This window comes from Engystomops pustulosus, chromosome 6 (genome assembly GCF_040894005.1).
Source record: "Engystomops pustulosus chromosome 6, aEngPut4.maternal, whole genome shotgun sequence".
In the NCBI taxonomy this organism is placed as follows: Eukaryota; Metazoa; Chordata; class Amphibia; order Anura; family Leptodactylidae; genus Engystomops; species Engystomops pustulosus.
Window position 1 is genome coordinate 124,111,438 of NC_092416.1, and position 72,089 is coordinate 124,183,526.

Consider the following 72,089-nt stretch of genomic DNA (forward strand, 5'->3'; position numbering starts at 1 on the left):
TGATACCTATGCATCTCTGACGGAGCTGGGAATGAGAATCCTGAAAAAAACGTAGAAGTATCACCCACCCAAAAATATTTCATAATAAAAACCTTTGTTTAGCCACCATTTAAAATCTTGTTTCTGCATATTTGAGATGAAGTCGGGGTTACAACATATGGTAGCCAGTGGCCGGTGCGGAAACTCTAATTTATAATTCCTCAACAGGATGTCCCAAAGAGCCAGCATTTGAGAGGGGACTGAAGACATAATGGTCAGTCTATCAGATGATTTTAGCAAAAAATATTTTGAAGTGGAGTTGGATGGCATGCCACCACTTCAATTTGGACCCGTTTGGGATAGTACTGTCTGGAATATATAGAGGTTATGTGTAACAGCGCCCCTGGTTGAGAATCATCCATAGGTGAGATAGAGATAGTGGAGGATGGAGCAACACAACCGGAAGCATCAGAGAACACCAGCCCGGACAGGAGGGAGGAAAGAAAGGGAAAGAAGGTATGAAAGGGAATAGAGAAAGCAAATATAAAAACCATTCAATAGTGGTACAATTAATCATGATAGCAAATGCAAGACAGGACCATGTAAAACAGAATGGAGGGGTCAAAATACCCAATATTCACAATGCAGTTAAAGGAGAGGTGTAAACCTATGGGGAGGCCCGGCCATTTGGATAAAGACACTAAATAAATAATGCTAGAGCCATGAAAAGAGCTCCACCCACACTGACCACCAATATAACACATAACCCTACGATTATAAATTCCTGACCAGCAGTCAGTTCCTAATGAGATCAACTGCAGAAAATCTGTGACATAAATCACCTCCCCTCTTCTAAAGGAAGGAAGAATGGTCACCTCCGCAATATGCTCTCCCACACCAGAGTATGGGAAGAAGGTATACAAATAATATAGCATGTTACAATTAACCCCTTATCACCGACACTAGTTTTCAGCTCAATGACCAGACTCGATTTTTCAAATCTGACATGTCTCACGATAATTGGTTATAACTTCGGAACGCTTTAACATATCCTGGTGATTTTGAGAATGTTTTCTCGTGACACATTGTACTTCATGTTAGTTATAAAATTTAAGTGATAAGTTTTGCGTTTCGTTCTGAAAAAAAGTGAAAATTTGGCAAAAGTTTGTAAAAATTCTTCATTTTCCAAGTTTGAAATGTTCTGGTTTCCAGACAGGAAGTAAAACTACCCAAAAAGTTTGATAATTAACATTTACAGAATATCTGCTTTATGTTGGGATGATATTTTATGCTTCCGGTCATTTTTCTAGGATGTTATGAGGCGCAGAACTTTAGGTGCGATTTTTCTTATTTTCATGAAAATTGCCATAACTCACATTTTGAGGGACAACTCGGCTTCCAAGTGACTTTGAGAGGCCTAAATAATAGTAAAACCTCATAAATTACCCCACTATAGAAACTTCACCCCTCAACATATGTAAAACAACTTCTATTAAGTTCATTAACCCTTTAAGTGTTTCACATGGGTTAAAAAATATGGACCTGCGATTTAGAAACTATGGAATTTTTTTGGAAATACATTCATTTAGGCCAAAACTGACATTTTCAGAATAAATTAAATGATGAAACGCACTGCAACGCTTGATGCCCAATTCCTCCCGAGTTTACTGATACCCCATATGTGGTGGTAAACTGCTGTACGGGCGCACGGCCGAGCATAGAATGAATGGAGGCGCCGTCCACAGCAGATTTGTATTGTCACATTGTACGACCTATAAATTTTTATTTTTTTTGATAATGCGATCATATGAGGGCTTATTTTTTATGGGATGAGATACAATGTATAAATAATTTATTTTGGGAGTCTAAAGCTTATTCATGAGATTTTATTAACTATTTCAAGGGGGACACAAACAAAATCATCAATTTTTATTTTGGATTGTGAGCATCCCCCGCTCACCGTAACATAAAAATAATATTTTATCTTTATTCTCTGGTTCACTACGATTGCGGTGATACCTCATTTATATAGTTTTTCTTATTTTGCTCAATTTTCCTGAGCAAAACCAATATTGGAGAAAATCGCATTGTTTTTACTATTGACAAGTTTTCAGGGCCATAACTTCTGTATTTTTCTGTTGTCAGATCTGGTTGAGGGCTTATTTTTTGCGAAAACAGTTGTTCTTTTCAGTCGTATCATATTAGGTACCGTAACTTTTTTTGATCACTTTTTAGAACATTTTTTGTGATGGTGTTTGATGAAAAATTGTATATTATGGGAAGTTTTTCGAGTTTTTTTTTTACGTAGTTCACCGAGCGGGTTCAATATTGATTTAGATATATTGTACAGATTAATACGGACGCGGTGATACCTCATTTATATAGTTTTTCTTATTTTGCTCAATTTTCCTGAGCAAAACCAATATTGGAGAAAATCGCATTGTTTTTACTATTGACAAGTTTTCAGGGCCATAACTTCTGTATTTTTCTGTTGTCAGATCTGGTTGAGGGCTTATTTTTTGCGAAAACAGTTGTTCTTTTCAGTCATATCATATTAGGTACCGTAACTTTTTTTGATCACTTTTTAGAACATTTTTTGTGATGGTGTTTGATGAAAAATTGTATATTATGGGAAGTTTTTCGAGTTTTTTTTTTACGTAGTTCACCGAGCGGGTTCAATATTGATTTAGATATATTGTACAGATTAATACGGACGCGGTGATACCTCATTTATATAGTTTTTCTTATTTTGCTCAATTTTCCTGAGCAAAACCAATATTGGAGAAAATCGCATTGTTTTTACTATTGACAACTTTTCAGGGCCATAACTTCTGTATTTTTCTGTTGTCAGATCTGGTTGAGGGCTTATTTTTTGCGAAAACAGTTGTTCTTTTCAGTCGTATCATATTAGGTACCGTAACTTTTTTTGATCACTTTTTAGAACATTTTTTGTGATGGTGTTTGATGAAAAATTGTATATTATGGGAAGTTTTTCGAGTTTTTTTTTTACGTAGTTCACCGAGCGGGTTCAATATTGATTTAGATTTATTGTACAGATTAATACGGACGCGGTGATACCAAATATGTACGTGTTTTGTGTTTTATATACTTTATTTGCATTTTATGTGTTACTGGGGAGATTATGGGACTTTTATTTTATTTATTTATTTAATTATATTATAAAAAGATTTAATTTTTTTTTTTTTACTTTTTTACATTTTCTACTTCTTGGCTTGAATAAGCGATCATCCGATCGCTTATTCAAGCCTTTACACTGCAATACACTTGTATTGCAGTGTATAGTGTAAGTAACTGAGCATGCCGCGCATGCTCAGTTACTTACAGCGGGGTCCTGCCAGGAAGGCAGGACCCGGTGAGAAGAGGAGCCGACAGCCCCGGGTCACTCGTCGGAACCCGGGGCAGCGGCAGGAGGGATCGGATCCCCCGGTAAGCACACCGGGGGGGTCCGATCCACGGGGGACACACTTGCACGCCGCGGTCATGCTTGACCGCGGCGTGCAAGGGGTTAAACACCCGGGATCGGAGTTTTTCCGATCCCGGGTGTTAGTGCCGGGTCTGGGCTGTAATATCACAGCCCGACACCGGCACTATAATAACCCGATGTCCCAAAATCTTCTTCTGATGCGCCGCCGTAGAAAGGCGTCGCATCAGAAGAAGTACCCTTAATGACCGCCGTAGAATCCCGATAGGGCGGTCATTAAGGGGTTAAAGAAACATTATATAAAGGAAGGGAACTTATTTTCAATACTCAGGTTAAAGTTGAGAGACACACAGGGGCAGATTTATCAAGCTGTCTGAAAGTCAGAAAATTTCAACAGCTTCCCTTTAGAATATTCATGGGCACTGGTAAAATGAAAGCTAAGCTGTGATTGGTTGCCATGGGTAACTAGAAATATTCTGACTTCCAGACAGCTTGATAAATCTGCCCCATAATCTCATAAAGATACAATAGAGGAATCCAACCTGAGGCAACTGGAGAGGATCTGCAAGGAAGAGGCAGAGGATCCCCAAATCCAGGTGTGAAAAACCTTTTGCATCTTTCCCAAGAAGACTCATGCCTTTACTTTTTTACTGAGCAACGGGTCTGATTACTTAAGACCATTTGATATTTCAGTTTGTCTTGCTTAATAAATTAGTTAAAATATCTTTTTTTAGTCAAGATGGGGTGCAGAGTGTATATAAGTGAGCAAAACATTTCTTTAGACCTTATGGTACTGAATGCCATTCCATTCAAAAGATAAATATAAATAAAGTCCAAATAAGTTATATATATCCACTGATTTCACATTGAGATGAAAAGTTCACTTTGCTATTGAATGAAGGTTGTTTCCAATAAGAGGAAAAACTAATTCAATCTATGACAAAATGTGTAATGCGGACCCGCTATGCCACCAAACCAGTTAAGCTGGTGTTACTCCTAATGGCGTTATCCAGCTGTCTCCATCATTTTTCACCCTTGAGCCGAGAAATAAGGCTGCAACATCTTGGAGTAGTCCTGGTGTAAGTGACACCTGGCTCAGGAGTGTAAGGGATTAGAAATTTGATTTTTTTTTGTGGATTTCTGCCAGGTCAGTTCCTTTCTTACACCTGTACCTCCCTAGCTGTACAAACAAGATAAGTCTTAAGGTTCCAGAAAAGCTGGGTGGATAACTTTATTATATTTTAAGAGTAACTAGTGAGTCAGCAGCATGTTGGATAAAGCAAACTACAATATGAGGGGAAACCATATCCCATTTATTAGCAGAGATTGACTAGGGGCTGTCATCCACAATGGCCACACACATTAATAAATCTCTTTTCCCTGGCAATTTGCTTTAGTTCATAGACCTGTCCCTATGTCCCCCACTGTGTCACCTATGTCCCTTTCCTCCAGGGCTTTCGTGTCTTCCTGTTAAACACAGCGAGAGTTTTGAGCTCTGGGAATGTCAGGGACGTGTGCCGGGGAGGAGGAAGGGGGCTACAGTAAAGGAGACCCCTCCTCTGGCGTCTCCGGACCCTGCCCCTGGAGTGCTGTTAGTGTTCCCGCTAGCTGCCAGGGAGACTGTCCCTGCGTGTGATGGAGACAGGGCAGGAAGTGTAGAAGCCGTGTGTGAGATCTGGGGAGATCCCAGCTTCCCACAAAAACCTCCAGACAGAGACACAGCTCGGCCCAAACCTCAGGAAACACATACACACACCAAGCACATGTCAGGCAGGGGGGATACAAGAGAGGGCTTCCTGAGTGGGAGAGGAGGAAGACAACTAGATACAACATGATGGATAAAGATTAACATGGGTTAATGAGAATGCCACTCTCCCTAAGGAAAAGTGAGAGCACAAGACAGTTACAGTACCAGCTACAGTAAACTTGTAGTACAAAATGGTATGAAGGGCACCTGTCACCACAGATCACTGCGAAAGGTCGGCAGCTTTCTAATACTCGTTGTGGTAATTCCTCAATGTGGAATGTTTATTGCAATTGTATCCAGTCTAGAGTAATATCTCTCCTCGCCTGAATACTTGTTACAATATAACTGTGCAAGTTACATATGTCTATAGATTACAGAGGATGGTCTTCACTGGATACAACTACAACAATATTCTGAAAAGTAACATAGGAGGATAGGGGAACGTTGTGAATGATAATACATAAAACTTAGAAATTGGCTACCGGTATATTGTCGAACAGTTGAAAAGCTGTTCATGCCTCAGTATAATGGCATCATCTAGAAAATCAACTTCAAAGTGAGATCTAAGCTAGATGTATAAAGTCAGGGAGGCGGAGATTTTAACACTGAAGTTAAGCTCTCCATGCCTCTGAGCACCTCCACATGCATTGGACTTCAGGACAAAGGACCATAATTACAGTGAAGGTGGCGTTCTAAGGAAGGGAAAGTTTGACTTCAGTATTAATCTCTCTGCCTCCTTGACTTCGTAAATGAAATTTACATCTTACTTCATAGTTGATTTTCTAAATGTTGCCACCACACCAGACCATGAAAGCAACAGCATCTAGAAGCTACTCAGCTACTAGTGGTTTATTAGGCCAATATCTGATGGCAGGTTCCCTTTGCCAAGCAGCTTAGCACCTTTCAGAACATGTTTCTTTCATGGCCCAGCTTTCTGGCATCACCTAGAAAATCATGAGATTTTAAATGGTTTTATTAGGTCAGGGAAGCAGAAATTTCAGATCTGAATTTAGGCTCTCCCTGCCTTCCTTCACAGTAATTAGTTGTCCTAATTAGACTCCCTCCAGAAGCCAGGTTAATGATGTCAATAACAGCAGAGGGGTTATTCCGAGACGGGGAGAGCTTGACTGTGCTGAGCGCTTCATCTCCATAACTTTAAAAACCAATTTAAAATTTCCTTTCTCTGTATATTACTGCTTCTTTATTATTGTTGAATACACTGTGAATAGGGCTATACTGATATGATTGGCTAGACTGTAGCATACAACTCTGAGGGTTAGGTGCTTATTGTGCTGTATAATTTCAAAACCGTGCTTCAGTTTGGCTCCAGTTAACTAGTACCCAATGACAGATAGGGTGACCAAAAGACTGCCATGACCCGACTGCTATAACTTTATAGATCCCAGAATTATGAACAGTCAAATCACAGAGATGGGGACAGTAGGTTGTCTTCACAAGTATGTTGGCTGGATGTACCAACCACTGTGTTGGGGATAGGACCCCAAGGATCATGGTTATTAAGGATCATAGCCGCCGTCATACAAGGGAATGGTGAACTGCAGTCCCAGGCCCCTAGATGGGGCTGAAGCTGCAGTCCCCCCTCCCTCACCCTCAATAGTGACCTTAGACACACACCCAACGCTGGTCACTGGATGCAGGCAGCAATATTACGTATACTGCATCTTTTGAGTGACCCAGGCGGTGTTGCCGTAGCTTAGGCGGTACCGCATGGGTCACAGAATAGAGTGGTTGCAGGCCTGCACCCTGAAACGCAGTTGGAATTGAAAAGGAGATGGCTGCAGGGAGCGCAGGTAGGTAAGTATTCATTTTTTTATTTTTTGTTGTGAATACCTATATACTGGTAGTATATTCTCTGGCTATGTATTCCCTGGGGGAAATACCATTGGCTACCCATTTACTGGAAGGCATGTGCTATGGCTACCTATATACTGGGTGGCATGTGCAGTGGCTACTTATTTACTGAGTGACATGTGCCGTGGCTACATATCTAATGGGTGGCATGTGCCGTGGCTACCTATCTACTGGGGGCATGTGCTGTAGCTTGGTGCTCCTCTGACAAGTACCCCTGTATAAGTCTAAATTATATGTTTTGTATGTATGAGGTCTATATACTTCCTGTGTGTATATACTGTGTATATGCTAATGTATTTGCTGTTTGGGTACTTTTTGCTGTATATGCTGTATATATGCTACATATGTGTGTATATGCTTTATGTATTTTATGTTTGTGTATATATGAGGTATGGTGTGTATATGTCTATATAATGTATGTATGTATATTCTCTATGTATGTATATGCAGTATGTGTGCATATGGTGTGTTTATACTGTATGTATGTATACAGTATATATGCTACAGAATTGTGGCACATCTCAGTAATAAATATGGCGCAAACTAGAAACATACAACACCACACCCCTTTAGGTGGGCAGTTTTCAAAAGTGTCAGACAAAATGCAACCCACGACGCAATTGTGGCGCATGAACATAATAAATACATGTGCAAGCAAGAGAGATACTTTTTTTCATGCAAACATGGGAAAAAAAACTGGCGCAGACACAATAATAAAATTGGGCCAAATTTGATGTATATATACTGTATGTGAGTATATGATGCATGTATACTGTATGTTTGTATAAATGTATGTATGAGTGTATAAATATATATGAAGGCATAAATGTGTGCTCATAAGTGTATACATGTATAAATGTATGTGTTTAAGAGCGTATTAATGTGTATATGAGTAAGGGTGTATAAATGTGTTCGTATGTTTGTATATATAAGTATATAAATGTGTAGGATTGTATTAACATGTGTGTGTAAAAATATGTAGATATTTTTTAAGGGACCCAGCCTCGCCTAGATACACCCCTGCCATGCTCATATGTAGCTCGTGTTGTGATCATCCTTCGCAGCCATTTACTCATGAAGAAATGATTGGATGGTAAGCTAAATAACATTTTTTCATGCCCAATAGTGGCTTTGATGAGGAGGCAGAGCAGTACATTTATTCTGGATCTGCAGCACACGGGACCAGATCTGGACAGGCTCAAAGACTGAGTCACCTTCGGTTGGGGTTTTCAATAAGATCCTACATAGTAATGCAGAATTTTACATAAGATGGAATTATTTCAACAAACAATGTATCCATAAAACTTAAACTTTTATTATTATTATTCCATATTGAAACCGGGGGGGGGGGGGCGTTCTTTCAGACGATCTGACTGATTCAGACTGAGCACGGGATTAAAGATTCAAATTGTGCCGCAAGATCAAGCACTTACATACACCGGGAAGAAGAAGGTGAACTCTGGACCTGAGCGGGGAAGTGACACATGCAGGATATCCAGAACACGATTTTAGTGAATTGCGGCACAGTGCATTATCGTCAGACACACCATCCTTCGTGAACTCCTCTGGGCGGGTAAGTAAATGTGCCTTGTATGTTCTCTCCCTGTTTGCGTGGGTTTCCTCTGGGTCCTCCGTTTTCCCCCCACACTGCAAAACATACTGATAGGGTGTGTCACGGGCACCCCCACAATCCATACCACGGATCGCGGGTGCACCCATGCCTCCGTTGCGGGCACCCCCGCGATCCATATCGCGGATCGCGGGTGCACCTGTGCCTCTCTCCGCTGCCCCGGTCCCGCTCCTGTGCACTCACATCTCCTGGCTCCCGCTCCCGTCCGGACTAGGTCTCGCGCGGCCCTGCTCCCTAGGGCGCGCGCGCGGCACTGTCTCAAGATTTAAAGGGCCAGCGCACAGGTGATTAGTACTGGTCATTTCCTGTCTTGTATATAACCCTTTGTTTCCCATCATTCCCTGCCGGATCTTTGTGCCTCTTAGCCTTAGAGAAAGCTTCCAAGCGAGTATTCCTGTGTTCCTGCGTATTCCTGTATTCCTGCGTTCCAGTGTATTCCTGTGTGTTCCCGTTCCTGAGTCCTGTGTTGCCGTGTTACCTGTGTTCCTCCCTGTTGCTGTGTGCCTGTGTTCCCGTTCCCACCTGCCTGGACCTCCTGTTGCTGACCCCGGAATTGAACCTGACGTTGCATCTCTGCCGCCTGCCCTGACCCTGTGCCTGGACCTGACTACGTGTTTGTCATCCGCTAAGGTACCTCGACCTCGGCTGCCACCGTGGGCTAGTCACACCTGGGAACGACCTAGTGGTATCCTGCCGCAGCAAGTCCAACCTGCTTTGCGGCGGGCTCTGGCGAATACCAGGTGCCGCTAGGCTCCGGTTCCGGGTGTTGGCTAGTTACATCTCCCGCGGTGGTCCAGAGGATCCACTGATCCTAACAGGTTGATTGTTGGATGGGTGCATGCATACCATATCTTCTAGAACTACTGGGGTGCAGGCTCCTGGGAGATGCAGCACTTTCTGCCTCAGGCATAGCCATGATATTTTTCTAGGGGTTTCCTAGGCCTCTTGCATTTGATGACACAGTGCCGTAGTGCCAATGCTACCAATATGCCTCACCTTTTGGCCAGGGCTGTTTTTAGTTTTGACTTCCCACTGCTTACGCCGGTATAAATGCTGTAAAACTAATGCCACTGCACATATACTTTAGAAAGCTGTCAGTATCCATACAGAAGTACTTTACTATAATTATATGGTAACAGAATCTATTTAACTGTATGGATACAATAACAGAACCAAGCTTACTTTATAGATAGATAACAAAAAAAGATTACTGTATAGATATGGTAACAAGACCAAGCTTACTGTATAGATATGATAGTCAACACAAGAATACTGTATGGAGAACCAAGCATTAGGCTCATCTACATAATTTTAAAAGCCTTTTTTTTAAAGAAACCAGGGCATAAGAAGCTAAAAGAGCAGATCCTGCCATAGGGCACACACCAGTATGTCAGTGTGCTTGGTCTATAGTCCTTCATCCTGCTGGTAGATGTCTTTTAAGTTATGCCATTAGGAACCATACAGTATCAAAATTGACGGTCTTTTGTATCTAAGCCTATTACATTTGCTGCTGTCTAATGAACAGTGTATCTAAGCTTTTTATATGAGGGTGAAGGTAAGCGCGAGTCCAGTGACACTTTTTTTTTTTTTTTTTTTTAAAAGAGGTTTTTCCGAATCCGTCGGGTTTTCATTCGGCTATGCCCCCCGATTTCCGTCACGTGCATGCCAGCGCCAATGCGCCACAATCGGATCGCGTGCGCCAAAATCCCGGGGCAATACAGGGAAGATCGCCGCAAAACGTAAATATTCGGGTAACACGTAGGGAAAACGTGAATTGGGCCCTTAGTAAATGACCCCCAATGTCTGCAAAGCAGCTGTAGCTCAACTTATCTTGTGAGATACTGCCCATCATACAATCTATTTAGCTGATATATCTAACCCCATTGTGTGTGTAATAATGTCTAGTGGGCTTTATAATATGCATCATAATGTGTTATTTGTATGCATTGGTCTCCTGTGCCTCCTCCTTTTAGGTTATGGATGTGGAGGCTGCGGGGGTTACAGGCGCTGGCAGGGTCTCTATGGGATTCAGTCTGGAAGCCGCCTGACTCCGCTGGAGGTGCGGTTTCCTCATTAGGGACCCCACCCAAAGCTGCCAGAGACTGTGGGGGGGAGAGGAGGGAAGGAGGCAGCCACAGGAACCCCACTTCACCATGGTTAACCCTTTCTTTGGATTCAAAGTGTAGCTATTACTTGCTTCCTCTGTTGTATTGATAGAATTGATGCAGAATTACACTGATGGGGTTCACTATGCTTATTTTTCCCTGCCATGTTGCTGAAAATAGCACTATATTTGTATATGTGTGGTGATCACAACCTGTAACAGCTGTGAGTATTCATATGGGAGGTGTTAATGTTACACAATGGGGCACATTTACTAACAACAATGCAAACGTAACTATTTGCAGTTTGTCTGTGTATAGTGCAGATGATTTGTGTTGCCCTTTCTGCATGAATCTGGTGCCTCTGCACTGCTCTGACACATTGCACTACTTTTTTTTGGTTCACCTTTAACAAAGAGCCTGCAACACATTTCTGTCATACTTTGCATGTTAAATCTGGTGTAAGGTCCGACTGACGCCCCCTTTCAGTGCAGAAATTTGTGTTGCATAAAGTGTAGTGCAACGTGCGCCAACGTGCAATACATTTGTGGTGCAGACACTTTTGAAATACCTGTGCAAGCAGTTTATACTAGAAAGAACGTGCAAAGTCTGATAGAAAACTGCCACACGGCCCTTAGTAAATGTGCCCCTATGTTTTTGAACCACAAAATTATTTTGCTAAACACAAAATACTAGAGGTTAAAACTAAATGCAAATATTATTTGAGGGTTTCCAAATAAGGGGGGGGGGGAGGGAGGGAGGAGGTCGAGCCACATAAGCATAACTGTGATATACCTCTTGTGAATTATAATGACTTATCCTTTCAGTAAATCACAATACTGATATTGATACTGATGAGAATTATGATATTGATTATGATGGTGTGGCAGAAGATGGCACAATAACCAGTTGTGCGTGGAGGAACCTGCCTTGTGTCGTGATGTCTGCTGAGCATAATAGAGATGGTGAGCAGACACTGATCAGTGGAAACCCTAAAAAGGGAGAAAACTGCCGAGCAAGCGCCTGACGCTAATTTTTCATCTCATACTTCACAATTTTGGAAGACAGGGAAAATGATAAACTTCTATCTAATTAATGTTTGTTAAGCCAATCCCTAAGCCTGCTTATTTCCTTTTGACCCCACCTATTCAACCCAGATTTTTTTTTTTTTTTTACCCAGTCCTGATTGTTGCCTGTGATGAGGTTCAATCTGTTGTCGTGATCACCAGGAGAATCAGCAACTTCCTTGACTGTGACTCAAGTACCTCTACCTATGACAGGTATAAAAGTGCAGCAGTATAATACCATTTGGAGGTTTTTTCCAGTTATGGCGTTCACCATAAATATTTTTATTGTGATTGATGAGGCATTTTGCGTACATACTTTTAACATACTTTTGATTATGTTTGCTTATTTTTATTTTAGGAAAAGGGGAGGGTTTTGAACTTTTTACATTTTTTTTACTATTATTATAGGCCCCATAAGTTACTTAAACCCTTGGAGGGTTGATCACTGATACAATATACTGCAATACTACAGTACATAGAGAAACCGAGCTGTCATTGCAACTGATTGCTGCCGTTGGGGGTCGATGAAGCCATTCAACATGGCAGTGCCCACGACACTGGAAACAACAATTAAAAAGGGCCAGCACCATTTGCGGTTGTTAGCAGTGTGTGTCTGCTTATTCTCGGTCTGTGTTGCGTCTCCTACAGTGACATACTCTTCCATCATGTGTCATAAAAGTGTTAAAAGATACATCCTCTTTCTAGTTTTTAATTCACCTTCCAAAAGCAGTTACTAGTTTCTTTTTTCTGTTTATGTGAGAATATGTTTTCGGTGGAACGAATTGTACTTTCTAGAAGCACCATTTAATATTCTGCACAATGTATTGGGAAATTGTGTTACTTTTGTGCTTTGTTTATGGCTCTTTGTTCCCTTTATTCTTTGTGTCATTATTTTAAAACATGAACTTCAGTGTTTGGAGCTGTGTGAGGTATCATTTCCTTAACCCCTACCCGCACCCTGACGTAATTCTACGTCATAGGATGCGGGTAGTTCCCGGACCTTGACGTAGAATTACATCATGGCGATTGCCTGGGCTCAGAAGCAGGGATCCTGCAGTAACAGCCGGGATTGCGATTATCGCAATCTCGTCTGTTTAAAGAGGACCTGTCACCTAATTTATCGCCACTAGGAGCTGCTTACTAAAGTGCTTGATCAAATGCCGCAGTGTTAGAGTGATAGTGTTACCGGAAACCTCCGGTAACGCTATCAAACACTGCGGCGGGGTACAATGTAATTGTTGGACAGCTCGCAAAGCTGTCCGACGTATTCATGAGGGGGCGGGGTTGGGGCGTGGCTAGGGCTATGGAGCCTATGGAGCGAGCGGGGCGGTCGGGGGAAGAGGCAGCTTTGCAAGCTGTCCGATGATTACACTGTACCCCGCTGCAGTGTTTGATAGCGTTACCGGAGGTTTCCGGTAACGCTATCACTCTAACACTGCGGCATTTGATCAAGCACTTTAGTGCCGATATACGTCCTCCATAGACGTCAATGGGCGCACGGCGCCGTACGTGCGGCACCGTACTGCTCCGTACCCGGAAAAAGATAGGACCTGTCATATCTTTTGCCGTAATACGGCGCTGTGCGCCATTACTTCCTATGGAGAGGGGCGGGGGTGAGCTGCGCTCACCTCCTCCTCCTCTCCCCGTACACTGCCGTTGCCCGCTACGGTACGGTACGGGCGGGCAACGGCAGTGTGAATATAGCCTAACACTGCGGCGTTTGATCAAGCACTAGGAGCTGTTTACTTTAGTAAGTAGCTCCTAGTGCCGAAAATTTAGGTAACAGGTCCTCTTTAACACTATAGATATTTTTAGAGTACATAAGGACCCCAGGGCTGCCTATAGATCGTGCTTACAGCTACTATACAGTTTTCCCTGTGTGGAGACGGCTCAGCTGGAGATGGGTACATTTGGTATACACAGGTACATAGCATGACTAGTGAAGAATAGGGAGTGAGGGATATATTCAGAGGATGCAGCGAGGTCAGTTGTGTTGTGAAGAGTATTACTTACAGTTATCCAGGGGGCATTTCTACCTGTGTCTGATAATGTAGTCACTGGCAAACCTTCTAATGTGCTTGATGGTATGCTTGATTGAGAAAGGGTGCAATTTGCATGTATGGGGCCAGGAAATTCCTGATGGTAGGTCTGGCTAGAAGTTACTAGAGTAACTGCTCATGCTGCTCATTCTTTCTATTTCTTGTGTTGGGGTCAGCTCAAATTATCGACACCTCTCTTTAAGGTAACCTACCATTCGTTTTGATGCATTATGAAGCAAACATATCTTGAAAATGCTGTAGCTACACGGTTGAAGGCACATATCTTGTTTAATCCCTGAGCTGAGTGGTTTTGCTGAAAAAACAATTATAACATTCAGGACCTTGGGAAAGCTGCGGAGCTTTCTGAACGGTCCAGACCTGACTAATCAACCTAAGCTGGTTGATACACAGCAGCTGGGGGATGGTGCAGCGATTGATTACTTCTGCCTGCCAGGCACAACACAGTACAGGCGGTCCCCTACTTAAGAACACTCGACTTACATACGACCCCTAGTTACAAACGGACCACTGGATATTGGTAATTTATTGTACTTTAGTCCTAGGCTACAATAAACAGCTGTAACAGTTATCACAGGCATCTGTAATGAAGATTTATTGTTAATCCTGATTCTTATGGCAACCCAACATTTTTAAAATCCAATTGTCAGATAGACCAAAAAAGTTCTGTCTGGGATTACAATGATAAAATATACAGTTCCGACTTACATACAAATTCAATTTAAGAACAAACTTACAGACCCTATCTTGTATGTAACACGGGGCCTGCCTGTAGTTACATCATTCTCAGGTGCAGTGCATAACTAATGTGAAAGGAGAAGGGTGGAGCCAGCCACAGGAGTGACAGAGCTTCATTATCATAATTTTATAATCGTTTTTCAGCAAAACCACTCAGCTCAGGGATTAAATAAGATATGGCCCTGTATCAGTGTAGCTACAGCATTCCCAAGGTATGTTTGTGCAACATCCCCCACCGAGGCCTAGCCCTTTGAGGTGAGGCCTGGAGACAGCCGGGGCCCGCGGTACCGGAGTGGCTGGCGGTTGCGGCCTAAGCACGCTATTGTCACGGTGCTTGGTACGGGGGAACCGGAGGGCTGTCCTACAGCCTGGCAGGTCTCCAGCAGGGTGGTGTTGGCAAGAAATGATGAGGGAGAGGCTGCTATAGCGGATCTCCCTGGGGCAACCCCTCAATGTCCCGAGTGTGAGTCTCTGGGTGATGGACAGGGTGCCGGTGATGAAGGCAGCCGTATTAGCAGGGACCAGACGGAGACAGAAGTTGAAGAAAACAACTTACAGTTCTTTATTTGAACCGGCAGGAACCGCAGCAACGTGCCTTTAACAGGTAGATGGATTGCTGAGATGTGAGTTGGAGGGAGCCTCAGGAGATAGTTCACCAGCCTGGATGTAGAGGGCAGGCTGGGAGGCAGCTGTGTCCTGGTAGGAAGCTTCAGCTTGTCCTGTAGGGCTTCAGTTATCACCGTTAAAGGTAAGATGATACCCCTTTTCCTCACTACACTAACTCTAGTCTAATGCTCCACTCTTCAGAGGCAGGGGCTAGGCTCTTCCTGCTCTGGTATGGGCCAGACAGAGATTACTCACTCACTCTAGGATTCTGTTACTCTTGAATCTCTCTGAAGATCTGAGAGACTTCTCTCTAGAATGACATACTGGAATCCCCCAGAACATTCCTGGCCAGGGGGTTTTATTACCTCCCTTTGGTCAGGTGGTGGCTGCTCCTCCAATCACATCTCAGCTTACAGAGCACAGGATGTAACACAGATCATTGGACAATAGCATCTTGAATCATACAAAATACTTAACTCCTGCCTTGCCAGGCAGGATTCACCACTGCAATACCCCTATGTCCTATCAGGACCATGTAGTTTGATGTGATTACATGCAGGTGGGACGTATTCGCAAACACTACCTCGCCATTGCATCGGCGAGGGTGTTGCATACCCCGGGGGCAATTGAAAGAGCCGCCCTCGGCTCGACTACAGATGGTTTGAGGCACAGAGGGGGCTAAGGGCACTTCTGGGAAGTGCAGGCTGTGTGAGGTGTAGGGACAAACCGCCCATGGTCCTGGAGACAGGCACCTGGGTTGGTGTCGGACTAAGACAAAAACATGTAGCTGTATGACAGTTGGTCGCTGACGCCATTAAACCGAACTGTACAGTAGGAAAGGTGTGGTGTCATGTCCTGTAATCCACTCCTTGCACCAAGGCCTGTATATTTGTTTTATCAACACTTCTTCCCTGGCGGCAATTATATAATGTGTATATGCATTGCGTTAGCATATGCGACACAAGTACCTCCTGACTGGTATCCTTACCCATGTATGGGTGGCATCCAGGTGCTAACTGTGTAACACCCCCGGTCCCCTAAAGACCCGCAGTTTACGGACTACCCCCATGTGCAAACCTCGGTTTGAGGGATCAGGTAGCGGTCAGTGTTTTACACAAAAAGACGGTCCGACACAGCCACACTACAACCTGAAAAGCCTATGAAAGGGTTAATGCAGACTACTGGCAGATATGACAGTGTGCAAATATTTGGCAAAATCAAATTGGCTTAGAAGCCCAATGGGTACACATCTTATAACATTGCAAACGTTACAGAGGTGGATAGGCTACTCAGGGTAGCACGGTAGTAAATGTCTCTTTTCCTGCAAAGGAAAGGCATAAAAAGTGCAAGCAGAATGTCCATACCTAAAAAGGAAGGCATTAAGTGCAAAATAATAAGTCAATAGACATAGCAACTTTTCCCTGGAGTATCTGGCAAAAGTCTCACAGAAGGTCTCTAATGACAGAGTCCATCTTCTGGGTACAGCCCTTGATGTGGGGAAAAGTGCACTGAGATGCAAAGGGTCTCCTCTAGTGTAGAGGGACAGAGTCCTTTGAAGAAATTCTCTGCTGTGGCAGAGGAAGGGGTGCTATCATAGCACATGACAGTGTATAATCTCTTGACTGAGATAAATAAGGGTAAGAGTCTCAGGACAGTTTCTGGCTCTTTAAGGAAAATGGAGATAAATACACAATATGTACAGTACCTGAAGTGGGCTACAGCCCTTCAGGGGTTACTCTGCATCTTCTTCGGTGGTAAGTACTTCGGTGTCAGAAAAGCGTACCTGCCTCCTGCTTCTGTGTGTCACCAGCTGGTACTCCTGCAGGTACGCAGGAGCTTTACCTTTTGTTTCCCTTTGAGACCTTCGAAGTTCCGGCCTGGAGAAGATAACAACCTCCTCATCGTCCTCCTCTGAGTCAAGCGCTGGAGTCGGAGTCTCAGCTGCCTCTGATGCTTCAGGGGTTGCAGACACTGGAGCCGGATCATCCTCCACAGGCAGCAGTATTGGAGACTGCGGTGGGGATGATGGTCTCTCCGAGGTACCTCTTACTGGAGTGGAAACAAAACAGAATTGAGGCACAGTCACAAGTTCCAAGAAACTGGGGGTAGGCGAACACAAGGAGGTCTGTAAGTCGGGGGTCGAGGTGAGAGGTGTGGACCTAGGGGCAAAAGGACGAAGACATCTCTTCAGCCGGTTCCTATGTACCCGGAGTGGTGGACGGTCTCCTCTTGAAATCTCGTAGACTTCAGGGGAGAGACTGTCCCTAACTAGGTATGGCTCACGCTCCCAACGCCCATCTAGCTTACTGGTAGGATGGTTGTTGCGCAGCCACACTCGATCTCCTGGGGCAAAAGGCTCAGCACAGGCATTACGATCGAAGTCCCTTTTTTGTTTCTCTCGGGCCTCTTCCAACCGCAGATCCACAACTTCTCTGGCATCCGCCAGGCGCCTCTGGTGTTCGTGAACCCAGTCAGTCTGGGGGAGTAAAGACTGGGAATCAGGGGACTCCATGTCCCAGGTCATATCCGCAGGGAGATGTCCGTGTCTCCCGAACATCAGATAGTACGGGGTGTACCCTGTGGAGCAATGATTGGTATTGTTGTACAGGTACACCAATTCGGGCAACAGCTTTGGCCAGTCAGCCCTTTTTGCAGGGGTCAGAGTCCTCGGCATATTGATTAGAGTCTGGTTCATCTTTTCACAAAGCCCATTGCCTTGGGGATGATAGGCTGTGGTCCTCAGCTTCTTGCAGCCATATAGAGTGCACAGCTCCTGGAAGACTTGGGACTCAAATGCTGTTCCTTGGTCTGTAAGGATCTGGTCTGGACAGCCATAGGGGAGGATGAAGCTCTTCCACAGGGCCGCTGCGGTGGTCCTTGCAGACAGATCTCTGACAGGTACTGCAACCACAAATTTGGTATAGTGGTCGATGATCGTAAGAGCATAACTGTGACCGGATCTGCTGGGCTCCAACTTCACGTGGTCCAATGCCAGGATCTCCAAGGGCCGTTGGCTCACAATGGGACGTAGAGGGGCCCTTTGATTGTGTCGCTCTCCTCTAGCGATGGCGCAGGCTGGGCATTCTCGACACCAGGCTTCAATGTCGGACTTCATGTTGACCCAGAAGAATCGCCTTCGGAGGGTGGCTTCAGTCTTCTGAGCGCCAAAGTGTCCGGACTGGTCATGGTACATTTCCAGTACTATCTTGGCGTCCCTCCTGGGAATCACAATCTGGTATAGCCGGTCATAAGTGATAGGGTCCAGAGTTCTTCTCTTTAGCAGACCCTGGTGCATGCTCAGAGTCTTTCTCTGGCGCCACAATTGAGACAGTTCTCCATCAGCTCTTCTGCGCCGGATTCTTTCAGGCACTCGCCCACTAGAGAGATAGTCCATTACTTCTCCTATGGCACGGCTATCAGCCTGAAGACTCATCCAGAGGTCCTTTTCCGCAGGGGGCTCTGACTCTTCTTGAGGAGTAGCTGGCGCTGCCTCTGTCGGTAGGGAGTAAACTCTCTGGGCATCTTGACGCACAAACCGGGCATAGAATGCTGGCATCTCGACATCTTCCCACTGAGCATCCGTGGAGGGTCCCTCCCACTGGTCAGGGAGACGGGACAGAGCGTCGGCGTTGTCATTGGTCTTACCAGCCCGGTACTTGATGGTAAAGCTGAAATTGGCAAGTCTGGAGGCCCACCGTTGTTCCAGTGCTCCAAGACGTGCGGTGTTCAGATGCGCCAACGGATTATTGTCTGTGAAGACAGTGAAAGATGATGCAGCTAGGTAGTCCTTGAACTTTTCGGTCACAGCCCAGACTAACGCCAGAAACTCCAACTTGAAGGAACTGTAGTTCTGGTCGTTTTGCTCCGGTTCTCGGAGGGAACGGCTGGCGTAGGCTATGACCCTTTCAGTTCCGTTTTGGAGCTGGGATAATACCGCCCCTAGACCTTGCTTGCTGGCATCAGTGTATAGGGTGAAAGGCAGACTGTAGTCTGGATATCCCAACACCGGAGGTTCAGTCAGCCGTTGCTTGAGCATCTGGAAGGCAGCTTCTCGTTCGGCCGTCCATTCAATGGATACTCGGGAACGTTGGCTCTCTTTTGGCAGGCCCCTTAGGAGCTCTTGCAGGGGAGCCGCTAGCTGGGCAAACTTCGGGATGAAACGCCTGTAATAACTGGCAAATCCCAGGAAGCTTTTGATGTCCCGTACGGTTGATGGGGTAGGCCAGTCGTGGACAGCTGCAATCTTCTCTGGATCTGGCTCAATTCCATGAGCGCTCACCACATGTCCCAGGTACTTGACACTAGGTTGTAGCAGGTGGCACTTGGATGGCTTGACCTTCAACCCATGTTGGGTCAGGATTTGGAAGACTTCAGCCAGATGGTGGAGGTGGTCTTCATAAGTCTTGGAGTAGATGATAATGTCGTCCAAATATAGCAGGACGGTCTCGAAGTTGCGATGACCCAAACATCTCTCCATCAGCCGTTGAAATGTGCCTGGGGCGTTGCATAGCCCAAACGGCATGTTGTTGAACTCGAACAAGCCCATTGGGGTGGTGAAAGCCGTCTTCTCTCTGTCTTCCGGTGCCATGGCCACTTGCCAGTAGCCACTGGTCAGGTCCAGGGTAGAGAAGTAGGCAGCTGACCCTAGGGCTGCGAGGGATTCCTCGATTCGAGGCAGAGGATAGGCGTCCTTGTGGGTGATATTGTTGATCTTCCTATAGTCAACACAGAATCGAAGGGTTCCATCCTTCTTCTTCACAAGGACCAGCGGGGCAGCCCATGGGCTGCGACTCTCCCGGATAACGTTGGCTGTCTTCATCTCTTGTACCAGCTTCTTCACCTCTTGGTAACGGGCTGGAGGTATGGGCCGATATCGTTCCTTGATAGGAGGATGAGAGCCAGTAGGGATGGTGTGTTGGATCAGAGTAGTCTGCCCAAAATCCAGTGGGTGTTTGCTGAAGGCCTGGTGGTGCTTCATAACGACATCCAGGACACCTTGTACTTGGTCTGCAGGAGTAAAATCGTCGTCTCCAATATTGAGCTCAAGCCACCAGGATTGCTCGGCAGGCTCACCTTCAGCACTTTGCTTCAGTTCCAACTGTTGGGAGGCAGACAGAGAGGTTTCCACCAAGTCCTCAGGATGCACGCTGAAGAGAGTGGCTACGGCTTGGTACTTTCTCAGATCCACTGGGGAGTCTCCCACATTTAGTAATCGAATGGGTACTTGCCCTCGGGATACAGTGACTAGGCTCCTGGCGGCTAGAATGGGCAGGTCTTCATCAGCTGGTAGAGGTTCTACTATCGCCTGGTAGTCTTGACCTTGGACGCCCATGCAGGCTCGACACCATACTAACGTCTCAGTCCCAGGTTGAAGGCGGACAGGTTGGGGATCCTTGATCCGGGCTCTGCAGATTTCTCCATTAGGGCCAGCAAACTTCTGTTGCGCCGCTAGAACCTGCATAGTCTCCTGAATTACCTTCCGGGAACCGTTGGGCACTGTTGGCAGGGAGTCGTGGAGAGCCTTCAGCACTTCAGGGTAGCAATTGCGGAGGACATTGGTACCCAGTACCAGGGAGAAGTTACCGTTTTCGGGCACACGTGTCACCACTACGCCCTGTCTGGTTAACTCAGTGTCTCCAATGGTTAGCGTGGGCTCCCAGTAGCCGCGGATGGGTACGGGTTTTCCGTTCGTAGCAATGATGTTCAAGTAAGCCTTTGGAGGCTGGACTAAGGATGCTTTTCCTCGGCATTTCTCGAAGGCAGCACTCCGGAGGGTGGTCACTTGAGAGCCGGTATCAATTAAGGCCGGTAGGGTAACTCCGTTGATGGTTACATGCACCATGGGGCGAGTCCCCACGAACCTGGGCATCCAGTTAGCATCTCGGGGACTTACAAGTTCTTCCCTTGGAGGTCGTCCCTTAGCTCCAAGGGTTTGTCGTTTAACTGACGACAATCATTCTCTTCATGCCCATATTTATGGCAGTAGCTGCACCGCTGGCGGGGTTTCTTCTGACTCCAGGTGCTTAACGACTTCGCTTCTTTTGGGCGCTGTTTAGTCGGAGATTCACGAGGAGTAGCTGACCGTACCGGGTTCTCTGGAGGTTTCCTCCTCATAGCAGAGACAGTTACTTCCAACTGGGTCAACCGATCAAGGATTTGATGCAGGGTGTCCGCCAGATTAGGGACCGGTCCTGTTATGCCAGTAACTTCCATAGCCGCAGGATTAGGTGATGCTGCCTGCATAGGATGGCAAGCGAGAGCAGATTCTTCCATTTCCACGGATTCAGGCTCTTTCTGCGGTCCAGTAGGTGGTCGGTCTCCTAATATGTCAATGGCAATTTCCTTAAACTCCAGGAAAGAGGCCTGGGCATGTTGAGAAGAGATGATCTTTAGTTGACACCTTTGATTTCTATCAACAAGTCCATTAATAAATTGTTCCCTTAAGGTTTGATCAGAGGTTTCAGCGTCTTTGGGCTCAAGGCAGGTGATGGCCTTCCATGTCTCCTGTAGGGAGAGGGCAAAGTCTCGGAGGGACTCTTGGGGCTTCTGTCTTTTCCCGAAGAATTTCTGCTTCAACTCGGAGACGGTACACTTGTCAAAGGTGTTGCGTAGCCTATCAAGAATTTGGACCACATTCTGACACTGTTCTCGGGGCCAAGACTTGACTTCCCGGAGAGCGGGTCCTTTCAACTGCCCGATGAGGATGCCCACTTTCTGTTCCTCTGTGAATGGGAGCAAGGCGAAGGTGGCTAACAACTTGTCCCTGAATTCAGGGAGAGTATGTGATTCTCCCTCGTAGTAGGGTAACCAGGGGGCCCCCAGATAGTAGGGCATAGTCAGAGGCATCATGGTGGGAGTCCCAGGGACACTAGCTGTAGCAGGGCTGAAAGGACTCTCTGGAGGACTTAACATGCTCCGGTACCCTGAGGAGGGACCAGGGGACGGGACTTGTGCCAGTCCCGTATCTTCGTCCTGGGCGGACATGACTGGCCTAGCTGAGGGAAGTCTGTAGGGTTACACAATGTCCGTTGCTATGGGCGATGGCTAGAATGGGACGTGGGCACTTTAAGACACAGTCACTATTCCCTGGGAGGTGAGCCAATAACCTAGCGTCGGAAACAATCTCTACCCCCCTTTAACTTCCCCAGCGGTACTCACTCAGGATCAGCCGCGGTGACAGGACAGCTCCGGTACACGAAGGTCTCCGTTCCCGATGTCCGGCAGGCAGCAGGGCTCAGTGATGCTCCGCAGTGTTCTCCGGTTGCAGGACACGTACGCCGGAACTCCGGATGAGGCGCACACTGCTGGCAGGCTTCAGGCGCAGCCTGCGCCGAAATCCAAGATGGCCGATTAACCCTCTTCGTTGCCAGCCGCACTCGCTCCAGCTCCTCCTCCGCGGTAGTTCGCGCCACTCGCGCAGGGGGCGGAGCCTAGTGACGCCTCTGGAGTTCCCGCCAGTGAGGATTTGGCGGGCTGGAAATACTTGCTGCGCCACACGCCTCTGAGGTAAATGCTTCAGGCGCAGCAGCGCCGGATGTAGCAGAGCTGACACAGTTCTTGCAGGGCTTAACCTCTTGAGTGCTGGAGCGGCGCTCGACAGCACGTGGCAGCAGCATAAAGTTCAATGTAGAAACACACAAACACTTGGGCCCAAACCCGGATGGCAGCAGGGTTAGGCAGCACAGTCTTTTTAATAAAGGAAAGTCTTTAATGCCGTAATAAGGCACAGAAGTATAAATCCTGTTCGTGACGCCACTTGCAACATCCCCCACCGAGGCCTAGCCCTTTGAGGTGAGGCCTGGAGACAGCCGGGGCCCGCGGTACCGGAGTGGCTGGCGGTTGCGGCCTAAGCACGCTATTGTCACGGTGCTTGGTACGGGGGAACCGGAGGGCTGTCCTACAGCCTGGCAGGTCTCCAGCAGGGTGGTGTTGGCAAGAAATGATGAGGGAGAGGCTGCTATAGCGGATCTCCCTGGGGCAACCCCTCAATGTCCCGAGTGTGAGTCTCTGGGTGATGGACAGGGTGCCGGTGATGAAGGCAGCCGTATTAGCAGGGACCAGACGGAGACAGAAGTTGAAGAAAACAACTTACAGTTCTTTATTTGAACCGTCAGGAACCGCAGCAACGTGCCTTTAACAGGTAGATGGATTGCTGAGATGTGAGTTGGAGGGAGCCTCAGGAGATAGTTCACCAGCCTGGATGTAGAGGGCAGGCTGGGAGGCAGCTGTGTTCTGGTAGGAAGCTTCAGCTTGTCCTGTAGGGCTTCAGGTATCACCGTTAAAGGTAAGATGATACCCCTTTTCCTCACTACACTAACTCTAGTCTAATGCTCCACTCTTCAGAGGCAGGGGCTAGGCTCTTCCTGCTCTGGTATGGGCCAGACAGAGATTACTCACTCACTCTAGGATTCTGTTACTCTTGAATCTCTCTGAAGATCTGAGAGACTTCTCTCTAGAATGACATACTGGAATCCCCCAGAACATTCCTGGCCAGGGGGTTTTATTACCTCCCTTTGGTCAGGTGGTGGCTGCTCCTCCAATCACATCTCAGCTTACAGAGCACAGGATGTAACACAGATCATTGGACAATAGCATCTTGAATCATACAAAATACTTAACTCCTGCCTTGCCAGGCAGGATTCACCACTGCAATACCCCTATGTCCTATCAGGACCATGTAGTTTGATGTGATTACATGCAGGTGGGACGTATTCGCAAACACTACCTCGCCATTGCATCGGCGAGGGTGTTGCATTTGTTTCATAATACATCAAATCAAATGGTAGGTTTCTTTTAAGTTCTTATTGGCAAAGATGGCCCAACAACTGAATTGCAACAGTGGCATCTAGTGGCCAACTTTAGTTACTACATTAAGAATTAATTCATCCCTTCAAAATGCATCCAATGTTTTTTTCCTTCAAAATAACAACCCTATAATAAAGTATCCCCATGAGCTAAAATGCCTGATCTATCAATATATATAAAAAAAATAATTATCTCATGTGGTGAATCTCATAATGAAAAAAATCACTACCTTATTGCCATTTAGCCACGCATAACATTTTTAATAAAAAGTGATCAGAAAGTTGTCACAATGTTATCAATGAAACTTGCAAAAAACAAAGAATAAATGGGATGTGTCATTTGGACTGAAAATTGTGCAACTACAATGTCAATAAGACCACTTCATATCCAGTGCTCGGCACAGAATAATAAATAGAATAATAACCTCTCACGCTGCAAGTACTTACCTCTCAGTCTGCGGACAGCTGCTGGACATTTCTTTGAGTGGAGGCTGCTGCTGGACATTTCTTTGAGTGGAGGCTGCTGCTGGACCTGTGTGCATCCCTCAACCCCCTCATGTGTGGCGCAGCCTCAATCACCTGTCCGCGCTCCAGCACCATCTCCCTTGATCCGGCGTGCGTCCCTGCCTCCTATGGCGTGCACACGATTTAAAGGACCAGCACACTGCTAATTGGTTTTGGCTATTCAAGGTTTTTATAAATAGTCAGCCTCTTCCTGCAAGCCCCACCGGATCTTGGTGCTTCCATGCCATTGCGAAAGCTGTGTTCTTTGCACTGTGTGTTTAGATTGATTTCCCGCAGTGACCTTGGTTTTTTTTCCTGATCTTGCTTTTCCGCTACCCGTCCTGACCTTCTGCTCTGGCTCTGTCATTGAACATGTGCTGCCTGACTCAACCTCCGGCCTGTCCCCGACCACGATTCTGTCTCACGACTCTGTACCTTGCCTTGGCCGCCACCGCGGACAAAGTCGTGCCTGTGGAGTGACCTGGTTGTACCACGCCGCAACAAGTCTAACCCGCTTTGATGCGGACTCTGGTGAAAACCGGGTACCACTTAGACTCTGCTCTCAGGTGTCGGCTTACATCATCATCTGCGGTGGTATGGTGGGTCTGCTACCCCTGAATCCTGACAGGCATTACTGTAGACTGAGAGTATTATTTTATAAAGGGTGCATTACTGTGGAATGGGAGCAATACTTTTTAAAGAGGGCATTACTGTGGACTGTGGGCATTACTTTATAAAGGGACATTACTGTAGACTGAGAACATTATTTTATAACGGGTGCATGACATTGGCACTGTTGAGTTCGGTCCCTTTTGCTGTTAACTCCCTTTCTCTTGCTTCTTCACCCACTACCACCGCCCTCTAATTACCAATCCTTCCATTTTTTGACTGCCCAGCCCTCCAACCCACTCTCCCGCTTCCCACCTTTCCATTAACCACAGGTACAACAAGGGTTGGATGATATTGGCAGCCATTTTATTAAAAACCACATAAAAACATAAATAACATTTTAAACCTTTATAAATAACATTTTATTATTAAATTAACAACCCGCCTAGAAAGGAGGAGGTCCTTGGAGAGAGAGTATGTCAATCTGTCCAACTTTTTACTTACCCTTAACCGCCACATCTGGTTTGAGGGCACAGGACCCCATTCACAGTATAGCAAATTCCCCCTGCCCTTTTAAACACTCCCCGGGACACCACCCAGCTGGAGACCAACCAAAGCTACGTTTTTTCCAAGAAAATGAACCATTAACGGTTATTTTGTGTAACGTCTGACAACCCTTCCCCTGACAACTCCGAATCACCCTTGACTACGCCCCTTGACAACTGTCCCCTTCCAACAGGCCCAGTCATGCCGGCCTCCCCTTCACAAGCTACGATCCGGGCTCTACTTTACTGTGGATAGGGGGATTACTTTTTAAAGAGGGAATTACAGTGGACTAGGGGCATTACTTTATAAAGAGAGCATTACTGTAGACTAGGGGCATTACTTTATAAAGGGGCATTTCCGTAGACTGGAAGCATTACTTCATAAAGGGGGCATCACTGTGGACTGCGAGCATTATTTTCTAAATGGGACATCACTGTGGACTGGGAGCATTACTTCATAAAGAGGACATTACAGGCGGTACCCGACTTAAAGACATTTGACTTACAGGTGACCCCTAGTTACAGACGGACCTCTCTGCCCACTGTGACCTCTGGTGATGCTCTGTGGATGCTTTATTTTAGTCCCAGGCTGTAACAGCTGTAATTAAGCCTCATTGATAATCCTTGTTCCCATGACAGCACAATTTTTTGCAAATACAACTGTTACATGGGCAAAAAAGAAATTGTTACAATTATAAATTAAACCTGTCCCGAATAACATAAAAATTCAACTTAATGGACATCTACCATTAGTTTGACTAATGGTAGATGTTCAGCAATGCATGCTTGTTTCTTTATGCTCTAAGTGGAACTGTTTTTAATGCATAAAGAAAGGGCATATTTGCTATGAAAATGACTTTTCTTATACTGTATTGCTTAATGATTAATAAAGATACCTTCCTGAAATGTTTTGCTAAATAGAATAGAGACGTGAGCCCTATTACAGAAGAACAATGGACCGAAGCCTTAAAGCTGTTACCAATTCTTTCCCCTAGTGAAGTGTGCAGGATGTCCCACTTGCTACTTCTGCACAGAGCATATATGTCACCCCAGTTGCTGTATCAAATAGATGCTAGACCCAACTCTGAGTGTCCAAGGTGTGGGACCGAGGCAGCTGGAATACTCCATATGATGTGGGAATGCAGGGAACTAGAAACCCTATGGAAGTCTATGCTAGATATCATACGCACAGTCTATTCAATTACTGCTGAGGAGTCTCCTCTGGCATGCCTTTTGTTTCTTAACGTTCACAATCTGACCGATCCCACTAATGTTGCAATACAGTGAAAGGTTATAGCTGCTCATTGGATAAGGCCTAGGCCTCTGGACAAAAAAGAGTTTATAGAGTGCATGAATGCAGTTATATGGTTAGAATACAATACTTATGTCATAAGAATTGTATTCCTAAATTTGAAAAGATATGGGGTAGCTGGTTTGATACTCCCGGTTTGCCTTCTGCTGCCCTGGTTAGAAATAGAGCAAGTCTAGAATATCAGCTATCTTTGGCGTAATAAGTAAGAACACGCGATAGTTGGTTTGGGACCAGACGGTCCGGGGAAAGATCTGGCTCATAGGGGGGGTAAGGTTTTTGTAGGGGGACTGTTGGGATCATGTTTGTGTTAAATGTGGGTTGAAACGCAGAAAATTCTACTGTAATATGGAAATCTTGTATTATCCTAGCTGTGATATGTATCTATGGCAATGAATATGTTTTACCTAGTGCGTTGTTTCCAGGGCAATTCAAAATACAATGCAATCCCATTGTGTGATTGCGGCCTAAGAATGTACATGTAATATTCCCATGTAGCAGTAGGTCGGGCCCCCAGAAACTTTACTCGGTCCTAGGCACCACAGTCCAACTCTGAGTGTGTGAGAGAGATTTAACTGCTACAGGATGCAGCCATGTGTATAGGAGGACAGAATATGTCAGGTACTTGTGTACCTGATTTCTGTGTCTCTCACATGTATATAGGCGAAGACCATGTCAGGTACGTGTGTAGCTGATGTCTGTGTCTCACACATGTGTATAGCACAACATGTCAGGTACTTGTGTAGCTGATGTCTGTGTCTCTCACATGTGTATAGGAGAACATTTCAGGTACTTGTGTAGCTGATGTCTGTGTCTCTCACATGCAGAGCCGGATCATAGGGGGGGCTCGCGGGGCGCGAGCCCCGGGGCCCCCACCACTTTGCCTTTAAAGGGGCCCCCACCAAATTGGGGCAATTGGGTCATGCGACCGCCCGAACCGCCAACAATGTATTCGTTGCCAGGCTTCCCGGGCCGCGGCCTAAATCCCGCCGATGTGTCTGCCTTACATCTATGGCAGAGCGAGGGAACAATAAGTTCCCTGCTCTGCCATAGAGGAACGAAGTAAATAAAGATGGCGGCTCCCTGCCGCTCGGTGACGATGCAGAGTGTGACATCACAGCGTGTGACGTCACCACGCTGCGACTCACGGCGGATCTGTAGCAGGGCGGCGCCATCTTTGTTTACATCCAACTGACACTGCGAGGCAGGATGAGGACGGCGCGCATTGTGGGAACGCTGGATTATTGGGGGATTGTATATATTTAATATGGGGGGGGGGAGTGTATATAGCAATAATAGGAATGTGTATATAGTTATTATGAGGGGGGAAATTATAGGAATGTGTATATAGTTATTATGGGGGGGTGTATATAGAAATAATAGGAATGTGTATATAGTTATTATGGGGGGGGGTTGTATAGAGATAATAGGAATGTGTATATAGATATTATGGGGGGTGTATATAGCAATAATAGGAATGTGTATATAGTTATTATGGGGGGTGTATATAGCAATAATAGGAATGTGTATATAGTTATTATGGGGGGATGTATATAGCAATAATAGGAATGTGTATATAGTTATTATGGGGGGTTTATAGAAATAACAGGAATGTGTATATAGTTATTATGGGGGGTGTATATAGAAATAATAGGAATATGTATATAGTTATTATTGGGGGATTGTATATATTTATTATGGGGGGTGTATATAGCAATAATAGATATGTGTATATAGTTATTATTGGGGGGTTGTATATATTTATTATGGGGAGGTGTATATAGAAATAATAGAAATGTGTATATAGTTATTATGGGGGTGTATATAGCAATAATAGGAATGTGTATATGGTTATTATTAGGGGATTGTATATATTTATTATGGGGGAGTGTACATGGCAATAATATGAATCTGTATATAGTTATTATAGTGGGTGTGTATATAGTTATAGGGGGACTGTATATAGTAATAGGGGGTGTATATATAGTTATAGGGGGACTGTATATAGTTATAGGGGGACTGTATATAGTTATAGGAGGTGTGTATATAGTTATTATAGGGGGACTGTACATAGTTATTATGGGGGTGTATATAGTTATTATGGGGGGTGTATATAGTTATTATGGGGGTTGTGAATAGTTATTATGGGGGGTGTATATAGTTATTATAGGGGGACTGTATATAGCTATTATAGGGGGACTGTATATAGTTATAGGGGGGTGTATCTAGTTATTATAGGGGACTGTATCTAGTTATTATAGGGGACTGTATATAGTTATTATAAGGGGATTATATATAGTTATTATAGTGGGTGTGTATATAGTTATAGGGTGTGTTTATAGTTATTATAGGGGGACGGTATATAGTTATAGGGGTTGTGTATATAGTTATTATAGGGGGACTATATATAGTTATTATGGGGGGGTGTATATAGTTATTATGGAGGGTGTATATAGTTATTATAGGGGGACTGTATATAGTTATAGGGGGTGTATATAGTTATTATAGGAGACTGTATCTAGTTATTATATGGAACTGTATATAGTTATTATAGGGGGATTATATATAGTTATTATAGGGGATTCTATAGAGTTGTTATAGGGGGACTGTATATAGTTATTATAGGGGTGTATATAGTTATTATATGGGTCTGTATATAGTGATTATTGGTGGAGCTGTATGTACTGATTACTGGGAGCTCTATATAGTGATTGCTGGGGGAGCTGTATATAGTGATTGCCTGGGGAGCTATATACAGTGATTGCTGGGGGAGCTGTATGCAGTGATTGCTGGGGGAGCTGTATACAATGATTACTGGGGGAGCTGTATACAATGATTGCTGGGGGAACTGTATATAGTGATTGCTGGGGGAGCTGTATACAGTGATTGCTGGCGGAGATGTATACAATGATTGCTGGGGGAGCTGTATACAGTGATTGCTGGGGGAGCTGTATATAGTGATTGCTGGGGGAGCTGTATACAGTGATTGCTGGGGGAGCTGTTTACAGTGATTGCTGGAGGAGCTGTATATAGTGATTACTGGGGAGCTGTATACATTGATTGCTGGGGGAGCTGTATACAGTGATTGCTGGGGGAGCTGTATACAGTGATTGCTGGGGGAGCTGTATATAGTGATTGCTGGGGGAGCTGTATATAGTGATTGCTGGGGGAGCTGTTTACAGTGATTGCTGGAGGAGCTGTATATAGTGATTGCTGGGGGAGCTGTATATAGTGATTGCTGGGGGGAGCTGTATATAGTGATTGCTGGGGGGAGCTGTATATAGTGATTGCTGGGGGAGCTGTATACATTGATTACTGGGGGAGCTGTATATAGTGATTGTCGTGGGAGCTGTATACAGTGATTGCTGGGGGGGGGAGTATACAGTGATTGCTGGGGGAGCTTTATACAGTGATTGCTGGGGGAGCTGTATATAGTGATTACTGGGAGCTGTATACAGTGATTGCTGGGGGAGCTGTATACAGTGATTGCGGGGGGAGCTGAATATAGTGATTGCTGGGGGAGCTGTATAAAGTGATTGCTGGGGGAGCTGTATATAGTGATTGCTTGGGGAGCTGTATACAGTGATTGTTGGGGGAGCTGTATGCAGTGATTGCTGGGGGAGCTGTATACAATGATTGCTGGGGAGCTGTATACAATGATTGCTGGGGGAGCTGTATATAGTGATTTCTGGGGGAGCTGTATACAGTGATTGCTGGGGGAGCTGTATACAGTGATTGCTGGGGGAGCTGTATATAGTGATTGCTGGGGGAGCTGTATATAGTGATTGCTGGGGGAGCTGTTTACAGTGATTGCTGGAGGAGCTGTATATAGTGATTGCTGGGGGAGCTGTATATAGTGATTGCTGGGGGGAGCTGTATATAGTGATTGCTGGGGGAGCTGTATACATTGATTACTGGGGGAGCTGTATATAGTGATTGTCGTGGGAGCTGTATACAGTGATTGCTGGGGGGGGGAGTATACAGTGATTGCTGGGGGAGCTTTATACAGTGATTGCTGGGGGAGCTGTATATAGTGATTACTGGGAGCTGTATACAGTGATTGCTGGGGGAGCTGTATACAGTGATTGCGGGGGGAGCTGAATATAGTGATTGCTGGGGGAGCTGTATAAAGTGATTGCTGGGGGAGCTGTATATAGTGATTGCTGGGGGAGCTGTTTACAGTGATTGCTGGTGGAGCTGTTTACAGTGATTGCTGGTGGAGCTGTATACAGTGATTGCTGGTGGAGCTGTATGTACTGATTACTGGGAGCTCTATATAGTGATTGCTGGAGGAGCTGTATACAGTGATTGCTGGTGGAGCTGTATGTACTGATTACTGGGAGCTCTATATAGTGATTGCTGGAGGAGCTGTATACAGTGATTGCTGGTGGAGCTGTATGTACTGATTACTGGGAGCTCTATATAGTGATTGCTGGGGGAGCTGTTTACAGTGATTGCTGGGGGAGCTGTATATAGTGATTGCTGGGGGAGCTGTATATAGTGATTGCTGGGGAAGCTGTATACAGTGATTGCTGGGGAAGCTGTATACAGTGATTGCTGGGGGAGCTGTCTACAGTGATTTCTGGGGGAGCTGTATACATTGATTGCTGGGGGAGCTGTATACATTGATTGCTGGGGGAGCTGTATACAGTGATTGCTGGGGGAGCTGTATACAGTGATTGCTGAGGGAGCTGTATATAATGATTGCAGGGGGAACTGTATATAGTGATTGCTGGGGGAGCTGTATATAGTGATTGCTGGGGGAGCTGTTTACAGTGATTGCTGGGGGAGCTGTTTACAGTGATTGCTGGGGGAGCTGTTTACAGTGATTGCTGGGGGAGCTGTTTACAGTGATTGCTGGGGGGAGCTGTATACAGTGATTGCTGGGGGAGCTGTATATAGTGATTACTCAGGGAGCTGTATACAGGCAGTCCCCGGGTTACATACAAGATAGGGTCTGGAGATTTGTTCTTAAGTTGAATTTGTATGTAAGTCGAAACTGTATATTTTATAATGGAAGTTCTAGAAAAAAATTTTTTCTTTTGCCCCAGTGACAATTGGAGTTTCAAAATTTTTGGTGTAATTGGACCAAGAATTATCAATAAAGCTTCATTACAGACATCTTACAGCTGATCATTGCAGTCTGGGACTATAGTAAAGCATCCAGAGAGCTTCACCAGAGGTCACAGTGGGCAGAGGGGTCTGTCTGTAACTATGGGTTGTCTGTAAGTCGGGTGTCCTTAAGTAGGGGACCGCCTGTACATTGATTCCTGGGGGAGCTGTATACAGTGATTGCTTGGGGAGCTGTAAACAGTGATTGCTGGGGGAGCTGTATATAGTGATTGCTGGGGGAGCTGTATATAGTGATTGCTGGGGGAGCTGTATACAGTGATTGCTTGGGGAGCTGTAAACAGTGATTGCTGGGGGAGCTGTATATAGTGATTGCTGGGGGAGCTGTATATAGTGATTGCAAGGGGAGCTGTATATAGTGATTACTGGGAGCTGTATACAGTGATTGCTGGTGGAGCTGTATATAGTGATTACTGGGAGCTGTATACAGTGATTGCTGGTGGAGCTGTATACAGTGATTGCGGGGGGAGCTGACCTGACTTGACTGTGCGGCTGACTGCGAGGATTGCTCACCCCTCCTCCCTCCTGCACCCGGCTGTTTGCTCGTCTAGGCTTTGGCTCGGGAGAACATACGTTCGTGTTCTTGAGGCCTTACACTGGGGTGTGTGTTTTAGCGGGCTCCTAATAAATAGGCCTTAAAAAGTCCCTTGATAACTGCACTGGTCTGTACAGATACAAAATTAGGCCAATGTACATGTTGGCAAGCAGTCAATTAATAAGCATTTGGGGAAAAATGTACCACTTCAATGAAGCATAATGGGGTCGATCTACTATACATGGAACAAGCCCTCTGTCCAACAGCTGCAGATGCACGCCCCAGCCCACCATATTTACTATAGTCTCCGCCAGAAAACCAGAGGGAGACTATAGCTGAAATCTCTGCAGAGATTGCTTCCAGATCTCCAGAAGAGGCCCTAGAAGATCTGGTCTGCAGAACACTGGTGGGGGAGAATATTAAAAGGAACCTATCATTTAAATCAGCCAAACCAAAATAAATACTTCATACAAAACTGTGATTTAAATTTCCCTTAGTAGTTACTTCCCATGGCTGCAATGTTAAAAAATCAGTTGATGGAGTCTTGCATATTGCAATTTTACTTGTATTGCCCTGCCTCCTAGTTCCTGATTGACAGGTCTCACTGCTAGGACATGCTGCTGTGTGGACCTAGTACTTAGGGACCGTTTGCCAATATTCAACTACAGACATACACAGCTCTGTTTACTTATTATTAGGGGTAGAAAAAGCTTTCTCAAATGCTTTACTCTGTGCCTTGCTGGAACATTGAAAGAGAGTTATGTTACATCATTGAGGACTTCATGTCATGTGACAGGGGTGATGTCTTCTAAGGTAGATGTCAATGTTACCGCAGATTACATCACCCTGGTCACATGACATAAAGTGACAAATGGTAGAACGGGAGAAGTAGGTGGGATAAGCAAGCCAAGCAGAACATGCCTCTCTGATTCCAGGTAGGTTAACTTAAAGTTAATTTTATGGGGATGTGAGGGAATCCATTTTTAGCTAAAAGAAGGGTGACATTAAGTTACTGCTTGTAGCTGCAAAGGGTTATAATTCTGTAATTTATCTAATATACTTATCAGTTTCCTCAATTACAGTACAGACAGTCCCCGACTTAAGAACGCCAACCCCTACTTACAGTGACTGCCGGTCTCTGGATGTTGCTCATTTATTGAACTTTAGCCCAAGGCTACAATGGTCAACATACGACTTAACAAAGGTTTGTATAATGAAGCTTTATTGTTAATCCTTGTTCCCTGACAAGTGGGGCCCACTCTTAGTCTCTGGTCTGTTTTCAGGATCTGATACAGTTGCACTTTTAGTTTGGTGCGCTTTTCTTCATTCTGTTGCCACAGAATTGTGGCGCAGCTCAGTAATAAATGTAGCCCAAACTCTGACTAAGCACTACCTAGCCCCTTTGGGTGTACAGTTCTCTAGACAAAGTAGAACCGCAACACACAAGTTGCTCAAACCTTTTATAAATTACAAATTCAGAACCATTCTAGAATGTAACCTGGGAACTGCCTGTAATTCAAAGCTCTGCTGGCATGTTTGACCCAGTTCTACTGAAGAGGCTGTGAGGATAATGCTGTGAAATAGTATGCTATAGGAATGGGCCTGTCTATGGAGGCTCTAATGCAGGAGGAGGAGGAGGAGAAGTGTGGCCAATCTGCAGGTACTGCTAGATGCCTATTCTTTCAACCATGTGATATTTCAGTTCAGGGAAGTTGTTCCAAAACTCTTGGAGAACTAACCACAGATCTCCTGTGGATGTAAGCATACTCAACTCCTTCTATCTATGTATGTAATCCAAGACAGACTGGGTGATGTAGAGGTCAGAGCTCTGTGGGGGTTATCATCATTTATATACGATTTTAGAACATAACAAACTTTTATTTGGGACACATATTGCCGTGTGCCACAACTGTGTTTTTAATGGTAATTTTACTGCATTTCCAAGCTTCCCAGTATACTGCATGGAATGTTAAATGCTGATACTTGGAAGTACAATTTGTCCCACAGAAAACAAGCCCTCATACAGGAACAATAGAAAAGCTGTGGATTTTACAAGATGGTAGTAAAAACAGAAAACAGCCGTGTCCTAAAGTAACCCTTGTATTTTGAAAGCATTTCCACAGAAGTCTAAGGCTACAACTAAATGGCGCAGCTTTGACGTGGCTGTGACGCAGCTGAGATGCGGCTAGCCGCATCAATTTAGTAATTGTGACCATGACTTATAACAAGATCAATATTTGGTAACCATTCCATGTTAACAGTACATGAAACTGTTACAATCAATTACTTAATTGATGCAGCCGGTCGCAATACACCGGCGTGAAAGCTGCACCATTTAGTTGCACTCTAAAACTATTGCACCATATTGCATGTTTAGCTTACGTGTCCTGCTATCATGTCTGACATCCTATAAGGAAAAATGTATGTGCATAACTCTGGTCAGAGATTATTCAGTGTATCAGTGTTGGCTGCAGAGAACCACAAGATAAATCAATGCCCCCAGGATTGTTTATTCTTACTGACACAGGAATCTGGGGTTAGGTTCGCTGCCTGGGGGTCCCTGGTCTATATTGACGCTCTCTGATCTTGTCAGAATGTGGCTATATTTAAGAAATGAGACCCAAACACTGAGGTTCTGCAAGTAAATACACCCATTCTAATGCCATGAATTAGGAGATGAGTAGGGGTAGCTGCTGTATATGGTACAGATGTCCTGCTGAGGGAGATGGAAGGGAAAACTTGAAATATTGCTGATGCCATGAAGACGGGAGCAGGGCGCAGCACAATATGAAAGGTTTATAAGGACAGTAGAAGCCCTCCATGGTGGATTATCACTTGCAGGGTAGAGGCAACCTTGATGCTTCATTGCTATCTTATTGATTACCTACCATCTATACATTAGATGGCAGAGTGGGAGTTGTAGTTCTACTCAGGATAGCATCAGATGACAGATCACGTACGTATAGTGGCAAGTATGTCAATTAGATCTTATGCAAGTTAAAGTGTCTTAGCACAGGGACTAGTATGGTTTACTCATAAGATATTTGGGGATGGTGGTAGTTGATTTGCACAGTACAATAGGAGTTGTTCTCTTTCTTCATAGAATAAAGTAACAATATGAGTCCAATTTAGTGGCCTATAGGGGAATTGTGGAAATTGCAACAAGTACCCAAACATCATAGTGTGTACGCACTAGTATGGGAGTCCTTTACTCTGTTCTTGCAAGAGACATAGCAAGTCCCATGCACATTTGAGCTGAGCCTGTCAAAATTAGTGAAGTGGTTATTATGTAGGTATTCCTGAGCAGCAGAGGGCAGTATGATAGATGAAGCAAGTACTTTGGACCTGCATAGGGAGCTTTATTTCTTAATATTATATATATAATGCTGACCAGCAGATGTAGCAATGGCACATGGAGTATATATTTCTGACCAGCAGAGGGAGCTAACACACATAAAAATCTATTGCTGACCAGTAGAGGGAGCAGTGACATAGGCAATATAGATAGCTGACCAGCAGAGGGAGCTGTGATGCACTGAATATATTTTCTTATAAAGCAGAGGGGGCAGTGAGACAGCTGGCAGCAGCTTCATTGTGCTCTCCCACTGCACACTAACAGACAAGGCAGCACCATCCTATAAAGGATTACACAGGAAAGGCTTATATAAAACATTAGTCACATCACAATATATAGATATAATATATATATTTGCACATATATATTTTTATAAAAAGTCTGTTAAAATTTTCATGGAGGTGAAAGAAAAGTAACACTGTTAGACGGTGACATCACATCCGCTCAAGGAGTGCTGGAGTATTTGGTAGCTTCAGGAAGTTTTGGCCAGCAGGGGGAGACAATAACCCCCCCCCAACATGATATGATACAGACCTCATTGACAAATGAATATTTCATAGGGAGGCAGATTGGATCCTCAAATGACCTCTGTCCACAAATAGGGAAAAGTCTCAATTTATAATTTCCAGACTAAAAAGACACCCCTCGCCTGTTGTTGGCATGTTATGTGTATATAATGTAAATGTATAATATAATGTAAATGTATCTAACGGAGAAAATTTCGTCCCACCCGCCCCCCCTCCCCAATATCCCCCCTCTGCCCAACCTATTACTCACCATTAATATGGAGTGAACCTAACACCCCACTGCCCAAACTTAACAATCCCCAATATTTGAGTAAAATCGTACCTTCCCCTCCCCACTTACATCTGACACTGCAGATGACAAATAAAAAGGGGGTAGTGGAATAGTTCATCATCTCTAGTTCTCCCAGCACTCAAGTCCGGAGCCTGGAGGACATTCAACACCATACATCCCACCTCCCTCAAGCCCTATCCTTTATGAAATACTGGGACCCCTCTCATCTTAGGACTCCCTCTGGAGAGTTCAGTAGTATTGATATCCTGAGGTAAGTTCCCCCATACAGTACCTAATACCCCTTTATCATCCTGCTCACAATCTATAGTGAACAGACAAAAAGGAGGGGGAGAGGTCAGGAGAGGTTTGAGGTGAAGGCGGCATTCATATCTCCAAGCTGTGGAAGCTGAATCTCCATGCTGCTCTGTACTCTGAGGCACGGCTGAAGGAGAGGGGACTTGCATCAGGTGCCCTTTCATGGTCCCCTTCCTCATCCCCACAGCTTGTATCAAATGTGCATTTCCATCTGCCCGAAACTATGACTCAGAACTGGAACGTGAAATGTTCTGCAAGAGGGATCTGTAAATGCCCGAGTTGAGGAATCGTGGGTAAGAGTCTCTGTGCATCAGGGTGTATATCTGCAACTGAGCATCGTCAAATGTTTGAGAAGAAGGCTCCTGCATCCGTCTGTTTATCACTTCTCTGACCCGGGCATCCAGACTGACCTGCAGAGGGAGACAGAGAAAAGGTTATAGAATATATAGAAGAAATATGGGGTTCATATAGGAACTGTATAATAGCAGATATACACTATAGTGGCTACATTATTGTAACTAGATGGCTATATTATAGGAGTTACCGTATATACTTGTGTATAAGTCGAGTTTTTCAGCACAAAAAATGTGCTGAGAAACGTCCCCTCGGCTTATATACTCACCCTCCGGTGGCCCCGATGTGCAGCGCTGCTCCCTCAATGTCCGCGCAGCTCGTCTTCTGGCTTCCCGGCTCCTCTTCTGTCTTCTGTAACATCATGCTGGGCTCCGCCATGTTTTTCTCCCGGGCGTTGCCCGGGAGAGAGCAATGACGGCGCCCAGCATGATGTTACAGAAGACGGGCGTGGAAGCCAGAAGACGAGCCGCGCGGACACCGAGGGAGCAGCGCTGCACATCGGGGCCACCGGAGGGTGAGTATATGAGTTTATTTATTTATTTTTTAAACTGGGCTGTGCTGTATACTACTGGGGGCAGGCTTGGCAGTGCTGTATACTACAGGGGAAAGGCTGGGCAGTGCTGTATACTACTGGGGGCAGGTTGGGCAGTGCTGTATACTATTGGGGGCAGGCTGTATACTACTGGGGACAGGCTGTATACTACTGGGGACAGGCTGTATACTACTGGGGACAGGCTGTATACTACTGGGGACAGGCTGTATACTACTGGGGACAGGCTGTATACTACTGGGGCAGGCTGTATACTACTGGGGACAGGCTGTATACTACTGGGGACAGGCTGTATACTACTGGGGGCAGGCTGGGTTGGCTCTATACTACTGGGGGCAGGCTGTATACAACTGGGAGCAGGCAGTATACTATAGGGGGCTGGCTGGCTATATACTGGGGGGGGGGGGGTGTCTGTGACCAATGCATTTCCCACCCTCGGCTTATACTCGGGTCAATAGGTTTTCCCAGTTTTTGGTGGTAAAATTAGGGGTCTCTGCTTATACTCAGGTCGGCTTATACTCGAGTATATACGGTATATTCATCTACATTACAGTGGTGTTATAACAACTATTCTTGTATGTTGGCAGGGAGTTAATTATCATAGTGAGGTCTCTTTGTTGTTTCTTTTAGTTTTCCGGTGTTTTTATGGTGCTTATGTATCATAAGTTTTTTCTTTTACTATGTTAAGTGTGTTTAATCTCATATTGATCAGGGGACTTGCATCTTCTACATAAGAATTAATCTACTGCTGGCATATTTTTGTGCCTATTTTGCCGCAGTTTAGCCATTTTGTACCAAAAAATGCAAACACAAAAAAATGCACACACAACAAAAGAATTATAAAATTGTATTATAGTAGTAATTATATTGTAGATATGGTATCAGTACTATATTGATTTAGCTAAACTCTGTTACTTAAAGGACATCCACCATCAGTTTACTCAATAGTAGATTTGTATCACTCACCTACCCATCCAGGTACCGCTTTTCCTTAATTTTTACAATGGGCGATTTTCCTAAAATCAACTTTATTACATATACTAAAGAGCTCAAGTTGCTACCCCGCAAAAAAATGTTTTACCGGCTTTCGCTTGAAATCTTGCACATGCGCAATATCAACTCCTTGTGCAGGCAAAGTACTCATTTGCCAGCAGCGCAAGGATGCAGAGCAACTCAAACTTAGCATATGTAACAAAGTAAATTTTTGAGGAAAATCGGACATTGCAAGAAATAAGGAAAACTGGTGTCTAAAAGTGGTTCTGAGACAGGGAGGTGAGTGATACACATCTACCATCAGGTAAACTGCTAGTGGATATCCTTTAAGGGTCAGTATTAGGGCTTAAAAAAATTATTAAGAGGACGTGACATTGTATTACAGGAGGACTGTTCAAACTAAGGGGACCTCCTCCTGTATTACTGTCCCAGGCTTACAGTATATAGCCACGGTGACACTGATTAAGTGTGGTTTGCATTACCACACTGGAACCTCATGGTGTATGTAGACGCACATGAGTCTTGGTTATTTTAATATAAGAACAAATAAAAGTTACATTTTAAAGTGATACACTCACAACTTTTCCCTCTTCCACCAAACCCCCCTTCATATATACAGTATTAGGGCTTATTCACACTACTTTAATGGGGGCTGTGATCTGGCTGTACAATTTGCGGCCAGATCACGGCCCCCATTCCGATCTATGGCACAGAGCCGGGAGGTCATATATCTGTTCTTTAATAGTGTGCAGTATGATAACAGTTACACTACATATTCTTGTTCAGTAGAAAAGTACATATATTCATGTACATAAAAGATTGTTACATTCAAGAAACAGAGTTAAAGAAAGTTAAAATGTTATACATAGGGGCAATATCAGAGCTCAGCTTTAAATTTATAGACAGCTTTCAGAAAAATGAAAGCCGAGCTGTGATTGGTTGCCATTGGCAACTAGAACAGTTCAGCTCTCAGACACTTCTGATACACATTTAATTTTTATAAAATTTTTTGGACTAGTTTTTAGATCCCCAAGGACACATTAACTCTAAAGGATCTGATCGCTACTACAGTATTGCAGATAATGGAGAATTTGCAACGGATCTACAACAGTGTGCCACTGGCACACTGTTATAGATCGTACCAAATTACAGGTTCTGGAGACTCAACAGACATTTACATGCCGTTGGCAGCTTTGCCAACACTGATCGCAGTTGTCAGCAGTGGGTGTCGCCTTCATAATGCAGCCAACACCCACGATTTATAAAGAGGGCTCAGCCCGTGACCCCTTTTCATAGATCCTTAATGTCATCCTATACGTCATAATGCGTTAAGGGGTTAAGCTTAGAACATTTTTCTGTTGCCTGAGGTTTGCCTTATTTATCTTATCTTATAAGAGCAGATGTGCTTGTTTGATTCGCGCAGCACTGTGCCAGCAAAATCTTGGTGTTAATAAACTTCTATAATGCAAGAAGGAAAAGGGCACAAAAAGGCGCACACTGCGCCAGCTGAAAGCCAGGAGCAGTGAAGTGGAAGCAGGAGAAGTGAATTGAAAGATTTAACACAGTGCAAAAAAGCCAAAATAAACAAGGAAAAAAAGAAAAAACTAGAACACAGAGAACTATGATAAATGACCCCCATAGTCTTATTCACTGGGGACAGTGATATTGTAGTTCTATTCTTGTACATATGGGGTAATATTATAGTAGGTCTAGCCTTCAACATAAGGAAAGTATTTTATTTTCCTTTTTAACCGTAACCCCATTTTTATTGGCAATTCCAATGACAGCATGTTGTAGTCAATCCATAAAAGGAATTAAATGTACTTAGGAAAATGGACACAAGAGGGCAGCAGAGACTGTTAATTCAATTCCATTGATCGATTTGACTCCAAGGACAAGCCATGTCTTCTAGGGTTGTAATGATTCAAAACCCAAATAACAAGCAAACAAACCAAATAACAAATGTGTCCCGAATAACCCCCAAAGCATACAGCAACATACAAGACAACTGCTTCATTTGTGGAGAGAAATGTGTGGTGTTACCTCTTTTGGAGACAGGATGGAGATATAGTCTTCATAGATCATCCGTGCCTTCTCCTCAATGCTGTGTTTGCCGTTATCTTTTTTCAGCTCTTCACATGCCAGCCAGAACAGCATGTTCTCCTCACTGTATTCCGTACGAAGAAACTCTCTGAACACGTTGCGACCGGCCGGATTCTTCATCAGCTTTTCGAAGGAATGAGCCCAGCTGTGCACCTCTTCTGAGGAAGGTTTGGAACTAAATAAAATGTCAGAGAAATGTCATCAGTCTGCACTTTCTCTCTCCATAGCTCTATGGTTTTGTACTAGAACACTTGTGAAGCATTCTGTTCCTTAGCCTCTATTCCCCTCCTCACATACCGAGCATGGACAGGTTACAGCCCCATCTGCTCGTCTACCGCTGCTAGGGACCCCGCTCCGTCCATGATGTCTCATACTTACCACACCTCACAGTGAGGTACAGCTTCCAACTTGGTGTCTCGTGATAGTCTACGTCGTCTGTTGCGGTCTTCATTCCTAGAAAGGCAAAAGAAACAAAGATCACTAAAAAAGGGGCCTGTTCATGAAGGATAGGTAAGTTATGGTCACTAAAACACCAACAGATCAGTGCTGGAGATATCGGACAGGGTAGGTGGACAAATGAGCCTTTCACTTACCAAGAGCAGCTGCAGCAGCAACACCAGCAGAGGCAGCAGGGATTGGACCGGTGGTTCCGGGTGGGCAGCTTCCTGTCATATCGTGACATGGGAGACTCGCTGGGGTCAGGCCCTGTGTACTAAGGGAGAAATATCAACCTTAGCGGGGAGCTCATACACTGTGTTCTGCTATTAGTGTGTTATTAGCATGTCATTGTTAGGTAGATTATCAAGTTTCTATGCTATTAATACATTCCCAGTGTCTTTGGCCCACATTTATCAAAGCCTTTGTGGCAGTTTTCTGTCTGACTTTACAGTCCAAAGAATGGGCTGATTGCAAGTGTATTTGTGAAGTGTTTGCAACACAAAATTCTGCACATAAAGGGGCGTTCCGGTGCAGAGTTGGAACGTGCACCACTTTTATTACTGTGACTCGACAGTATTGTGTCTCACGCTCTGTGTTAAAGGTGCACCAAAAACAAGTCGCTGCACCCTGCAGGGTGCGCCAGATTCATGCATATATATACATATTTTATGTCAATCGAGATAAGAGAATTACACAAATTTCCTAAATGTCAAGGTCATTGTGTAGTCATATGTGTATATAGCCAAAATGAGTATAGCAGTATTTTAAGCTTATTTCATAAATTATATATTCGTAAAGCACAGAATAAACATTTTAATCAGTTAATATAAAAGAAAAGTGGTCAATATTGGTTTTAATCTGGTGCCCGGTGCTAATTTCTTTACTCATCTGACAAACACTATGTAACTGGCAGCCTAACTTCCAGTTTTCGCTGACTTTGCAATACTGGGGTGCCCAGTGACAAAGTGACTGAAACCCTCCAGCAGCAGGTTGTACAGTTGAAAGCCAAAGGGGTGACCCTATCAACCATAGCATTCATGTATATATGTACACCTGATAGATACTGAGACAAAAAGTTACAGAAATTGTGGATTCTGAACTATGACATGAGTTTCTTGGAAATCCTCACATTTATTTCACACAATACACCTTTGTCTAAACATGTTCTTCATTCATGGAAAATATGAAGTCACCTCCATTTCACTCCAGAATATAATGCCAATTTGTGTGAAGTCTTTTCCGTGCAGATGTCCAAAAATGTAATTTTTTTAGGTTCACGTGAGCTTACTGGCTTCAGTAAGAAGCCAATGGACCATACCATTTCAGTGGAGTAGAAGGCTATTGAAGTTAGCAGTAAACCACTACAGTAACTCATAAAGATGCAACTAGACGGCTATATGCACGTTCAAATTAAGAAGCAATTGCCTATCTTACAAAATAGGATCTACTGACCCTCGATAAGAAGCCACCACATGTAATTTAGTAACCCCTCAGCTATACCTACACAGGGTTACAAATGGAAGCTGCCTTACCGTCCATCCGCAACAAGTACCTCGTTCATTCATCCTTTTCTTAAGCTACTGCCACCTTCTACATGGAAACTTCTTTCCCTTCACGCAACCATCAACTATTTGATCATTCTTTATGAAAATTTATGGATAATCTATGCAAATCACCAAACATAACTGAGAAAAGAACAGTGGGGATTATTGTGCTGGGGAACACACAGCCATTAATAACATCTACATTTGTTTAAGGACACAACACACCTTTCATAGGCATTAGATAAACCCTTCCATTCTACAATCTTTCTGATATCCACAAAATAGTAATGTGACTTGTGTCCCTGCAAACTGGCATAAGAACTGAGCGGTGGAGCTTATTAGAAGCATATTAGATGCATTCACACATGCCATTTGCATTGCCCAATCGCATCTGCTTTTTCAGTGAAACAAATACGATCGGCAACAAGCACCCAATGTTGTACATTGTGTACATGCAAAACACCAGGTGCTGGTTATTGATCGCAAGCGTTTCACTGCACTATTACTAAGATGTAATTGGACATTTAACCCCTACGCGCAATTGGAGGTATTGTACTTCCCGCACCGTGACATTCTATTACGTCCAGCTTCTGGCAGCGGCTCACAAGCGGAGCCGACACCAGAAGCAGCGAGTGTCAGCTGTGTATTACAGCTGACACCGTGCTCAAACACTCGCAAACATTGCCAGCTTCGATCCACAGTGTTAACCTCTGACGCGGTCAAGCACCCGGGGCTGCCCTTCTGGGTCTGACTATACACTGTCTGTGCATGTGTGAGCATGCCAGACAGTTTACACTGCTCTATAATATATTATTATTGTAGAGCAGTGTATTGGACTCAAACCAGCGATCAGATCATCGCTAGTTCAATTTCAAGTTTGTATAAAGTAAAAAAAGAAAAAAAAAAAAAGTTTAAAACATTAGGCCCAGTAGGTCTCTTTAATAAATTTGCATATCACCCCGATTAAAGATTAAAAAAAGATAGAGGGGAGTAAAGGATTAGCCTAAAAAAGGGATATCCTTACATACCATAGATGCACCTACCACCGGATCTATTTTAATAAATAGATCCGTGGTGGTAGGTTTCTTTTAAGAACACCCGACTAACAGACAACCCCTAATTACAGACGGATCTCTGGATTTTGGTCATTTACAGTATTTTAAACAGCTATAACAGTTATCAAAGGTGTCTGCAATTAAGATTTATTGTTAATCCTGATTCTTATGACAATGCAACATTTTTAAAATCCAATCCAGACAAAAAACTATTTGTCTGGAGCTACAATTATGAAATATACAGTTCCGACTTACATACAAATTCAACTTAAGAACAAACCTACAGAAGCTATTTTTTTCATAACCTGGGGACTGCCTGTATTGTCCAAAAATATTACTATTTGTAGACCGCACCTCCATTTTGTTTTAACCCCTCCATTTTGTTTTAAGTGCTTTTTCATACGTGTTTTTCATGTCGTTTTTTTCCATAATTGGGTAACTTACTAGTCTTTCTATTATTTAGGCCTGTCAATGTCAATGGAAAGTTGAGCAGGTCCATCTAAACAGGGGTTTTGCAGATTTTACCAAAACTTTGAAAAATGGCCCCCAAATTCTAAGCATCATAACATTCTAGTAAAATACATGGAATCTTAAAAAACGATTCCAACATCAAGCAGACATTTGGGAAATGTAAGTTATGAATGACTTTGAATTTTGAACTTTGAAAAAAAAATATAAAGATCTAAAAGATGTTCACAACATAAAAAAACTAATATCATGAAAGCAGCCAATACAGCTGCCTCCTTAGCTATGCACATACAGGGTCATTTTCTAGCATAAATGATATCTGGAAGAAGAAACATAACTGTAAGACCAGAACAGAGGGCCTTTTGCTTAACCTAGACATGACATGCAAGAGAGATTTGAATGGGTCTCCACGTTTGTGTGGACTTGTGTGCCATTGCTATTGCTTGTCACAGAAATATGTTCCCAGCCTAGAATAGAAAGCCTGCATCTTTGTGAAACCATACAACCGATGACAAGAGGAACTGACACAGCTTCCTCTTATATCTTAAAAAAAGGAAATAAAATGAGCCTCCTATGTTATGAATTTGTCTCCATTTTGTATCAATGTACATGACGAGACGGGTGCACTTTGAGGAGGAATGGGGTGCCCATCAAGGTGGTGAAGAACTGCAAATATGTTATGAGGGGTATTTTTGGATGCACCTGTCTAAGGACTGGAGGATTCTGGGAAGAAACAAAAAAACATTTGTTATAGTATTTTAATGACACATAAAGGATGCTGATGGAATATTGATGTCTCATGCAATGTCTACTGGGCGATACATGCAAATAAATATTACGGTGAGTGTAAAGCACAGCTACTATATAACACATTATAAGGGAGGCTACAATAAGACATAAGACTTAGAGAACATGGCATCAGCAGCAAGAAGAAATGTCTCTGTTATAGGAAAGCTGCAGAGGAGCCATGTGTCATGTACCATCCATGCTCATATCACATGTGATTTTCTATAGAATTAACCCATCATCTTACCTCAAGGAACAAACCCGCAGTTAAAAATGTTATAATATAATTCAGGTCTGCTTCGGATGCAAACACACTACATATGTGAACATATGGTGAACACAAGAATGTGACAGCTCAATCTGATTAGAGGAAGCCCCAAAGAAACATAGCAGCCACAACTTCCCCCAACTTTCCAACCCCCGGCGCAGACATGTGAACCGCAGGCGGCCCCAGACTAACATATCGCCCGTAGGACTGTCAGACACAGCAGTTTACGTGAAAGAATCTCACATTCAATAAAACGAATTTATTTGGTATAAATTATTTTGGTTCCATCTTAGTCGTGTACACATTGATGTGAGATCAATCATAGTTATGTTTTTCATAAAGTATGTAGCAGGATATTCATTAGATCATGGTATTAGCCAGTTATATAATACAGGCTATATACTACAGGAGGCTAGCTATAATCTCCAGGGTTCTGGCTGGCTATATACTGCTGTGGGCTGCCTGGCTATATTCTCCAGGGGACTGGCTGTATACTACTGGGGGCTGGCTGGCTGTATACTTCTGTGGGCTGGCTGTATTCTCCAGGGTGCTGGCTGGCTATATTCTCCAGGGTGCTAGCTGGCTAGCTAAATTCTGCAGGGGGACTGGCTAAATACTACAGGGGGCTGGCTGGCTATATACTACAGGGGTCTGGCTGGCTATATACTTCAGGTGGCTGGCTACATACTACAGGGGACTGGCTGGCTATATACTACAGGGGGATGTCTGGCTATATTCTCCAGGGGGGCTGGCTGTATACTACAGGGGGCTGGTTATATACTACAGGGGGCTGGCTAGCTATATACTGCTGTGGGCTGGCTATATTCTCCAGGGGGCTGGCTATATTCTCCGGGGGGCTAGCTACATACTACAGGGGGCTGGCTATATTCTCCAGGGGGCTGGCTGGCTATATTCTCCAGGGGGCTGGCTATGCACTACATGGGGCTGGCTAGCTACATATTAGAAGGGGCTGGCTTCATACTACAGGGGGCTGGCTATATTCTTCAGGGTGCTGGCTGGCTATATACTACTGTGGGCTGACTGGCTATATTCTCCAGGGGTCTAGCTATATACTACAGGGGGATGGTTGGCTATATACCACTAGGGGCTGGCTATATACCACTGGGGTCTGGCTGGCTATATACTACTGGGGGCTTGCTGGCAATATACTGGGGGGCAGGGTCTGGCTGGCTATATACTGGGGAGGCTGTGACCAATGCCTTTCACACCCTAGGCTTATACTCGAGTCATAATTTTACCACAAAGTACTGGGAAAACCTAAGTGCCTCAGCTTATACTTGAGTATACACGGTAGTGGACATGCAGTATAGTTCTTATATACTAGACATGCATTATAGCCCTAATATTGCAAACATGCAATATAGTCCTAATACACTGGACATGACCTATATTATTAATATACTGGGCATGCAGTATAGTCCTAATATACTGGGCATGCAGTATAGTCCTAATATACTGGGCATGCAGTATAGTCCTAATATACTGGGCATGCAGTATAGTCCTAATATACTGGGCATGCAGTATAGTCCTAATATACTGGGCATGCAGTATAGTCCTAATATACTGGGCATGCAGTATAGTCCTAATATACTGGGCATGCAGTATAGTCCTAATATACTGGGCATGCAGTATAGTCCTAATATACTGGGCATGCAGTATAGTCCTAATATACTGGACATGCAGTATAGTCCTAATATACTGGACATGCAGTATAGTCCTAATATACTGGGCATGCAGTATAGTCCTAATATACTGGGCATGCAGTATAGTCCTAATATACTGGACATGCAGTATAGTCCTAATATACTGGACATGCAGTATAGTCCTAATATACTGGACATGCAATATAGTCCTAATATACTGGACATGCAATAAATCATAGTTTGCCGGATGTAACCGATACAATAGAATTCTGTTTGTCAAACATTCAGCACAACTAATGTTGATATTGTATGCAGTTATTTGTAGTTTTTCATAGATCTATAGGTTTTTGCAATGAAACAGAATTCCAAGGATCTAAGTGCCATACTTGTCACTACTACTTCTGCTGGAAACCTTGATGTATAGCTGTACACAGGGGCTGAGACTCTTAGTACATTTGTATGCCATCCATGAAACATGTTCAGTTCGCCATTGCTGTCAGATGCAAGAAATCAACATATGGAGCACAAAGATCACCCACCTTGCATCCCATGGACTGCTCTCCCAGTGGATGCATCTGTTGCCCCTGTTCACCGATGCCCATTGATTAGAGCAGAGCGACTGCCGCCGGCCACAACTCTCAACCCCGGCTCAAGGAGGAGAGAGAATAGGAGCACTAAGGGTGTGGGAGAGAAGTGATTATGACATCCTGTGGTGAAAATGCAACTTCCTGACAACTAAACTTCCGCTGCAGAATGAAACTAGCTCCAAGGTACAGCAAACATGTACAAAAACACATGGTGGACTATCCCATGACAAGGGGGCAGCAGTAGGTGCTGACTACTAGCGACTGCTGTCCCTACACCTAGGTAGGTCACTTATGCTTGGAGAAGGGCAGGTACTGTTGAGTGGCAGTCATATTGGTTGTCACCAAATTTAACCACAGCAGATCTTCTGCCCCTGGGTAGTACCTTAGCAGGTAGATGTGACTTGCAGGGTTATTAGAAAAAAAGTGAAAATGCTTACGGTAACAGCATCATGACCCAGCTTGAGTTATAACTAAGAAACTAGTGCTCCATGACCTACATATCCCTTGTGGCAAGAGACAAAACAGACCTGAGCTATGGCCGTCTCTGAACAATACCTTGAGCTGGTCGCTTCCTCCCTCACACATTCACATTACAGACAATGCAGTTTCCTCCTTTTTACATTGAATATAATGTAAAATGTGACCCAGCTGCAGATCAATTGCAAGCTCTTGAGAAAGTTCCTCGGCCTCTTCCTTCCCTGCGCAATACACAGTGACTGTTTCCTGTTCTCGGAGACTTCTCGGGTTTGTTAAGTCAATTATTGTCCTGGTCTTCCTTCTTCACACATATATGTATAAATAACCTGCTGCCCCCCTCACACAGCGATGTAACATGATCCAGATATACAGAACTGACCCTCATTTATCCAGTTTAGACACTTTCTACTTATTTTTGAGGCATGTTCTTCAATGTGGGTTTTTTAAGATAAAAGGTGTTAAAATTGTGAAGAACACAAGATTTGAAGGGCAACAATCGCAGGGGAGGATTTCCTTTAGAATAAGGAATCTGGAAAAACATCTATTAATTCAACTGCCTCAAAAATTATTATATGAGGAAAAGCTCCTCCCCTTTACTTTGCAGAAAGAGGGCACTTCCTGTTTCCTGGAGTCACGTGATCACACTCAGGTGGAAAAATTCAACACTTTGGGGAGTTTTAACCCCTTAGCATTTTTGGACTAAGTTACCAAAATAAAAATATTGGGATGAGTTGCTGTTTTTGGTTGATTTTTTTTTTTTTTTTTATCACAAGCACAGATCTCAATTAATTGTATATAGAGCAAATTACATAGTGGTAGTTCTCAGCATCAATAACTCTTGATGAACCATAATATCCAGCAACATCTCCCTCCTCAGAAACCATCTGCCTAATACATAAAAGCAGACAGGACACTGTCTCAGGACAAGCTGCCGAAATGATAGTCTATTTACTGCTCCAATGTTTATTGGCTGCCGAATCAATGAGGAGTGAACATCATCTCTACTGTACTCAATGGGCCTTTATACAGTTTATATAAAGTGAATATATTGCATTTAGTTCCTCTTACATTCCGATACTACCACTCGTGATGGGTGCGATGTCTCAGGGTCCGCATTCTCCTTTCATCAACCCAAAATGGCAACTCTGACAGTGACACAGTGATCTTTCCCTATTAAACACTAATCCTTAATCTAATTTATAACCCCCCACTCCAGAGTGTCTTATTCATGGAATCTGGAGGATCACAATGAACAAAGGCTATATATCCTCATCTGATGGTGGACTGCTACAGATCATGGACTTGAGGGGCCTGCTGAAATGGTTTTATTGACTAAAAAACGGCTTAAATAACAACTCCCTTGAGGTTGTTTCTGTGGTAGTTCTGGTTTCCGCTGAACTGCATGTTAAGAATATACAGTACACAACTGCTTAGCGATGGGAGTGGTCACATTGACCACTATTGATCTAGACAGATAAGAGTCTGAAAGAGTTAACATTCTATTTTCACAGTGCGCCAAACATAGATCAAGAAACAGGAAACTAAGAGAGAAAATAGACCCTAGACCCTTACCCAAAGTCTGTCATATGGGATATATCATCTAGAGGGATCCCAAGGACTCAGACAACCACCAAGGTCATGAACCAAACCTCAGAAGGCCAGCTATGCTTTATGCCCAGACCCAGAACATGAGCTTGGTGTGTCAGCACCAGCTCAGAGGACCAATTGGTTTCCAACCGCCAGAACTATAAGGCCACCTGGATTTCATGGTGACTCACAAGTACAGGCAGTCCCCGGGTTCCGGAGGTTTGTTCTTAAGTGGAATTTGTATGTAAGTCGAAACTGCATATTTTATAATTGTAGATCCAAACAAAAAAAAAATTTGGTCCCAGTGACAATTGGAGTTTAAACATTTTTTTGCTGTAATGGGACCAAGGATTATCAATAAAGCTTCATTACAGACACCTTACAGCTGATTATTGCAATCTGGGACTTTAGTAAAGCATTCGGAAAGTAACACAAGTATATTGGCCTTCCGCTTGCACAAATTTAAGGTGCCCTATACCTAGCGGCGCATGTATCTTAATTCTGGCTTTGTGTAGCTGCTTCTTTTTCATTTTCTGCAGGACAGATAGGTCTTAAGAGTTTTTTATTTTTAATGTGTTTTTAGTGAGAACAAAGAGTTGCAAAAAATCCCAAAACAGTTGCAAACAGCTCTAAGCTTTCTGCTATGCCTGGCAAGAGCAGCTATTGTTTTGTGCTAGAATTTGCAGCTTTTCTTCCACATCTGAAAGCGGGTGATAACTCAGGGAACACTGCAGAACAAAGGTGAACTTTGAATGGATAATGGCTAAGGTGCAAAAAAAAAATTGCAAAAATGAACATGTGCCTAAAAAGTCACCAAAAAAGAAGAAAAAACTAAATGAAAGACACTTTTACCCTCAACAGGGATGGATTAAGACTACAATGGGCCCCTACAAGCCCCTACAAGTTTGGACTTCCCCCATATGGGCGGTATGATAATGGGGATATCAGATTGATATTGGTTTTATTATGTTTTAACCCCTAGGCGCACCAGGACGTTATAGTACGTCCCCGGGGCTAGATGCTTAGCGCACGGGGACGTTCAATAACGTCCTGCTTCTGGCACCGGCTCACGAACGGAGCCGGTACCAGAAGCAGCGGCTGTCAGCTGTCTAGTACAGCTGACAGCCTGCGCTAACACCCGCGATCGGAGCCGGCTCCGATCGCGGGTGTTAACCCCTTACACGCCGCGGTCAAACATGACCGCGGCGTGTAAGGGTGTTTGCGCTGTGGATCGGATCCCCCGTGCCGCTTACCGGGGGATCCGATCCACTTCTGGGCAGCTCCGAGGACTGGCATGTGCCCCGGAGCTGCCCGGTCTCCATGGCAGCCAGACCCCTTCCGGGTCTGGCTGTAAACTGTCTGAGCATGCGCAAGCTTGCTCAGACAGTTTACACTGCTCTACAATAAAATAGTATTGTAGAGCAGTGTATTGAACTTAAACCAGTGATCAGAGCATCACTGGTTTAAGTTCAAGTATGTATAAGTAAAAACATGCAAAAACACTTAACACTACACATTATAATAAATAAAAAATAAACACATAAAAATATAAGCCCCTAAAATGTCACTTTCCCATAAAAAAACTTAATAAAGTATAAAAAACATAAAAACACAAAAAAACCCTGCATATTTGGTATTGCCGCGTCCGTAACAATCTGCATAATAAAACAGAATTGTTACTGGACCCGCACGGTAAACGCCGGAGGAAAAAAACGCAAAAAACATCCCGAAAAAAGATAATTTTTAATTAATACCCTATAAAAAATGCTCTAAAAAGTGATTTAAAAAATGTTATGCACTCCAAAATAAGCCCACTAAAAAGAACAACTGTTCTCGCAAAAAATAAGCCCCTAACAAGATTTATCTGCCAAAAAATAAAAAAGTTATGCATATAAAAAGATGGTGATGCTAAAATGAATAAGATTTTCTCCAAATTAGTTTTTATTCAGTACAATTGAATAAAATACACAAAACCCCCACATATTTGGTATCCCTGCGTCCGTAACAATCTGTATAATAAAACAGAATCGTTATTAAAGTGAACCCCGTAAAAAACAACCTAAAAAAACTCTCTCTGATAAAGATGATTTTTTATTAATGCCCTTTAAAAATGCTCTAAAAAAGTGATTTTAAAAAGTTACGCAATCTAAAATAAGACCACTAAAAAGAACAATCATTCTTGCAAAAAATAAGCCCTTAAACAGATTTGTGAGGTGAAAAATAAAAAAGTTATGCATATGAAAGACGGTGATGCTAAAATTAACAACAATTTTGCCAAATTACTTTTTATTCAGTAAAAATGGGAAAAAATAAAAAAATATATATAAATGAAGTATTTTCATAAACGTGGCGACCCATAGAATAAAAATAATATACTATTTTCATGGTATGGTTAACGGCCAAAAAAAAAACACATAAAAATTTTCCTAAAAATTGATGATTTTCATTTCCTCCACCAACAAAGAGTTAATTAAATCTCACCAATTAGCTATAGATGCCCCAAAATTATGTATTAGAAAAGTGCATCTCATGTGGCAAAAGAAATAAGCCCCTATAGGTCCACATTAAAAAAAAGAAAAAAATTATAGTCTGTACAATGTGACATAGAAAATCTGATCTGGATGGCGCCTCCTTCCCTTCTCTGCCCGGCCGTGCGCCCATACAGCAGGCACCACCACATATAGAGTATCCGTGTACTCGGGAGAAATTGGGTATCAAACTTTGTGGAGCCTTTTTTTCATTTTATCCATTACAAATGTTTAATTTTCCACCCAAAATGAGTGTATTGTGAAAAAATATTACAATTTGCAGACTCCACCTCCATTTTGTTTTAACCCCTATAAAACACGTAAAGGGTTAACAAACTTCTTAAAAGTGGTTTTTCATACGTTGAGGGGTGTAGTTTCCACAATGGGGTAATTTACGAGTCTCGCTATTATTTAGGCCTCTCAGTGTCAATTAGAAGTTGAGCAGGTCCATCTAAATACAGGTTTTGGCGATTTTACAAAAAATGTGAAAAATGGCCCCAAATTCTGAGCCTCATAACATTCTAGTAAAATATGTGGAATCTGAAAAAACCATGCCAACATAAAGCAGACATTTGGGAAATGTAAGTTATGAATTTATTTGGGTGCTTTGACTATCTGCATCAAAAGTAGAGAATTTAGAACGTTGAAAATAAAGTATTTTTCAAAATTTTTGCCAAATTTTGGTTTTTTTCATAACTAAACGCAAAAGATTTCATCCAAATTTTTAAACTAATTTGAAGTACAATGTGTCACGAGAAAACAATCTCAAAATCCCCTGGATATCTCACAGCGTTCCCACGCTATAACCACTTATAGTGACACAGGCCAGATTTGAAAAATGGGGCCGCGTCCTTTAGGCCAAAAGATGCTGTGTCCCGTAGGGGTTAATAGATTTATGGACATATGGTAGTAGAATCAACCTTCTTGGGGAATGAAGGTTGTGTCCCTTTTGCCTGCTTTCAATTTGTGGTTTCAAGACCTTTTGTGGACACGTGTATTGAGAGCAGGAACAGATTCATGCGTGAAGGTCCTTCTTAGTATAAAATGTGGTGGGTGTTTTGTGTGGCCGTGGGCCCCCTGGAAGACTTTGGACCTGGGCTACCGCCCAAACCACCTATATTATAATCCACTACTGACCCTCAAGAATGGAAACCTACCCTACCTGTTACTCTATTCCTAGTATCCATTTATGGCTATGTTTTTTCCACTTCCATATGACGTTTGGAAGACCCATGTATGCAGTTGTCCATGAAGGACATTATAACATAATGGAAGATATTTGGTGCACAATATACATAATTGCTAATTTGCAATGTAAACAAGCTAAATATTGAATCTTAATGTTTGAAGATACCATAAAAATAGGAGTTAGCATCTGCTGAGGCATTCAAGAAAACTATTTCTTTGGCAAAGCTTGAATATTTCTGTAATTTGGTAATTATTTTGTTGTATGCCATAACACTGCAGGATCCAACTCTTCGCCTACAGCACATCGTGTCACTGTATACACGACAATGCACAGGGACAATGACCTCTCTCTCCGTACCGTGTCATACACATCATATCACTACACTACAACCTCCACGTCTAATAATAATAATGATAATAATAATATATAGGGCACACAGATTATATAGAAAAGAAATAATTGAAGAAATACAATCTTATGACAATACCAAGATGCGGGCTACATATACTAAAAGGGGTATCGGAATGGTAAGTTTACTCTCCACTATGCCATCACCATGATGCGCTCGTAAGAATAATTCCCTTTTCCATTAATGGGACAAATCATAAAATTGGCTATCAAATACTAAACACCTACAGACAGAACTCTTAGCCAATTCAAAAATACACATATTTTATTGCATATTCAATTAGGACAAGATATCACAATTCATAAACAAATCAACAGGAAAGAACATATAAGTCGATGAAGTGTGAACATACCCTTGGCCATCAGTTCCCCTGGTTGTGGTAGACGGAAGGTGCACGGTGGCCAAGGGTATGTTCACACTTCATGATTTGCACATGCATTGAGCACTTTACATGCCTATAGGTAACTAATGTACATCAGGCTGTACGGCAAGCACTTTATTGCATCATTTGCACAATAACCCATTACTGGGCATGTACTGTATGAAGTTGTATACACATGTGACCCATATGATAATGTGTCCCACATGTTTTTAACGTTTCTATGTGATAGCCCCATCGACTTATATGTTCTTTCCTGTTGATTTGTTTATGAATTGTGATATCTTGTCCTAATTGAATATGCAATAAAATAAGTGTATTTTTGAATTGGCTAAGTGTTCTGTTTGTAGGTGTTTAATCTTATGACAATGTAACATAGGAATACATGCATGGTGGTGATACCTGGTCAGTGGATGACCAATGGAATGTATAGCAACTCCCAGCCCATTTCTATCATATGCAACAGAATTTGTCACAATTGAAATACCAAGTGATCAAACATATAGGTAATAAGATACAACTTCTGAAAAAGAGAGAAGCATATTGGATAAATATGCTACAGTCCCTGGAGCCAAGAGGGCTCAATCGAGAATACGATATACTTACCTTGCTATAGACATAACTCAAACATTGTACGATTAGTCCTGAGTCGATCCATTGTCATGACCTTGCTTGTTATTACCAGTATCATCTACATGAAATATGTCATTTATTGTTTAATTCTATTTTCACAATGTCTTCATTTATTCTTTCCAGATTCGTTAGTATACTCCTCTTCAGGTTCCTCTTGGTAAGATTAAACAGCCACACATACTATAGCTATAACATAGTGGGGCACATTTACTTACCCGTCCAAGTCTGGAATGTCCGCCGGAATGCACATCTGCCACGATCCACGTAGATCCTGTGCCCGATATACTGCACGTGTCGCTACTCTGCTCAGGTCCGCCGGAGTTCACCTTCTTCTTCCTAATGTATGTAAGTGCTTGGCTTGCAACACAAATTTGAATGTTAAATCCTGTGCTTAGTCCAAATCAGTCTGATCGTCCCACCCCCCCGATTTGTCGCGTGAAAGCCAGCGCGATTGCGACACAATCCAAAGTCGGGAAACCCTTATTAAATAAGCCCCATAAGCATCTTATGTCCGTTTTGTGCTCTCTCGCTGCAACTTTCATAGTATCTAATTACCTGCTTCTGACATGGCCAGTCGCACCACGCATGCGCACATATCTATGCGCCACTTATCAGCTTTTTGGCGCACACGAATTACTGACCCATGCGCCGGATTGTTCATCTCTATTCCCGGCCCCACAGCGCGTGTGCATCTCTCTCTCAATATGATTGCCGCGTGTGACTACATCCGTTACCGCCCACTGTCAGCCTTCATATCATCTCCCGCCACCGCAGTCACCGCAGACACATTGGGGCACATTTATTTGTCCCGTTGCTTTTGCCGATCCGGAATGTCCAACGAGGATTCGGAGCTGCCGAGATTCACTTACAGCGTGTGCCCGATTTCTTGAATGTGTCGCTTCCCCGCTCAGGTCTGCCGGAGTTCACCATCTTCTTCCCGGTGTATGTGATTGCTGATTTTACTACACAATTTGAATTTTAAATTCCGCGGTCCGAATCAGTCGGGTTGTCCGATGGCCACGCCTCCGATTTGAAAGCCGGCGCCGATGCACCAAAAAATCATGTGCAATTCAGGGCAAATCGGAAATATTCGGGAAACCCGACAAAAATGTGTCCGACGGACCCTTAGTAAATGTGCCCTCTGTTTTATATTTATCATCTCCTTAAACAGTAGCGAGTTGCTATACATTCCATTGGTCATCCATTGACCAGGTATCACCACCATCATGTATTCCTATGTTACATTGTTATAAGATTGTATATCTTCAATTATCTCTTTTGTATATAATGTATATATCTCCTATCAGCACTGATGTTATCTCTATCAGTTCTTTGTAGTACTTGACAAAGGCCCAGGGGGCCGAAACATCACACTGTACACTACTGTACCTATAAACGTTTAACTGCAATTGAATACTACGCTGTGCACAGCCTTTTACATTTATGTAAGTCTGAGGGGTTGGATCCCGAGACTGTTACACGCACTAAATCAAGAAGTGCCAAGCATTTTTTTACAATACTAATTGCACTCTGATACACTATATCATACTCTACAATGATACACAATATATCACACAGTACAATGATACACTGTATATTAAACTGCACAATGTCACAATGTAAACCATGCTCTACAATGATGTACAGTACTGAATATCATACTCCACAATCATAGAATGCATATTACATTGTACAATGATACACTGTATATCTCACTGTACAATAATGCCCAGAATATCATATTGTGCAATAATACTGTATATTACACACTAAAATAATACACTGTAAATCACACCCTACACCGATACACTTTTATTATACTCCACACTGTATATCTTACTGACAATGATACCTTAGATAGCATACTCTACAATGATATACTGTATATCTTAGTGTACGATGATACCCAGAATATCATATTGTTCAATAATACTGTATATTACACCATAAAATAAAACACTATATCACACACTACACTGATACACTCTACAGTAATACTCTTCACACAACACACACTATCACACACATGTATGTATATGGAGGGCCTCAGTCCATATTACTCAAAGTGCAAATACCTATATACATGCCTGAGATAGGCTGAGTCTTAGGGCCTACAACGTTAAAAAACGGCTGATATGAATGGTGAAAAAAGGGTTTACAATTCATCCCACCAACATACTGGGAAAAGCATGTTGGGGGTGAGGGGTTCAGCACGAGATAAAGGCACCAAGTTCCTCCACTGTGTGACCAGTACAGGAGGTTAGGATATAGTATAGTGAATGGCAGAAGTAATAATTTTTTCAATTAGTCCTTCCGGTAGGGGGGATCAAATGTTATCCAGTATGGGAAATGTTGAGCCCTGCAATGGGTCCTGCAATACATGTAGCCATGGATGGGCAATATGCTTCTTTGAACCCTGTGTGATCCTTTGTGGAGGAAGGATGGGATAGAGGATAGAAATGCCGGCTGTGAGGGTAGTTTAGAGGCAAAGCGTGTGCCGAGGTAGAAGTTTCCTCTGTTGTGTGAAGCCTTAGTCCGGGAATGATTTAGTGGTATTTGCCCTCTTTTGCCCACTATGGGAATTGTTTGTGTCTGGGTCTGCACAAAACTGGGTAAGAGTTTCTAATATGGAAGTGGTGGCAGGTATGTGGTGTAGTAATACTACCGTAGGTAACTGTCTAATAAAGTAGCATGAAAGGCAGGACTGTCTATTTCTAGTACATTGTAGACTTCCGTAAAAAGGTGCAGTGGTGGATATGTAGTGTAGTAAGGAAATCTGTATTAATCACACTGTGGGGTTGGTTGGAGGGTATAAAAATAGTGGTACACAGGGTAGTAATGCCTCTCAGAACATAATGTGGGCACAAGGGTACTCTATACTCTCTTCAGCATAGTGTGGGGTAGTTTGGGGCACTGAGTGTCCTATGTACATAAAGTGGTATGCAGGGTAGTTATATGTAGTTTGGGGTGTAGGGTAAAAGTGAAAAGTGAAAGGAATTACAGTAGTTATGTCTCTCCAGTGCTTAGTTTGGGGGAAGCTTCAAGTGTAAAGAGGCATTCAGTCTATCATGTGCTTACTGTCATTAAAGATTGGGGCAAAAGAGAGAGAGCATGGTCCATGTATAAGTAGCAACAGTGATTCCTCTCCTGTGGTCGGAGTGGGGGTACTGTCGGGCACAGGGGTACTCTATCTTTAAATGGTATGCAAGGTAGTAGTGTCTATCACTGTGGGGGTAGTGTGTGGAACAGGGATATTGGTGCACATTTACTAAGAGTACTGCAAACTGCACTAAGTGTGGCTTGCCTGTGTATAATGCAGCCTGTGCAAGATTCATGATTACTGGCGCCTGTTCTTAATGAATCTGGCCCGACATAGTGCACCAACTTTTTTGTGGTGCACCTTTAACATAGGGCTTGCGATACACTTCTGTCGGACTTTGCATGATAAATCTGGCACATAGGACTTTGCATGATAAATCTGGCACACGGTCCAACTGAGCACCGGGACGCCCCCTAATTTGTGTTGCATGATGCCTAGTGCAGCTGCGCCACAAAATTGGCATGTGTAACACATTTGTGGTGCAGACACTCCTTAAATACCTGTGCAAGCAGTTTGCACCTAAAAGTGAACTAGAAATATTTCTGTGTCTCTAGTGCCCAGTAGTGCTTTGTGTATAAAGTGGCTTTCGTGGGAAGCATGAGGTGTCATGTGCTCAATGTGGGTAGAGTTTGGGGCTGAGGAGGGAAGGCAGGGTATATGTATGGCTTAATGTAAGGAGTAACAGTAATGCCTCGTGTGGGACACAGGAATATTCAGTATAAGTGCTATGGAGGGTAGTAATTCCTCTCAATGGTACTCAATCTGTAAGTGGTATGCAGCATGACAGTAATCTCTTTTATAACACAGTGTGGGCACAGGGGTACTCTGTCTTTAAGTCATATGGAGGGGTTCTATTGACTGTCTTCAGCACCGTGGGGGGTAGTTTGGGGCACTTAGTGTGCTGTGTACATAAAGTGGTATGCAGGGTAGCAATGGCTCTCAAAACACAGTGTGGGGCATACAGGTACTCTGTATATAAGTGGTATGCAGGGTAGCAATGGCTCTATAACACAGTGTGGGGCATACAGGTACTCTGTATATAAGTGGTATGCAGGGTAGCAATGGCTCTATAACACAGTGTGGGGCACCCAGGTACTCTGTATATAAGTGGTATGCAGGGTAGCAATGGCTCTATAACACAGTGTGGGGCACACAAGTACTCTGTATATAAGTGATGTGCAGGGTAGCAATGGCTCTATAATACAGTGTGGGGCACACAAGTACTCTGTATATAAGTGGTATGCAGGGTAGCAATGGCTCTATAACACAGATTCGGGTGGTTTAGGGCACTCTGTATATAAGTGGTATGCAGGGTAGCAATGGCTCTATAACACAGTGTGGGGCACACAAGTACTCTGTATATAAGTGATGTGCAGGGTAGCAATGGCTCTATAACACAGATTCGGGTGGTTTAGGGCACTCTGTATATAAGTGGTATGCAGGGTAGCAATGGCTCTATAACACAGTGTGGGGGTACTTTAGGGCACTCTGTCTATGAGGAGTATGGAAGGTAATCATGGCACTAATAACAGTGTGGGGACACAGGGGCACAGTGTGGGGCAGTTTGGGGCAGGTACATAAAGTAGTATGCAGTGTAGAAAGGGCTCTGTAAAGTAACGAGAAGATTGGGGTAAAAGTGTAATGGAGATAGTTCTCTCTCTGTATTGCTCAGTCCGGGGTGCTTTGTGTGCATGCAGGGGGTACGGCCTGTGATGTGCTCACTGTGCGGAAAGTTTGGGGCGCAGGAGGGAGGGCAGGGTATATGTAGGGCATAGCAGTAATGTGGCCGCTGTGGGGGTAGTAAAGGATGCAGATCAGGGGAATAGTGTGTGTGTGGATGAGGAGAAGCCATACAATGACATCTCTTACACCCAGGGAGGGGATCCCCTGCACTCGGTGACCCCTATGCCGGTGCGGGCTCTAGGGAAGAATTCAGGGACCCCCTCCCGGTGCCCCATGCACTGATCTCCCATTCGCTAGGCAGCTGCTACTTACAATCTGGGCAGCACCGGAGCCCGGTCGCTTCCTGAAGCACATCCGCTTGGCCGGGGAGGGGAGGGGGAAAGGGAGAGAGCCGGTACCGGGAGGGAAGGAGGGAGGGGACCCGGGGACCGGGACACACACGGGAGGGACCCGGGGACAGAGACACAGCCAGAGCCGCACTGCGCATGCGCCCCGCCCCCATTCACTTCCGAACTCAGCGCTGCGGCTCCACGTCAGTCACTGCCGGAGTGTGTATAGTGTATATTATATATGTCCTGCTCTACTGTACACTATATACTGCACTATACACTGTACTTCATATATAATACATGCCACTCACTGCCAGAATGTGTATGTTATATATGTTCCGCTGTAATGTACACTATGTAATCTGCTATACACTGTAATATACACTGTGTATACACTGACATATCATATATGTCACACAATGCCGTAGTATGTATTTTATATGTTATATATGTCCTGCTGTACTGTACACTATATAATGTTCTATATATTGTACTATACAGTGTACCCTATATAATATATGTCACTCACTGCCAGAATCTGTATGTTATATAAATGCTGCTGTACTGTACTATATAATGTGCTATATGTTGTAATGTACACTGTGCATTATATATAATATATGTCACTCACTGCCAGAGTGGGTATTTTATGTATTACATATGTCCTGCTGTACTGTACACTATATAATGTTCTATGTACTGTAATATACACTGGGCTTTATATATAATATTTGCCAGTCACTGCCGGAGTGTGTATTTTATATATATATTATATATGTCCTGCTGTACTGTACACTATATACTGTACTATACACTGTACTCTATATAAGTCAGTCACTGCCAGAATCTGTATATTATATATGTACTGCTGTACTGTACACTATATAATGTTCTATGTACTGTAATATACACTGGGCTTTATATATAATATTTGCCAGTCACTGCCGGAGTGTGTATTTTATATATATTATATATGTCCTGCTGTACTGTACACTATATACTGTACTATACACTGTACTCTATATAAGTCAGTCACTGCCAGAATCTGTATATTATATATGTCCTGCTGTACTGTACACTATATAATGTTCTATATCCTGTACTATACACTTTACTTTTTTCCTCACTACTAGAGTTATATATATATACAACTCATATATAGTTATATATATTATATATGTCATGCTGTACTGTACACTATATAATGTGCTATAATAGCAGGGGAAGGATTAAGACTGCCATGGGCCTGTATGAATATTATAGCCCTTACAAGTCTGGAATTCACTTCCCACATATGGGCGGTATGATCATGGGGATATCAGATTTTTCATTATGTTTTAAGCAATTTTAAAAAATGAAGACCTTTACTGACAGACTCTGAACCAGAACATGCTTCAGTCATGGTTATTTTAATACGGCATGTTCTGGCTTAAAGGCCTTAATGTGCATGATTCTGCCGCACCCCCCAATGTCCGTCAGGAGGCCTGAGGCAAGATTCTCAACTTACCCCTTTAAAGGTCCTGCCTTTAAAGATCCTAATATGGCTTTTGTGTACTTGTGTATTGGGAACATGCACAAATGTACAGGGATTTGATGGGTGAAGGTACTTCTCAGTATAAAATTCGGTGTATGATTTGGATGGCCATGGGCCCCAGGGTTCACTCTCATACTTGTCTTCCGGAGGCGACCAGCCTTCTTGGGGAACTTGAATGAGTTTATGATGTTGTAAAGATGGAATATTGTAGAAATCACAAACTTTAAAGCAGTGGCCCAAAACTGGACCATGGAACACCCGATCCTGGGCCATAGCCAAAAGAACTCTATCCTTACTTCCGGCGCTCCTTTTCTACCGTGGCCTCAGGTTCCTCTTCCCCCACAGCTTCCCAGCAGATGGCAAGATACACGTATATATACAGTGCGCACACACTATGGCACAATCGGCCGCTTCATAGTGAGTGCACACTGGCAGCACACATAGACCTGCCTCTTGCCATCTGCTGGGAACCTGTGGGGGAAGAAGAACCTGGAGCTGCTGGGAGAAGTGGAGCGACAGAGATGAGTATAGAGTTTTTTTTTTTTTACCGGGACATTACAATGAGGACATTGCTGGGGGTATTACAATTGGGGCAATGCAGGGGGTTTTAGAATGGGAGAATGGCTATGGAGGCATTGCAGGATACATTGCAATTGGGGCATTGCTTTGGACATTTTATTAATGAGTAGTGGCTGCATTTCCCACTCTAGGCATATCCTAAGTCAATAAGTTTCCCGGTTATTTGTGGTAAAATTAGGTGCCTCGGCTTATACTCAGGTCAACATATTCTTCAGTACATATGGTATAAAAAGGTGGCTACAGGAAAAGGAGCACTATCATGAGGGGCTACATAAAAGGGAGAACTATAAAGGGGGGATGCAGAAAAGGAAGGGGGCTACAAAAAAGGGACACTATAAAGGGGGCTACAGTAACTGCAAGTGGTTACATAAAAGAGAGCACTATAAAGGTGGGCTACAGTAAAGGGGACATTTTAGATCGGGGCCGCAGGAAATTAGGGATTATATGGGTGGGATTAGATATGGGGTATTTGCTGTGCACGCAATTTTTTTTTCCCAGGGACCATAGCTCCTGTCCCTGAAAAAAATTTTTGGGATGCAGCCAGTCCCCAAATACAAAAAAGTTAGGGTCCAAATTCTCTTCGTATGGCTGATAGGGTCACTCTTCTGGCCTTTATCTGGAAAACCTGTTGCCGGAGGGTTTTAGTCCCTTTGGAATGGAACACCATTTTTGCAAAGTCAGTGAAAATTTTAATAGTTTGTCAGGTAATTAAGGGTATTTCAGGTAATTAAAGTAATTAGCACCAGGTGCCAGAAACATGTAATACTCATTGTCAGCGCCGGTAGAGACACTTCAATGCATTCTGCTCTGCAGGACATTTTATCATTAAAGGGGGCTCTGCAGGACATTTTATTATTAAGAGGGCTCTTCTTCACATTTTATTATTGAGGGGGCTGATGCTCAACATTTTAATAATGAGGGGGCTGCTGATGGACATTTTATTAGTGAGGGGAGGCAGCTGGGCATTTTTTGAATGAGGGAAGCCTATTGGACATTTTAAGCTTATACTCAAGTCAATAGGTTTTCACGGTTTTTGTGGCATAATTAGGTACCTTGGCTTATACTTGGGTTAGACATGAGTATATACGGTATATTGTTTATGTCTATCTATCTATGGGCTCTATATTGTACTTAGTACTACATATATATTTATATGTATATAAAATCAAACATTTGTAGCTACATTTGTGAGGCAAAAATTGAAAATGCCGCCAGCCTCATCAGAACTTGCTGACAACATTAATAACAATTGATAACATCCTAACACAGTGACTGACACAACATATACTGATGCTGCTTCACACACTAGTAGTCAGGCAATGACATCCACTACCTCACAGTTGATGATCTGCTCCATCAGTACAAAGACTTCTTTATCCCATTACCAACGTCGGCTGCGAGTGTGTAGAGAGGGCATATTGCAGCATATTTCACCAGCCGATAACTCCCACATCTGGTGCTGGCACCGATTATGGGTGTTAACCCTTTGATTGCCACAGGCAAAGCTGCCGGCGATGGTAAAAGACGGGGGTGCATGGGTGCTGCCACGTTGGCTTAGATCCTCTGGCTATAATGGTTAGGGAGGGCGAGTGGATTGTGGGACAGGGGTAAAGGGGATAAGATGTCCTAGTTTGCAGACAATACATGCGCTGCTGCCGCCGATTCTTACAGGTCCCTGACTGGGTATTTTGATGCAGCACAGTTAGCCCCTTTCCACACTTGTGTGTGTGATGCGCTAAACTCGCATCACACTTTTCTGTGGTTATTTAGGCAAAGTCCAGGAAGAATAGACACTATTTTTATGTTACTAGAGAGTGGAGAATTGGTACAAGGTTTATAAAAGGTTTTGCAATAGCAGTTTTACTAGATAAAGTGTGGAGGGCTTTGAAGGAGGCGATTAATCTGAAGGGGATTTCTCCTTTTCTCCTATTTGGGATCATCTTTTTGGATACGCAGCTGTTGAGTTTGGAAGAAATGAGTTTGCAGTACGGGTGTGAGGATCCAAGGTCTTTTTTCAGATTTTTTCAGCTGTTTCATGCTTATACTGAAACAGTGGAAAAGGCTAGGTTTCGGGTTGTTTAAAATAAATGTATTAAATATTTGAGATGCACTATTGCACCTAGAAAAGCTATTTTACATATTTACAAATTTAGTGGGGCAGATTTACTTACCTGGTCCATTCGCAATCCAGCGGCGGGTTCTGCAACGCTGATTCGGGTCTTCCGGTGATTCACTAAGGTAGTGCCCTCGATGTCCACCAGGTGTCACTGCTGCGCTGAAGTCCGTCGGAGTTCATTGGAGGTCACCAAGCTATCCTGGGTGGGTGTCAAGCGACACATTTTTTTAAAAAAAATCCACGTTTTTTCTCAATCCGTAGGGTTTTCCCACGGCCACGCCCCCTATTTCCGTTGTGTGCATGCCGGCACCGTTGCGGCACAATCCGATCGCATGCGCCAAAAACCCGGCAATTCGGCGCAAATCGGTAATTTTCGGGAAACCCAACGGGAAAAAAAAAGCGATTCGGGCCCTTAGAAAATGACCCCCATTGTCTTCATGTCGGAAATGGGAAAGGAATATTGGAATAGTTTCTAAAGATATACGGAATAGTTGTTATAGAGGTATTACTTTTTCACAGAACGGTTCAATTTAATTTTGTGCACCGGTTATATTACTTTCCTAGTTTATTATATTAAAATGAAAACTCTGCATGTTGCCGGTGCTCAGGAAAGGGTGCTGATTTTGTGCATGTGGCCTGTTTGCCTGGATTTAGATTAAGAAAAATCTTCCAGTTTATTGAGGATGCGTTGCTTATGTCTTTACCAGGATCACTTCAGGTGGCCTTGCTGGCTATTTATGATTTAAAGAGTCAGGACCTAGGGAAAAAATCTGCTCTTAATGAAATTCTTTTATTGGCAAAATAAGAATTTCTAGAAGATGGGGTAGCTCATAAAGCTAGTTGTTTTTATGCAGATTTTCCAGATGCAATTTTTTTGCCTTTAAGCTGAGGAAATTCTGCATGAAAACTGCACTTTGATGCCGATTTGATGCAGATTATCACTTCATGGACTTCAATGTAAAAATAATGCATTACAAAATTGGCACACAAGAAAAGTAACATGATCATTATTTTATTTTCCACACTAAACAATAATTTCAGAGTGGAAAGAAAACTCATGGTTTACATTACTTTTTCCAAATGACATTCACTTTAATGCTACTGGGTTAAGCTGTGGATTTTCTGCACCAAAATCCGCACACAATTCACAACATGTGCAGATAGCCTCAAGGGTGTGAATGCTGCAGCTGCCAGTGGGGGATGAGGTTACCACAAATAACTCCTAGGTAACATTTTAGTGTTTACTCAATTACCAAAAAACACATCTAATAATGCACAGGCTATAAACTTTGAAAGAAACCTGTCATTTACTTTTAACCCTTTAAACTACTGCCCCCCTCAGGTAGGGTATGTAACGTAGTTTCTAGAATTCCTTTTTTTATGTGAAATTGTTTACATATAACAAGTCTCCTCTCAAGTTGTGTGAAAATAAACAGAGATTGTTGTCTTTTGCTTGACATGAGTCAGACTCACAGGATGAAGGGGGTGCATTAATTGAGTAGCCTTTATCTTGGGCTTGTGGCATCTTGTGGTTCATTGAGCTACAGAACCAGAAAAAACGGAATGGAAAAATAATAGTTGAGAATGTAAGCTGCAGATGCAGGTCTAATTATATAATATGTATCTATATCACTGTATCTCAGGTTCTGTAGCTCATGTCTGATTTATAGATGAGATTCTCTTCTTTAATCTGAAATCAGAACCATGATTCCAAGTACTGTAAAGCCCAATATATCGTTGATATTTGAAACAATGCCACCCCACCAGCTTATCACCCTAAATCATCTTGTTTTGCACCAAATAACCACATGTTTTCTCTTATTTAATCTTATATCAGTGCCATGGTTCTAGCTGCTTTAAAACCCAAGATAGAGACATCTGAAATGACGCTCCTCTTTAGCCTCTAAGCCAGACTCATCTCAAAACGTGACAGTTTTCACATGACTTTGGCAGTTTACTGGAATAAAAGTAGGTGACAGGGTCCCTTACTACCTGCCACAAATGAAAAAACAATGTATGGTGTTCAAAACCAGAATTATTTATTAGGCTTTAGATTCTGAAATGAATAGAAGTTATCTGGCATGGCATAAACCCAAGGACACAGTCTGTGCATATGGTGGTAAGATTTCCTCTTTTAGTTTGCAGAAGACTTCTGCAAAGCTACAATAGTAAGATGTCAGTTGTGAGGGTGATATATAAGCTCAAAGACTCATAGGAAAGGAGGTATGCCCACATGTAGCCCCCCAATTACTATTTCTAACATATTAGCATAAGATGTAACAAAATGGCCCAGATCTATATCCTAGCTGTGCCATTTTTCTGGCTGACATTGAACGTAAAAGTAGGTGAAATCTGCCTGGATATGTATTTATAAAGTGTCTGCACCAGTTTTGAATTTGCAACACAATTAATACAGTAACTCGACAGAATTGTGTTGCACGCTGTATGTTAGAGCTGAACAAAAAAATAAAATGGTGCACACTTCCAGAGGAGTGCAGGATGCGCCAGATTATTGAAGAACATGCGCCAGTATTCAATAATCTGAGGCACATTTGAAAGGCAAACTGCTTAGTGTAGATTGCACTACTTTTGATAAATCTGGGCCAATGTGTGCCATAACATCTAGCGCTAAGCCATAAGACAGTGCTCCAAACTTTGATAGTCGCCCACATTTATTAAAGCCACTGCACCAGTTTTCTGTCTGAGTTTTCACGATCTTTCAAGTGCAAACTGCTTGCACATGTATTTAAGAAGTGTCTGCGCCACATATGTGTCGCACTTGACTCATTTGTGTTGCAGCCGCACTATACCTGATGCAGCACAAAAATTAATAAAAAGTTTATTAAAAAAAAAAGAAAAAAAAAATCTGCACTAAAAGAGGCTTTCCAATGCCCCATGTTAAAAGTGCACCTACAATTCCTGAACGTTGAACGGGCACCACAAATCCGGAATCTGGCGCCCTCTGCACACTTCACAGGCAAACTGCACATAGGCAACATTTGATAAATGTGGGCCAGTGAGTCCAGGATGTCGGCACACTTACATAAAATTACAATACAGAAACATGTACCTGGATACTCATGAGCAAGTGCACACCTCTCCATTGATTTACAGCTCTGAAGTTTAACACAATGTTATGAATTATAACAGCCATAAATGTCATTTACAGACTGGTAACATTGTTAGGTTCTGTACAAGTTTTAAAGGTATGCTGCTCTATGTAACTGTATATTCCTGAGTTCTAATACACTGCACAGAACGTTACATAACGCTGGTACTTGAAGCTCATGAACCTGATATAAAAGCTATACCTGTATAATGTCACCTTTTACAGAGTCTATATTATGTGCATTTATATTTTTTTGCATATTGAGACTTCTTGTTAAGTATATTCAGTATACTGTTGTTCTATTCTTGTACATATGAGCAGTATTATAATAATCATTTTATTGTACATTGGGGTCAGCATTATAGTAGTTATATTCTTATACATAGTCAGTATTATAGGGCATACATTATTTTACAGAGGGGCAGTATTATAGTAGTTATAATCTTGTACATGGGGGCAGTATTATAGTAGTTATATTCTTGTACATGGGGGGCAGTATTATAGTAGTTAAATTCTTGTACATAGGGGGCAGTATTATAGTAGTTATATTCTTGTACATAGGGTGCAGTATTCTAGTAGTTATATTCTTGTACATAGGGGCTGTATTATAGTAGTTATATTTTTGTACATAGGGGGCAGTATTATAGTAGTTATATTCCTGTACATAGGGGGCAGTATCATAGTAGTTATATACTTGTACATAGGAGGCAGTATTATAGTAGTTATATTCTTGTACATAGGTGCTGTATTATAGTAGTTATGTTCTTGTACATAGGGGGCAGTATTATAGTAGATATATACTTGTACATAGGAGGCAATATTGCAGTAGTTATATTCTTGTACATAGGTGCTGTACTATGGTAGTTATATTCTTGTACATAGGGGGCAGTATTATAGTAGGTTCATTCTTGTACATAGGAGGCAGTATTATAGTAGTTATATTCTTGTACATAGGGATCAGTATTATAGTAGTTATATACTTGTACATAGGAGGCAGTATTATAGTAGTTATATTCTTGTACATAGGTGCTGTATTATAGTAGTTATGTTCTTGTACATAGGGGGCAGTATTATAGTAAATATATACTTGTACATAGGAGGCAATATTGCAGTAGTTATATTCTTGTACATAGGTGCTGTACTATGGTAGTTATATTCTTGTACATAGGGGGCAGTATTATAGTAGTTATATTCCTGTACATAGGGGGCAGTATGATAGTAGTTATATTCTTGTACATAGGGGGCAGTATTATAGTAGTTATATTCTTGTACATAGGGATCAGTATTATAGTAGTTATATTCTTGTACAAAGGTGCTGAATTATATTAGTTATATTAATGTAAATAGGAGGCAGTATTATAGGACATACATTATTTTACATATTGGGCAGTATTAAGGCCATTAAATTCCTATGTGAATGATATTTATTTGAACATAGGGCATTATTTTTGTAGCTATATTTTTTTGTCACAAAGGGGCAGTATTATAGTAGTTGAAATCTTGCACAGAGGGAGCAGGGCCCTCACTCCTACTGTTTCATATGACTTGTTATCTGTAATGTCTTATTTTATTTGTATATGTCCCCATTGATTTGTCCCCTTTGATGCGCTACAGAATATTATGGCGCTATATAAATAAAGATTATTATTATTCCCCTCTCTCCCTCTTTGTGGCAATGAGCAAAAGAAAAAGCTCCCCCAAGAAAATGAAAATATGACATCTGTATTATATCCAAAGGCATGAGGAGAGGGATATGTAAAATGTTTACCTTTGGAATATTTATAGTGATATTTAATATTATTTTAATACTGTGTGGAGTTGTTTGTAGATATTTTAGGGGTGTATTCTTTACTCCATATCAGTAGTATACAGATTATGATCTTTGTTAAGAACTTCCCAGGCAGTTTCTCTGTTCTACAAACTGTAACAAGTTATTAAAAAACACAAGCAGATCTTTATCTGAGCTGTGACCAGGGTCAGATTACATCTCCGCATTTCCTCTTTTTCCTTCCTGGATGTGATCAGCTAAATAACGGACACATGTTTAAATTATTGTCTATATAATTATCAGGATTCAGGGTGATCACTTAGTTACTGTCCAAGCTAGAAGGTGCATATTTGTCACACCACAGCAATCAGTAAACAATTAGCTTTAACTAGACTAGAGAAAGACGGAAATAAACATTTGAGTGGTTACTCTGATGTGGCACAGAAAATGCTAACAATGACATCACAACAGCCTTTACATTGATAGAATACAGTAGAAGTGTTGTGAAAGGCACACTGCCACCAGGAATGGTTTATACAGAAATTAAATAACAAGGCACCCCATCTTATGATGTTCCATTAGTGGATTGTATTCTAAGATGGTACTCTAGGTGCTCTAGATGGTAAACATATTAAAATATTAAACATATCCAAAAATTTTAATTATAAACAGTTTTTCTCTGTAGTTCTATTAGTCTTGGTTGATAGCATCCGTTTTATGATGGTTGATATTTGGGTCTTATATGTTTTGAGGATGTTTGATTGGCTAAGGACTAGTCAGCTGGCTGTTTCTTTGCCCTGTTTCTTATCTGACAGTAGTGGTCCACTGGGGCCTTTGTAATGGTTACAATGAATCCCAATGAGGCCCTATCTACAGCCTAGTTTGGATGACCGTCTGCAAATTTTTAATTGCAAACTGACTCACGCCCCAAAAACATGTGCCTTTGGCATGTTATCAAATAAGTGATGGGTTTTTCTATTCACAATTCAAATGAGTCCAAACAACATGGTTATTAAAGCATTCATTTAAAGCAATTATTGAATTTATGATGTTAATGTGAGTATGGATGATACTGCTGGACCAGCACATCTCAACATCAATCATTCTGCTCACCTTGCTGGGATACAGATCAGGGATCGGCCTAGCAGCATGATATTCTTTAATTTTTTTTTATAGCCCATATACCAGAATATAATTTTCAAAAAGGTAAGGGTGATGCCAAACATCGCAGTTTTGGACCGTTTGACATCATGCATTTTCAGTCCATTTAAAAACGCATGCTTTTATGAATGTTTCCCTTTCTTCAGGCTGATTTGAACCTGTTTGTCTTCATTTCTAGAAGTGTAGGCAGTTGTGAAACAGATTAAAACCAGCCAAACACATGGTAAACATTCAAAAATGCATGCTGTCAAACGGTCCAAAAACTTGACATGTGGCATCACCCTTAGGGTCTCGCAATATAATAAGGACCGTTGACGTGGTTTGCAAGCTTGTTTATTTTTACATTTTTTAATCTCCTCATTTTGGTGCCGAAGAATATTTTTGAGTAAATATTTAAATAACTACATTGTCAATATTTAATTTGACAAGTTGACAGATGTGTACCGTATTTTTCGGCCTATAAGGCGCACCAAAAATCCTTTAATTTTCTCAGAAATTAAAGGTGCGCCTTATAGGCCAGTGCGCCTTATATATGAACTTATACAGAAATGTACTACAGACAAGATGTGCTGTACATTTACCAGTGTTTAATAGCTCCATCCCCAGACATTTCCTGCACCTTCCCACACAGTATACAGGGTCCCTAGCTCCTGAAGTGCCCCCATCCTGCCCTCCCCTAGCACGGAGAGACCGGAGCCGCCATAGTGCCGACCACGAGGCAATCATCATCAGCAGTAAACAATCCCCCATACCTGCCAGCCCTGTAACAGGGGAAAGAGAAGGAGCCACAGGGAACCCCACAGGAATAATACCCTGGCTGAGGAGGGAAGAAGGGGCAGCGGAAGACAGCTTGACCCCTGCTGCATCACCCTGCATTAACCCCCAGCAGCCCATACCTCTGAGATCGGAGCTCTGTCACAGGCTGAAGACAAGTTTCCCGGGAAGTGTAGCTGGCTTGAACTGTGCACAGGTCTGCCACCTACTGGTCATTTTTAGGTACTGCATTTGATCCTGCGCCTTATACTCCAGTGCGCCTTATATATGAACCTAGATGTCTTAGCAGGCATTTATTAGAGGTGCGCCTTATACTCCAGTGCGCCTTATAGGCCGAAAAATACGGTATTCAATCATCCACAATTTCAGATGATCTGGAATTAAACTAGATGATAATCCACCTCTGCGCGGCCTTGTAGAGGCCCTGACAGGCACTTCCGCATCGGGTGCAGTTGGGCCTGAGTGTTTGGAGCATCAACAGCAGCACTAGCAGTTCCTGGGAAGCTGCCATGTCTTTGTTTGCAATTTCAGACAATTCTTCTTTCTCCTGAAATTCATTCATGATATCCGGAATACTGGAATTGGTCCTTTGTAATTGTAACCAAAATTAAAAATAATTACCATATATACTCGAGTATAAGCCTAGGTTTTCAGCAGAAAAAAATGAAAACCCAAACTCGGCTTATACTCGAGTAAAAAAATATAGTTTTTACCAGGTTTTTGTGGTAAAATTAGGGGCCTCGGTTTATACTTGGGTTGGCTTATACTCGAGTATAAACG

General features: G+C 43.0%; 1 protein-coding gene across 2 annotated transcripts; it reads right to left on the minus strand.

Moving 5' to 3' along the window:
- Nucleotides 1–36,787: 36,787 nt before the first annotated feature.
- On the minus strand, nucleotides 36,788–60,453 carry RGS19 (regulator of G protein signaling 19). Of its 2 annotated transcripts, XM_072110882.1 has the most exons (6): nucleotides 60,252–60,453; nucleotides 47,907–48,041; nucleotides 41,738–41,856; nucleotides 41,523–41,597; nucleotides 41,085–41,319; nucleotides 36,788–37,554 (listed from the first exon to the last, which is right to left on the minus strand). In XM_072110882.1, exons 2-6 carry the CDS (start codon nucleotides 47,967–47,969, stop codon nucleotides 37,366–37,368), a joined length of 681 nt encoding a protein of 226 aa, XP_071966983.1. In that variant the 5' UTR covers nucleotides 47,970–48,041; nucleotides 60,252–60,453; the 3' UTR covers nucleotides 36,788–37,365. The 2 variants fall into 2 exon arrangements, with proteins under 2 accessions (XP_071966983.1, XP_071966984.1); XM_072110883.1 differs by lacking the exon at nucleotides 47,907–48,041 and having other exon boundaries at nucleotides 60,252–60,452.
- Nucleotides 60,454–72,089: the final 11,636 nt, after the last annotated feature.

Bases quoted from the DNA above. Each gene is read 5' to 3' on its own strand.
- RGS19 (XM_072110882.1), bottom strand. From the start codon at position 47,969: ATGGGCATCGGTGAACAGGGGCAACAGATGCATCCACTGGGAGAGCAG. The intron at 41,857-47,906 runs GTGGGTGATCTT...TTTCTCCCTTAG, and splicing joins AGCAGTCCATGGGATGCAAG to TACACAGGGCCTGACCCCAG. The intron at 37,555-41,084 runs GTAACACCACAC...CTCCCTCTGCAG, and splicing joins CCATCCTGTCTCCAAAAGAG to GTCAGTCTGGATGCCCGGGT.